Source organism: Ochotona princeps, chromosome 33 (assembly GCF_030435755.1).
Source record: "Ochotona princeps isolate mOchPri1 chromosome 33, mOchPri1.hap1, whole genome shotgun sequence".
NCBI classification, from domain to species: Eukaryota; Metazoa; Chordata; class Mammalia; order Lagomorpha; family Ochotonidae; genus Ochotona; species Ochotona princeps.
This window is the reverse complement of record NC_080864.1, coordinates 4,493,475-4,558,734: the sequence shown is the minus strand read 5'-3', so window position 1 is coordinate 4,558,734 and position 65,260 is coordinate 4,493,475. Positions and strand designations below refer to the sequence as shown.

Sequence of the window (65,260 nt, the reverse complement as noted above, 5' to 3'; positions counted from 1 at the left end):
CAAGCAGGGACCAAAGAGAAACGACTGGCCAACGTCCCATCCCTGCTCCCCAGCTGTGCAGGAAGAAACAGCGTTTCTTGGAGCGAAATAGTAGCCGGGGCCATGGGGCTTCAAGCTGGCAGGGGCAGGAGCCCAAGGGACAGGCGAGACGATATAGGGGCAGGGTGGGCGGCTCTGTGCCCAAGAGACATGGGCTCCCCTGGCAGGCTACCTTGTGCCACCTGCTGGGCCTTGCCAGGGAAGCCAGCCAGCCCCACCCAGGCTGGGAGCCTGGCGTGGACATGGCCTCAGGTTGCCACGCTGGGCAGGGGCAGGTGATGTGGCCAGTGAGGGCCAGAGGCAGGAATGGGGGGTTGACAGCGTTTCCTGGAGACTGAGCTGCAGGCTGGGGAGAGTAAAAGGTTCTAGAAGTTTTGGCAGCTGCAACATGGAAAGTACAGGCATGGCGGTGCCCACCCCCCAGGGAGGGTGTGGTCGGGGAGCGCTTCAGTCTTGCCCAGCAGAGGTGAGGTGCCCTCTGGGAGACCCCCACCTGCCAGGGGAGGCCCAGCCCCTCAGCGGCCAGTGCCGGCCTCTCGGCAGGTGGGATACACCCGGTCCCTTATGCTGGGGGGCAGAGAGACGTCCCCCGATTGGTGGCCTGTGGCCCACCTTAAGATCGCTTTCCACAGAAAGACCAGAAGCGGCTTGTCCACGGGTGGGTGGCCTGAACGAGACCTCCCATCGCCTTCCAGTTGCTTTGCTCTGCCCCCTGCCCCCCATGGCACTTAGTACACAAAAGACCCTCCCAGGGCCTGGCCCGTCCCCAGTGTGCAAAGGCCGCTGCGTCCTTTTTCCTGGCTGTGTACGCTCCCACCTGGCAGTACAGGCACAGGTCCCCTCGGGTCAGAGCAAGCCGGCTTCCCTCCCAGAGTCCTTGCCTGGGGATCAGGTGACTGCTTGCTCGGCTTCCTACAGCTGCAGTAACTCCGTGTGGGGGGCAGGACTGGGTGCTGAACACCCGTTGGGAGCTGGGCACCCTACATACCTGCCCATGTCTTAGCTTCAGCAGGAAGCTTGGGGCAGAGGCATGACCCAGCTGGCTGGAGCATCCCTCCTTGGAAAGTCTGGGCTGAGTCCCAGCTCAGGCCCTGCCCTGCCCTGCCCACCCCAGGGAGGCTCCTGGTCATGGCTGAGTAACACGGCTTGGTGTGGCAGACCCCGGCCAGCCGTCTGGCCTCCTCCCTGTTGTGTCCTGCTGCCTGCTTCTTCCCAGCAAGTGTCTTCAGTTCTGGAGTCTCTGGGTGTCAGGTGCAGGGATGGGTGGGGGACCGCAAGATTTCCCAGCAGGGTTCTGCAGGCAGGGGTTGGATCCCGCCCTCTGCCTGCTGCAGCCGCCAATCAAGCTTGATTGGCGTGTGACCACACCCTCTCATCTGCATTCCATTCAAGCGTGTGACTGCCAGGGTTGAGGGGGTGGGTGCGAACATCCTTGCTGGCAGCATCCTTGCCGGCAGGGGTCCCCCGGCCCACCCCCACCCCACCCCCACCTCAGGAAGCCGTGATTGGATCTTTGATCGCTGTCGGGTTTCCTGCAGTGTCAGCTAGGTCAGCCCCAGGCCATTTCCTGCGGATCAGGTCCCCTGGCTTCCACCCTTCACCGCGTGGGTCCTGACTGGGATCAGGGACGCCCCCCCCCCCGCCCCCAGTGCTCCCAGGATACTCTCAGAGGTTGGCCCCCACCCCCATCCTAGCCCCGTGGCAAGCCAGCCCGGGTGAGGAGGCTGCACCCCACCCCTGGAGACCCAGGTTCCAGTCCCCACTCCACTTCTCCACGCGTCCCAGCACCACCGCACAGCCAAAGAGGCAGTGCACAGACACTGGACCCCGTCTCCCACTCCACCCCGAGATGCTGGCCCCTGAGCCTCCCCTGGCCGAGGGCATCCGATGCCCACACAGGCAGGGGCTGCTGAGGAAGGCACGCGTGGCCTTGTGCTGTGCCCTTTATGCAGGTGGAAAAAAAAAGGAAACGTTGGTCTGTGGAAAGGTTGAATATTTGTGAAGGAAGAAGGGCCAGGGGACAGGGCTGTAGGAGACCTCAGAGGACCTGCAGGCCAGGCCAAGCGGACCCAGACCCCAGCACATGAACCCCAAGAACTCTGGCTGTAGACCAGGACCCTTGCAGGCTTCTCTGGGGGCCGGCCAGGGGCTTGGGAGAGCTAAAGGAGGCGGAGGGTCCACTCGGACCCCACATCAGAGACCCTCCCCCCATCATCTCAGACCTCATTTAGCTTCCCACTGACCTCCTGGCCCTGCAGGGGCTGGTGTGAGACCCGTAACCTCCCGCCTCTGTCACCCTCCCCCTCTCCCTTCCCCCTCCCTCTCCCCCTCCCCCTTCCCCCTCCCCCTTCCCCCTCCCCCTTCCCCCTCCCCCTTCCCCCTCCCCCTCCCCCTCCCCTCTCTCTGCCCCCTGCCCGGGTATTAGCTTTGCCCCCAGCTCTGCCCTCCCCTCCTTCTTTTTGTCCCCACAAGCACGTGGCCACCATCAACCCTGGGCTGGAAGAGCGGCCTGGTGTGTGGGGACAACAGCCCCCACCTCGACCCCACTTCCTCCCCCAAGGAACCCCAGCTACCTTTCTCGGGGCAGTGGCGATGTAGCACCTGTGCCGTGGAGTTCTCCCACCCACTTCACCCTCTCTTCTCTCTCCCACAGGGCTGCCCAGCACTACTTCCTGGGAACCCTCAGAAGAGGTAGGTGGCATAGGTTGCAGGGTTCCTGGGGGTGGGGTGGGGGAAGGCAGCCGCGGGGTTCCACGGTGGGTGGGTGGGGCTGCTCTAGAACACCTCCACCTGCGGGTGCCGTCAGGTGACTTGATTTTCTAGTAAAGTCTGCGCAGGGAGTGATTTCTAAGAATCCGACCCTAGCAGGCCGAGGGCCTGCAGAGGTACACCCCCCTTTTTCGCTTCCGACCGCAGCGATTTGCATATTATCTTGGACAATCTGGGCCGCCTGGAATGCGTGGATGGGTTCGGAGAAGCGGAGCTTTTGTGGAGGTCACCAACCTGTCCTATCTCAGCCATCATCTTCATGTCTCCTTCCTCCTGGGCCCCCTCTGGCTTCCTCAAGTGGGGCTGTGCATTTTTTTATATATAAGATTATTATAATGTATTGCAGAGCGCTCTCCTGTCCTTTGGTTCACTCCCTGCCCCCCCCAAAGGCCTGCCACAGCTGAAATGGTGCCAGGCCTCAGCCAGAAGCCAGGAGCTCCTTCCTGTCCCCCTTGTGGGTCATCCTGGCTGCGTCTCACACCCCGACAGGGAGCTAGGCAGGAAGTGACTCGGGCAGTCCCAGTGGCCGCCTCCCTGCTACACCAGGCCCCTGCCTGCCGCCAACATCTACAAATGGTGCAGATCACCCCTCCCCCAAGAGGCCCATGGTAGAACTCAAACGTTTTTATTGGAAAGTCAGATTTACAGAAAGCAGGAGAAAGGAATTCCATCTGCTGGTTCACTCCCCAAGTGGCCACCACAGCCACTGAGCTGAGCCTATCCGAAGCCAGGAGCCAGGAGTCTCTTCCGGGTCTCCCACGCGGGTGCAGGGTCCCAAGGCTCTGGGCCGTCCTCCACTGCTTTCCCAGGCCACAGGCAGGGAACTGGATGGGAAGTGGAGCAGCTGGGATTGGGATTAGAACCGGCGCCCATATGGGATATGGACACTGTAGGCGGAGGATTAGCTAGCTAGGCCAGGAAATCAGCATTTCAGATGAAATCGAGGGGGTGGCTATTTGGTGGTGAGCTGACCACAACCCGTGTGGGAGCACCTGGCCTGGGTCTCAGGCAGCTGCCCGTTCCCGCACACCCTAGGAGGCAGCAGGTATGACCCAAGGCCTCGGCCTCTGCACCCACCCTTGACCCAACCCTGGCTGCTCTGAGCGTCTGGGAGTGACCCAGTCGATGGGAGAGTCACTGTCTGCCTTCCCAGGATCCTCCAGGTACCACCAGGTCCTGTGGCTGAGCCCCCTCTGCCGCCCGCGTCCCTCATGCCACAGACCCGGCCGATGACAAAGGGCCCCACGCTATCTTGCCCGTCCTCGTGTGTTTCCTGGGAATACAGGGCACATCCGTGCCTCATTCTCTACCCCTCCCACCCATGGGGATGGGCAGGGATTGAACACCAGAACCCAGGGCCCACACGTATCGCGGGGTGCGGTGGGGTAGGCAGCATGGAGACGGCTGTCTCCCTGGCTGGGTTCATATGTCACCACGTGCCAGGGGATTAAGTTGGTTTACACCAGTATCTGCTGCTGCTGCTGCTGCCGGGGTGGCTGGCGGCTCTGGCCGAGGATTCAGTGACAGACGTAACGTGCTGCAATTGATTGGAATGTATCCAGGATCCTTCTTGCGTTATGCGTGGGTGCCTGGGTGAACAGTCTGGGTTCTGAATTACATCTCACTGCAGGGATCTTGTTTTTAAGATTATTTGAGGGTCCGGAACAATAGCCTAGTAGTTAAAGTCCCAGCCTTGCATGCACCAGGTTCCCATGTGGGGCGCCGGTTCATGTCCTGGCAGCTCCACTTCCCATCCAGCTCCCTGCTTCTGGCCTGGGAAAGCAGTGGAGGACGGCCCAAAGCCTTGGGACCCTGCACCCACGTGGGAGACCCAGAAGAAGCTCCTGGCTCCTGGCTTCATATCAGAGCAGCTCTGGCCATGGCAGTCACTTGGGGAGTGAGACATCGGTCGGACGATCTTCCTGTCCTTCTCTCCTCTCAGTATATCTGACTTTCCAATAAAAAAAAAAATGAGATTAATCCTTAAAAAAAAAAAAGATAATTTGAAAGGCAGAGTGACCACAGAGGGAGAGCTGTTTCTTCTGTTCGCCCGCTGGCACCATGGCTGTCGGATGGTGGCCCCAAGCCAGGAGCTGCATCTGGGGGCCCCCACGTGGGTGCAGGGACCTCCTGCCTGCCAGGGTGCACATATGCTAGGACCCGCACCCTGGATGCCTGCAGAACCCGCAGTGCCAGGCGCCAACCTTGCTGGCAAACACAGGGTGGGTACCCCGGTCCTGCCTTGAGGGAGTGGGTGGGGCCTTGCGGTGATGGGCGGGGCCTTGCGGTGATGGACAGCCCAGCGTCCTGCCTGGTGGCCAGCAGGGTGACCGCGCCTCCCCAGTGCTGGGAAACGGGCCGGGGCGTGGGGGGGGGGTGACCGCGGCTGCACGTGGCCGCCTTTTCCAGTAACCGTCACCGCGGCGACCAGCTTGTCACCCCGTCTAGTCACCCCTGGCGCGCAAGGACCTGCCTGGCTGCTCCCAACCTCACCCCCACCCCTCATTCATTCCCTTTCTGCATTTCCTGCTAAATATAGCCGCCCGGGACCGATTTAGCCCTAAGGGACAAAGGGACAAAGGGACCGTGCTGACCAGCGGTCACAAGATGCTGTTTTCCAGGCAGGGACCTCATGCGGTCCTCACGTGGCTGTTCCACCACGGGTGACCATGATGCTGGGAGCCCCCTGTTCACTGCCCCCCACCAACCACGTATGCTCAGATTGCATGACTGCAGGGCCGTTGCCACGTTGGTGGCCTGTGACCCCATGGAGTCCCCATCCCGGCTTCCCAGGGACCTGTGTCCACACCCCTGCAGAGGGTGACAAGCACAGACTGTATCCAGCCGTGGCCCAGCATCACCCCCCCCCAGGGCATCAGGGTCACCCAGTGACCCCTGCGTGCAGGCTGCCTCAGGGGCCAGGAGCTGAGTCAGAGGTCAGCATGCTCCCCATGCCACCCCCATCCCTCACAGCTGGGATCTGGTCCTGGGTAGCCTTCGCCAGGAAAGTGACTACCTGCCTTTGAAAACTGCCTGGGAGTCTGGGTCTGGCCAGACAGTGGAGCCGGAGTGTCTGGGTGCCACTCCAACTCCTCCCGGTTCCCAGCGCCCACCTGACCCAGCTCCGGCTGCTAGCCGGCGTGTGTGTGTGTGGGGGGGGGGAGCAGAGCAGTGGCTGGCATCTCTTTCAAACGAAAGCCTTTCCTGAGTGACACAGCCACGCCGGCTCCCTCCCTGCTGGGTGCGCGGGGCACATCGTGTGGGGGTCGCACCCAGCCCACCCTCCTCCCCTCTGCATACTGTGTTCTAGAAAGTTCCACTGGAGCCAGGGCTGCCTGCACTATTTGTCCTGTAGACTTTGTTGTTGGCCAAGGCTTTATTATTATTATTATTTTCTTTTTCCTTTTCCCCGACCCGGGAGGGGAGAGCTGGGAAGCCGCTGGTTCCGTGGTGTCCGTGCCGCCTGGCTCCCATCCTCCACACCAAGCTGCCTCTCACAGGGACTGAGTCGCTGTCAGGCCGAGCCACAGGGCCCAGAGCCAGGACCCTGCTGCCCTGCGCCAGGTGGGGTGCTGGGAAGGGGCTGGTGCCTGGCCAGGGCTTGCAGGAAGCTGCAGGGGGCTGTGCCCGCTCGCTCCCGCTCGCTCCCGCTGGGGCGGAGTCAAGGCTGATGGCTGTGGACACTGCCTGCTCCCAGGTCTCGTCCCACTAAGAGCACTCCACCTCAGAAACCTGGGCCCCTCCCCCTCCCCCTCCCCCTCCCTCACCTCAGTTACCTGGACCCCTCCCTCTCTCCCCGCAAGTCACCTGGACCCCATCCCCTCCCCCACCTCAGTCACCTGGGCTCAGTCACACTGGGCGGTGCCAGTCCCAGTGCCAGGCCCTCCCAACGGCCTCCCACGTGCAGCAGCAGCGACTCTAGCCTTGGAGCAGCACCTGCTGCCTCCCATTGCCATCATCATGGAGCTGGATAGGAAGCAGAGCAGCTGGGCGCCAACCTGCACCCCTACGGGATGCGGGCGTTGCAGGGGGCAGTCAACCGGCCGCACATCATGGGCCCTTTGTGTGGGGGGCTTCATGCCGGCCTAGTCCTCACTGGGGTCAGCATCTCTAACCACAGGGACTGGAAGCTGGGGACCCAGCTGCACCTCCTCCTGGCACATTCCTGACATTCCTGCCACTGACGAAGCGCTGCCGACTCCCGGATGCCTGGGCTGCCTGCGTGCTCCGTCCTCCGCTGGGCTCACTCCACAGGCCAGCCAGCAGGGGCCCTCTTCCAGCTATGAGAACCACGCTTGGAATTCAGAGTCCAGGCTGGGCCGGCAGCCACTGGGTTCATCCGCTTCCCGTGCAGCCAGAGAGCGCCAGGGGAGAGCGGGAACCAGCCCGGGAACCAGCCCGGAACCCCCTCTACAGCCAGAGCCCCGCAAAGCCTGGGGCTGCCTGGCCCCATGCGCTGGGGGAACCTGTCTCTGGGTGCTGGGCCAATTTCTGAACTCAGTTCCTGCTCCTCCCTACCCCGTGTCCCCAGTTTAACTGCCAGGTGCCTGGCCCAGGAATGGCAGTGCAGGAATAGAGACCTCCCCAGCCTGGCACTTGCCCACTCAGGCCCAGTGTTCTAGACATGCACGCATCCTGGAGATGAGCAGGGCATCCCAGCTGGGGGAGGGTGGACTGCAGCCTGGGCTTCCGGTGGACTCTGAGAAAGTAAGATTTATTTATCTTTATTGGAAAGTCAGACATACAGAGAGGAGAGACAAAGTTCTTCCCTCAGCTGGTTCACTCCCCAAGTGGCCGCCATAGCCACTGAGCTGAGCCGATCCAAAGCCAGGAGCCTCCTCCAGGTCTCCCACACGTGGGTGCAGGGGCCAAAGGCTTTGGGTCGTCCTCCACTACTTTCCCAGGCCACAAGCAGGGAGCTGGATGGGAAGTGGAGCAGCTGGGAACAGCACTCCCATGGGATGCCGACCTTTCTTTTTCTGTTTATGATTAAATGGTTTTATCAGCACATCGTTGAACTACATAGTAAAGCAAGCAGGTTTGGGGCCTGGAGCAGTAGCCTAGTAGCTGAAGTCCTCGCCTTGCATGAGCCGGCATCCCATACAGGTACCCTGGCCACTATGCTCCCTCCCTCCAACGGTTGTATTCTTTTTTTTTTTTTTAGAGAGACTTATTCATTTTATTACAGCCAGATATACACAGAAGAGGAGAGACAGAGAGGAAGATCTTCCGTCCGATGATTCACTCCCCAAGTGAGCCGCAACGGGCCGGTGCGCGCCGATCTGAAGCCGGGAACCTGGAACCTCTTCCGGGTCTCCCACGCGGGTGCAGGATCCCAGTGCATTGGGCCATCCTCGACTGCTTTCCCAGGCCACAAGCAGGGAGCTGGATGGGAAGTGGAGCTGCCGGGATTAGAACCGGCGCCCATATGGGATCCCGGGGCTTTCAAGGCGAGGACTTTAGCCGCTAGGCCATGCTGCCGGGCCGAGCGGTTGTATTCTTATTTATTGTTTTAAGTTCTTAAACAGGGGATCTGGAGGGTGGCCTGGCCGCTCCCCCACCCTGACACCCCCACAGCACAGAATTCGGGGTGTCATCCCAGTGTCATCCCACTGTTTGGTCCAGCCCCTTCAGAGGTGGCCCAGCTTGTGTTCCTGGGAGGATCAGACAGGGGGCTGGGGGTGGAGGCAGCGGGAGAGAGGTTTCTCCCGGCCCCAGGGGTCTCTGGATGCTAAGCAGAGGTCAAGAGTGCTGCCCTCTCCCCTGGGCAGGTGTCCAGAATGGCATCCCTGCCCCTGGCTGTGCTTCACCCTTGGTCTAGGTGGACAGGGCCCCCTCGGGGGTCGTGACGTCCTTAGCGAACGCTACCGTGGTCCCCCAGTTCCCCCACAGGCCTGGCAGGCTCTGCAGGAGCTATTGTTCTCAGAGTATTAGACTGCGTGCAACCCCGAGCCGTCCAGCTCCTGCAGCCTTCTGAGACCACGTGGGTCCCCAGCAAACTCAGCCAGCTGCTGCTGGCGCCGTCACGTGCCTTGGTTGGGAGACAGCGACGTGTGTGTGTGTGTGGGGGGGGTGCGCGCATGTGTGTGTCTGGCTGAGTCAGCCTGCCTGTTTTGCTGTGGTTGACGGAATGCTGTGTGAGTCAGGGCCAGGCGATGACAACGGCAAGATGCGGACACTGGGGTGGCCGTGGGGGCCAGGCCAAGGCCGTGAGGGCGACCAGTGTATGTGTCTTGGCCTCTCGGTCCCCCAGCGTGCACACGTGGGTGCATCAGACACACACATATCTGTGTGAAGGCCACAGACCCACAACACACACATGCACACCTACACGTGTGGACACATATCAGTGCGCATTAGTACCTGACATGTGCACTTCACACACATGTACAGAGACACAGGGTCACATATGTACGCTCATCCACACACATGTGCGTTGCCTGCCTTACACACATGCATGGTCACATGCCATCATAGACACATGCACACATGTGTGTACCCTCTCCACGACAGTCGCTCTGACCTTTGCATTCTGCCCTGGGCACAGAGCGTGCGGCCCTCAGAGGGGTCTGATTGGAGACCCTGGTCCCAGAGGAGAGCGTGCGGCCCTCAGAGGGGTCTGATGTAGCTGGAGACCCCGGGTCCCAGAGGAGAGCGTGCGGCCCCAGCCGTGTCAGCGCTGGGTGACTCGGGTCTTTGCAGGCCCGGCCTGGGGTTGCTAGGCTTCCTGTCTTCAGTCGTGGGAAAGTTCTGAAAGACCCAGAAAGTCAGGGGGAGCTCCCACATCTCCCGGAGTTTCTGCCAGCAACACCCACTCCACCCCCACCGTGCAGCGGCTTCCCTTGAGGAAATGAAAGTGGAGGCCTCTCCCTGCCTGGCCCGGTCACCGTCAGTCCTGTGACGTGCTCCCGAACGGGCACAGCCGCCCAGGCTGCAGAGCCTCGCCTGGGTGTCGCCACCGTCCAGCAGCGACACTAAAAACACCGAGTCATACTCTTGGAGGTCCGGGGAAAAAACTGGCAAAAACGGCCGTGTTTAAAAACCTTTTCTCTGCTGCTCCTGTCCCCGTTTGTCTAAGCTTTCCTACCCGCTTCTTCCACCACCCTTCCTCGTCGCCCCCCAGTCTTCTATTGTCCATCCGTTCCAGTCCCGCCCTGTCCCCCGTCTTTGTCTGTCCGATCGAGTCCAGCTTTTACCGGCTACTTTTATATCGTTTTCCCACCACTCACTTCTGCCCGTGGTCCACGGGGCTATCTGATAGGCCAGCCATCGCGGGGGCAGGGGAGAATTAGCCTATCCTTGTGACTTCCTGCCTGCCTACTGGTGGGACAAATCCCGCCTCCTGGCACTCGGCCAGCCGCCATCTTGAGGCCCCTCATCCGTGTGGGGTCGGCCTCTCCCCACATCTCCCCACATTTTATTTAAGTGAGGCCGTGCCTGTCTTAGGTTGCCCGCAGCAGGACTACCTCCTTAGCCGTCTTTGGGTGGCAGAGCTTCCAGCTCTACGCCCTGTCTTAGGCTGGTAGGTGTCCCCCACGGGTCTTACCCGTCTTTGACTACCTGTCTGGCATGCTTAACTGTACCTAGGGGGAGGCCCCTGCTCCCAGGGCCATCAGGGCCTGTCACATAATGGCGTTATCTTGCCGATGTCTCAGGCACATAAACCAGACAAGCAGGAAGATCACGAGGCACAATAATCCTCCAAGGGACAAAACCCCTAGCCATCGTCTGCCCCAGCGGACCACAGATTGTACCCATGACAAACCCGTTGTTCCACGGGAGCCACCTCAGTCTGGGTGGCAAGATGGTTACAATTTTTCCCCGCACAGCCAGTGTGTAAATTATACAAATAAACTGAAAAGCTTCTCCAGCATGTAAATGCAAGCTGGAAACTGAGAGGACCTCAGATGACATGTCCACCTGTTCTTAAACCAAGTCCACTCATCAGTTCATGATTAGCAAACCAGTCCAAACAGGTTGGTTAAACTTCTCCCCCCTTTTTATTTTTTGCTGAGAAAGAGGATTTTCAGGGGTTGGTTTCGACCACCTTCATGGCCACAGAGTGTTAAAAGTCCTTTTCAGCAAGGTTCCAGGGTTAGTGGGTGACTTCCAAGCTCAAGACCCTGAACTAGTTGCCTAATTTCCTCAGAGATTTCCCAACCCCAATTCTAAGGGTGCCTGCCTTTTTGGGGTTCCGAGTCTCTTATTTCATAACCACCGCCCCTTAGGGCAAAAATCCCGCCACTTCGGGCAATCCCGCCTATCTGGGCAAATTCCGCCACTTCGGACAAAGAAAAATCCGCCTCTTAGGGCACTAAATAAAATAACTTTTACTCGATACACTTATGCTGGCGCAGGCTGGGAAGACCCCATACGTAGGTACTCTCTGCTGCTTTTCCTATGCCAGCGCAGGCCGAAAAATTCCTGTGCCAGCCGCTTGTTTTCCCTGTTTGCTTTTCTATGCTGGCGCAGGCTGAAAGTTTTTCCCCCATACGGGCCACCACTTGTCGCCACCGTCCAGCGGCGACACTAAAAACACCGAGTCATACTCTTGGAGGTCCGGGGAAAAAACTGGCAAAAACGGCCGTGTTTAAAAACCTTTTCTCTGCTGCTCCTGTCCCCGTTTGTCTAAGCTTTCCTACCCGCTTCTTCCACCACCCTTCCTCGTCGGCCCCAGTCTCCTCGTCGCCCCCCAGTCTTCTATTGTCCATCCGTTCCAGTCGCGCCCTGTCCCCCGTCTTCGTCCGTCCGAGTCCAGCTTTTACCGGCTACTTTTATATCGTTTTCCCACCACTCACTTCTGCCCGTGGTCCACGGGGCTATCTGATAGGCCAGCCATTGCAGGGGGGGCGGAGAATTAGCCTATCCTTGTGACTTCCTGCCTGCCTCCTGGCGGGACAAATCCCGCCTCCTGGCACTCGGCCAGCCGCCATCTTGAGGCCCCTCATCCGTGTGGGGTCGGGCCCCTCCCCACACCTGGGGACATGGGTGGCTGTACGCCTTGGCCTTGGGGGTCCCGGGCGTGGAATGGGGTGGGGGGCGCACATGGCTGGACAGGGCAGGGTAGGGCCGTTTGTCCCCCCACACACACACACGCTCTCTTGGAGCCAATGCTGTTATTTCTCCAACTCCCTGGGGTGCCCTCTGACCCTGGTCCCAAGCACGGGCCCTGGGGGAGCTGAACCCCCACCTGCTGGCCATGGGACAGACATCAGCACCCCCCCACACACACACACGCCCCGCCTGGGGTCGGGGGACCAGGGAGACCCCCTCGGAGGAGACAGCTCCTCCCTGGCCCTGCCCCACCGATGGGGGACCCTGGCCAGGAATTCATGCCCTTCTGTGTCCCCTTGCAGTCCTCTGCACGCCAAGGGCCCCGAGCTGATGGCTCAGCATGTCCACCAGTAACAACATAGTCCAGGCCCGGAAGCTGGTGGAGCAGCTGCGCCTCGAAGCTGGCATCGAGCGCATCAAGGTGAGAAGCCAGCTGGGGGTCAGGGGGCAGCTCCCAGGCTGTGACCCCCCCAGCCCCCTCCCCAGGGCTGGGCCAGGTCCAAGCCAGAAGGTGGGTGCTGCATCTGGGGCTCCCTCCTCGTGGGCCTTGACCTGTCGACCTGCCCACCGAGCTGGTGGGCTCCCTCCTGTGTGGCCTTCCTCACTCACTGCGAGATCAGAGACCCAGGACTGTGGAGGGACAGGGCTTCCCACCTGCCGTGTCCCGCTTCCCTGTCCTGGGCGTTTCCTGTCCCGGGTGGCCTCACCTGGCGCCCTTGGCTCCTCCTCGGCCCCGCCCTGCTCCTGGTCACGTGGAGCTCCCTTCCCACGTGCGGGCCACGGCAGATGACACGCACACATGATGACATGTACCGTGTAACCCCAGAGGGACAACAGACCGCACCTTCTGGGTCAGGATCGGCAGCTTCAGAAAGTTCTGGGCGAGGCTGACACTGGTCAGTTTCACGGCACAAGGCCTTTCGCCAGATGGGCATCCAGCGTAGAGACTGAGATGCCCGCATTCCGTTTCTGGGCACCCTGCTCCATCATCCAGCCCCAGGAGGCGACAGATGGCCACCCAAGCACCCTGGGCCCTGCCCCCCCGCATGACATGGGAACCCCGGCTGGAGCACCTGGCTCCTGGCTTCTGCCTGGCCCAGCCCCGGTGCGGTGGGCATTTGAGCAGGGGGCCAGCAGATGGGAGTTCCTCCCCCAGGACTCTCTCCCCTCCCCCACATTGTCAACCTCTGACGTGTGTAAGTGAAGATTGTGACACGAAGGTTGTAGCTTAGCTGGCTTAAAGACCCTCTGATGGGCGTGCATCTCAGATCTTTCTGCTTCAAGCCACCCCGTGGGAGGTTCAGACACCCTGCACAGCAGTGTCTGAGTCAGCTGGCCCCGCAGCTGCTCCTCCCGGCCCTTGCAACCTCCATCAGCGGGCCGGGAAGCATCCAGCCCACACTAGGAGTTGGAGGGAGCTGTCGGGTGAGAACAGGAGCCTTCGTGGAGTCCGGGTGTCCCCCATGCCCACTGTGGGGACAGGCCCGAGTATTCAAAGCATTCCTTGGGGCTGAAGAAAGAGAAAGTGCTGGTTGAAGTGGTTTCCTCCTGCGAGCTGGTGCCAGCCCCCAGCATGGCGACCCATGACTCACCCACTCCCTTTGATGTCCAGGGAGCCCCCAGCCGGCCCTTTCAAATTACAGGGAGGAGATGCAGTGAAGGCAAGAACCACTCCCCCCCCAAAGCAGCCACCGCAGCCCCAGGCTTGGGGTGCAGCCGGTGAGCCCAGCGGGCACGGCTATTTCCAGGGTCTGTCCGCTATTTCGGGCACCGCCCAGGATGGCTTCCAAGTCTAGGAAGCAAGCAATGGCCCTCCATCCCTGTCACCAGAGGCTGCTGCCCACGGCTCCCCAAGTGGCAATTTTCGCCATATGTGGGCAGGCGTGTCGCCTGGGCTGGCCAGCTGAGTAGAGTCCTGGCGGCAGCCTGCAGCCTTCAGTGGCTGTCAGGAGCCACCTTGGGGTCGGAGTGGGTGGGGCTGCAGGTGGCAGAGGCGCCTTGTGGAGGAGCCTGAGGCCAGGGCTCCTCCCCACACTTACCACCCAGTAGGTACCCCAAAACCAAACTGGCACCCCAGGTACAGTTACCACCCCTCCACTGGTGAGCATGCAGGCCTGTCCTGTCCCTATGGTCCCCTGTCCTAGACATGTCCTGTCCTGGAGCCCAACACACTGTATGGCCTCGTGTGTGCATCCCCATGAACATGGCATTCCCAGGAGCTGCCAGCGCCCCCACGCTGGGTGACCATCCCGCAGGCCCCGCCCTGTCCCCACGCCGGGTGACCGTCCTCCGGGCCCCATCATATGCAGCAGCTTCTCACTGGCCTCTCTCTCTCTGCCCACACACAGGTGTCCAAAGCCTCGTCCGAGCTGATGAGCTACTGTGAGCAGCATGTGCGCAGTGACCCCCTGCTCGTGGGCGTGCCCGCCTCCGAGAACCCCTTTAAGGACAAGAAGCCGTGCACCATCCTATAGCCCCCCACCCAGGCCACCACCTCCTGCACCCCGGCCCCCGGCAGGCCCTGCCGGCCAGCTGTCTCACCCAGGCCCCCACTCGGCGTCTCATGTGGCCTAGACTTCCTAACCATGTGCATGCCATGTCCCACGTGTGCCCCCCGGGAAGGAATGGATCTCCCCACCCAACGACACAGCCCCCTTCTCTCGGCCAGGACCCCACAGCTTCCCCCAGAGGCGCCTGAGCAGGGGTAACGGCCAGGGCACCCCGGGCCCAGGAAGCAAGCTGACTTCCAGAACCCAGCAGTGACCTGAGGGCCTGGCACTGGCCCTGCTGACCAAGCTGGTATGGGGGTCCTTGCTTGGCCACTCTCCTCCCTATGCACAATTCAGTCAAATTGGGCAGGGCCTGACCCAGTTAGCTTTTGGGGGGACCAGCCTCTCTCTTTTCTTTGCAATTAAGAAATCAGGGTGCCACAGCCTAAGCCAACTGCTGCGCAGTTGGCTGGGGGTCTGGGAATGGGTCCTGGCCCGAAGCTCGCTCCCTGGGGCCCAGTGTCACTGCCCGCTCCAGCATGCGTCCCCGCCAGCCCTTCTCCGTGGACACAGTCCTAACCCCCCTACACACACACACATAGCCCTGGACATGGGTCTCCTTGGCCGGGAAGACACCATGGGCCCCATGTTGGCCCTGTGATCAGCAGGAGGGCAGAGCCAGTGCCAGAGCCAGAGGGGCAGTGGGCACAGGTGGGGCAGCCCCCAGCCTCACCTTGGGCGGGATCCCAATGCTGCGGCCTCAGGCAGCTCTGTGGTGCCATCCCTGTCCGGCTGGTCCGGGAGGGCCAGGGGCTCCCGCCGAGCCTGTGGGTTGGACCAGGAGCGTGACCCTGGCTCCTGGCCACCGTGGCTCATTGTGGGCCTCTCCGTCAACCCTGGCAGGAACCAGGTTCAGGAATTGTAGGGTGCCCATGTTGTGGGGGCAGATGGGGCATTGGGAGCCCACCTCCACAGGAGCCCCCACCCCACTCCCCACTCTTCCAAGGAAGCCTTAATGGGGGTGGGGGTATCACATGGCCACCCAGCCTCCTCCTCCCCTCGCCATCTGGGTCCACCCTCCCCCACCCCCATGCCCCCCTGCTCTGAGTGGGAGAAGGGGACATAGCTGAGCCCAGCCCCAATCATGTGATACCCCCCCACACACATACACACAGCCCCTGGTGGCCAAGACTTCCATGCTGAGGAGGGGTGGTGTAGCTAAACTCCAGCATCTAGGTAAACGGAGACCCAGGAGGAGGAGGGACGGGCCTGCCTTGCCCTCCCTGCACCTGCTCAGCCCCCGTGTGGACTCCATATGCAGGGTGGCATTGCCCAGAACCCAGGCAGGTCATGCTCACAGGGTCCTGGCAGCCAGCCAGGGGGGCAGAATGGGTCTGTGAGATGTCACCAGAGCAGGGCAGGGCAGGCAACTGTGGCCCAGAGGACGCAGGGAGTGGGACAAGTGCAATTCTCCCACCTTCCACGAAGGTGCCAGGTGCCACACCTGGCTCAGCCCCACCCCATCCAGTCCTCTCCTGGGCAAAGGCCGGCAGCCGTGCCCCTCCCCCAACACAGCAAAAAGCCAGGATGTGCGCCCTCCAGGCTCTGGAGTGACCTCTGACCTCTGGAAACAGTGGAAGGTGCCAGCCTGTCTTTGTTCCTTTGTCTTTGACCCCCCTTCCCCTGCTGCCCTGGTCAACAGCCCCAGCACTGCCCCGGCTTTGCCGTGGAGCAGAGGGGGTGAGGGGATAGGAAAAGGCGCCTAGAGCCAGGCCCTGGGAGGGTCTTTGGACCTCCCAGATGGGTCGTCACACCACCCACCAGCCCCCTCTCTCCCTCTGGGTCCCTGTGGGTCACGCCCGGTCTGATCTGCACCTGAGCTTCCGGTCGTTTCGATTTTCTGGTTTTCTTTTAGACGATCCCGGGTATGCCACGTGTGTTTTACATGAAGAAAATGCACACACAAAGCAAGACTCTGAGGCTGCTTTGCTCTGGCTCCGGGCCCTTCCGTCTGTTCTCCCCCCGCCCCCTCCGCTGCAGACAGGATGGCCAGACAGGCAGCGCTGGGGTGCAGAGGGGCGAGGCTTTGGGCCCACAGGGACCGGGTGCGGGGTGCATGGGCTCTGGCCTCAGCACACACCCGAGTGTTCTGGGATGATTTCTTGTGCACATAGAAAGCACCCCACCCCTCTGAGAAAGATCTTCCACCTGCTGGTTCACTCCACAAGTGGCCGCAACAGCCAGAGCTGAGTCAATCCGAAGCCAGGAGCCAGGAGATTCTTCCGGGTCTCCCACGCGGGTGTAGGGTCCCATGGCTTTGGGCCTTCCTCCACTGCTTTCCCAGGGTATCATTCAGCAGGAAGCAGGGGTCACCAGGGACCCCAAGTGTCAGGAGCCCTGGGCTACAACCCCTGCCACATGCACCCAGAGTGGCTCACTCTGTTTCTAAAGCACTTTAGAGTTCTCCCGCATACACAAGATTTCAGTCCGCATACAGTGATCCAACCTCAGCCAGCTCAGACCACCCATGACCCGGCAGCTGGATGTGCCCGGGGCCTGGACGCAGAAGAAAGCCCAGGGGCTTGGGTACCTGCCCCCATGAGAGAGAGAGCTGAAAGATGCTGCTGTGTGCCAGCCCTCGGGCATGCGGGGAAGTGAATCAGGGATGGACACGGATTCTCGTCTCTCTCTGCCAGAAAACAGTGACAGCAGGGCCGTGGGCCAAGGATAGGTCACCAGGGCCTGGGTGAGTCACAGGCCACAGGCCTGTGAGGTCAGCTCCATCCCACACGCCACCACACGTCGGGCCAGCTGCTGGATGTTCCTCCCACGGGCGAGGGACTCAGCTCCATGAGGCACTTCACTCGGTGGGAGTGCCCGACGCCTCAGGTCCACAGGGACAGGAAACAGGATGGGACCGGGAGAAGCAGGGCGGGGCACAGGGTCCAGCCATCTTCAAAGAGAACCAGGAAAAGCTCCCTAAGAGACTGTGACGGGCAGAGGCCTCATGCTGGGGGCAGCGGCCAGGCCGGGCCGGTCCATTCCTGAGACACTCCGGAAGGCTGATCACTGTGGCAGGAGCCACGTGGCCTCACGCTGGTTGGCCCTGTTTCTGTTCCACAGGGACCCTTTGGCGGCTGTGGATGTAGGGAGGGTTGTAGGGGTGGTTGTCAGGTGGCAGTCATGGGTCCCAGTGAGCTAGGGCCATAAGCGGTGGACTAGCAGAGGATAGTAAGATATTCCCCGGAAGGGGGGGACAGCTTGTCTACATTGTCCAAAACCCACCTGTGGGCTGGCCGAGCCCAGGCTGCCCCCGATGTACGCTGTGGCCTGGCCGTGCTGGGCCAAGGAGGGTCTGTGTGCCCCAGGGAACAGATGCATGGGGGAGCATGAGGACCCCGCTTCCCAAGTGCACTCCCCAGACGGCCTCAACAGCTGGAGCTGGGGCAGCGGGACTTGAACAGGTGCCCCTATGGGATGGTGGCGGCTTTCGGCACAGCACCGACCCTGGGCCAAAGAGAACCGCTTGTCTCTGATCCGACAGTAGACCCACTTGTGCCTGCCAACTCCTTTCTTTACCACATGTCAAGTTCTGCAGGTGACACACACACACACACACACACACACCCCTTTGCTTTTTGTCTTACCCTTTAAAATTTTTGATTTATTTAAAATGCAGAACAATATTAACATTGAAAATGAAGAGATCTTCGTCGACTGGTTCACTCGCCAAGATGGCCACCAGAGCTGGGACTGGGTCAGGCTGAAGCCAGGAGCCTAGAGCTCCGTCCGCGTCTCCCCTGTGGATGCAAGGGCCCGAGCCCTGGAGCTGTCCTCCACTGCTCTCCCAGCTGCATTAGCAGAAAGCTGGACGAGAAGTGGAGCAGCCAGGACATGAACCAGTGCCCATATGCGATTAGCCAATCGAGCCATTGCGCCAGCCCCAGAGACTACTAAATGTTTAAAAAATTTTATTTGAGAGAGCAAGTGAGCCTCTGATCACTGCTTCAGCCCCCCAAATGCCCACAGCAGCCAGGCATCCAGCCCTCACTAGGCTCCCCCATGGGTGGCAGGGACCTGCACCTTGAGCCATCGATGTTGCCTTTCAGTGCCATTAGCGAGAAGCTGGTCCAAGTGGGGAGCCAGGGCCTCAGGCCCCAAGCCCAGGCATGGCAGGCTGCATGTTCCAGCCATGGCTGAGTGGCTCAGCAGGGGTGCCCAGTGCCCACAGGCCCAGACACACAAGCTGGCACGTTCAGGGCTGACAGGCCCCTGTGACCGCTCGCTCCATCCTGGCCAGGGCCCTGAACCCTCAGCCTATGGGGCCTGACACCCAGGCATTGGGAGGCAGAACATGACCCCGGCTCATCCGCAGAGATGAGGAGTAGTCGTACAGGGTCCTTCTCGGAGGTGGCAAGGGGCTGCCCCTGGAGACCGAAGAGCTAAGATCGGAGCTGGGACAAGGTGCCACTGGGAGCCGCCATGGCCCTGGGTCACCTCACAGCCATGGACCAGTCACAGCCACAGCCCCCACATGGTCACAACCACGGCGCTGGGCTATAGCCATGGCCCCACATGGTCATAGCCATGGTCTCAGGTCACAGCCACGGTCTCAGGTCATGGCCATGGCTGGATCTTGGCCTGCTGGTCTCTGTGGGGTGGGGGGGTGGGTACACTTTGTTGGGCTCTGCCTTGGGGGGTAGAAGAGATGGCCCTAGCATTTGGACGACCCCCCACCCTGTCACACATATGGGAGACGGAGAATGAATCCATGGCTCCTGGCTTCAGGCTGACCTGGTCTTGCGGGCAGCTGGGGAGTGAACCAGCAGGTGGGAGAGCTCTTTTTGGAATAAATGAAATGTTCTATATGTAGGGTACATTTATACATCCTATGTAACTATGCTATGCCATGACTATTGTAATGCAATTGCCGACTGGGATCCAGAAGAAGCAGGACCACGGACCCCAGCTGCCCACAGGCAGAGTGGACAGAAATGAAACCAATCAGGACAAGATCGGGCAGGGTGTCACCCCTCCAGCACCCACTCCACGCCTCGGTTCACCCCAGCTCTACCGCCTGGGGACACTGGGACCTCCCCACCCGGTGATCTGCTCGCGTGCCAGCCCCAGAAGGAGGGGAAAGGTCAGGGAAGACGGGACTGCGGGAGCGTGGGATGTGGGAATGACACAGAACTGGGGCACGCCCTGGAGATCCCCTCCCCCAGCCAGACCTGGCCAGAGGCCCGAGTGACCCGCGTGGGGTCGTGTGTCCCTGTCCTGCTGTCCTGCTGTGACCCTGCCTCGGGAAGCGGAGCAGCCTGGGGTCAGCGGGCCGGACAGAGGCCAGGCCGGCTCAGCCTGGGTGGAGGAATCCCCGAGCCAGCTCAAAATAGCTGGGGGAATTATCCCAACACCTTCTGCAAATAGAAGGCAGCCTGCTGAGGCCTGGCGGGAGGTGAGGTGGTGGTGGCAGTGTGAGCTAGGTGGTCACCATGGTCCCCTGACCCCGCGCCCACTCCGTCCCCCAGGGTGTGGGGGCCCTTGGCAGGCCAAGTCCTCCCCGCCTGCTCCCCCTGCTCCAAGGTGCCGCTTTGGGGTGGCTGACCTGGGAACTGGGAAGGGCCCCAGCCACTTCTGGCTCTAAAAATAGCGCTCACCTCCTCCCAGGCTATTTTTAGAAGGCCACAGGCTTTGGCGTCAGCACAAAGCCAGCCCGGGGCGCCCCGCCTCTGGCCACCGCAAGGGCCTCATCTGGGTCAGCGCCCGGCTCGCTGGGTGGCGCCAGGACACCCGCAAGTGCGGGAGACGCAGGGACTGGGGCGGCGCGCTGCAGGGATGGGCTGCAGAGGGCGCGCTGGGAAGGACCCTCCTCCTGCCCTCAGCGCACCCCTCCCAGGGGACGGAGACCCCCGACCTGCGACTGGGTCCCTGCCATGCCAGGCGGCAGGCAGCGCCCCCGCTTCAGTGTTTCCAACAGTTTCTGGGGTGCAGCGTCCCACCGCAAGCCAGGCACTAGGCGCTTACACACACACACACGAGAAAAAAGGAATTGAAAGATACATTTGTGTTGGTGCCAAAAACCAGGTTGAAGAATCCGCACAGAGGCTGGTGGAAACAGCGCGTTAGGAAAAACCGATAGATTTGGCTGTGTGTGTGTGTGTGTGTGTGTTTAAGCGCCCGGCCAGCCCTGCTGTCACTGTGGCCTCTCCCAGGTGCCCCTCCCGACCGGGGCGGCTCCAGGAACGGCTGATGTCATCCCGGGCCTGGGCGCAGCGTCCCCCAGCGCGGTCGACGACCGGCGCCGTCGTCACGGGCGTTCCCGCGCCAGGGAATCCCGGCTCCCCAGGGCGCGCGGGGGGCCCCCAGCTGGAAAGCCGTGACGCCAGGGCCCACCGCGCGTCTTCCGGCCGGCGCCGGCGAGGCTTCGTGCCGCCCCCGCTCACCCTGCACCCCGCCGCAGCGCGCACGCAGGTGCCACGGCCTGGGCACGCGTGTGCGCGACCCAAGCCCGCCGCGTGGAATGCGCAGCGGCGCTGCGTCTTCTCCAGGCTGGACAAGCACACACACCACACAGGCTGCAAGGTGCCTGTGGCCCGTGGGCGTGGGCTCGCCTGTCTCCGCAGCAGTCTGGGCGCTAATTACCGGCTGCGGCAGGAGACAGACTGGCTGGAAGGACCGACAAATCACTGTGTGTCTGCAGGGGCGCGCCTCTGGATCTGCCCCTGGGGGTGCGGGGTGCGGGGCAGAGCCTGGCGCTGTGTCCGGGGCTCAGTGGGTGTTGTGGGAATCCCCATATGTGAGTCTGCTAACAGCACCCGCCACCCCCCTAAAAAAAAAAAAGGAAACTTGGGATCCACTCAGAGACCCAGCCACAGGGGGACTGGTTTATTGAGCCCTCTCGGCACCCACCCATCCAACCCCCGTTTCTAAGCCGGCTATGCCCCAGGGGGAGACGCAGACACAAAAGGCCTGTGGGACTACACCACCAAGCAAATCCCTGCCCAGCCTACCAGATGGAGGCGAGGATGAGGATTGCTGGAATGTTCTGAAAGCAGATGAAAGGGATCGCCAGCAGCTGATCAGCACAGCGAGGCCAAGGTGGCCCCTGTGGGTCTGGAGAGGCAGATCCTAGCCGGGTGGTGTGTCCCCCCGACCGGGCGAAAGGAAGCCGGTGCTCAGGCTGTGAGGGTCACCCTACCCTGCAAGCGTCCTTAGGGCCCCCTCCGGCCCCCTAAAAGGCGGGAGCCTGCTGTTTGCACCTGATGGAGCCCATCTTAGAGCACAGAGGGTGTGTGTATGGGGGATGTTTACTGCGCCATAGGTGGCAGAACTATGCAAATGCCATTACTATTAAGGTATGCTGCTGCTGCTGGTTGTGTGAAAAGCCGCGTGTCCAGTCCCGGGAGGCTGGGGCCCAGGCCCTATACACACGTGTCTACACGCACACAACATCTCTGTTTACGCCCGTGCACAGATGGAAGCAAGCACACGCAGGGAACCGCACCGGCGCACACCCACACACGTGTACATACACATACGTGCACACCACATAGTCCTGCACACACACAGATGGGGCAAAGAGGTCCCAGCAGCCCCACCCCCAGGCCAGGGAGGGCCAAGGGCAGCCTGCCTCCTCCTGCTCCCAGCAGGGTCCCCCACTTTCCTGTCCCACCCCCCAAGAGGCAAACCTTGGGAACCTACAGTTTCGCCCAAACCCACCACCCCTCCCCCACCTCCCCCGGGACCTCGACTTTCCTAGCTGTGAAATGGAAAGATGGCTCTCCACAGCGTTCCACCCTGCCCAGTTCTGACCCGACTAGGCCGCCCCACTCCCAGCTCCCAAGTTCCACCCATGCCTGGACCCCCACAACCCCCCTCCACGGGGCAGGGTGGAGGAGATCCTGGTCACAGCACATGGCCAGGCTGATAAGCCACGCCCCAGCACCCCAGGGTGCCTGCCTGCAGATGTGTGTAGCCTAAGGCCTCGGCTGGGGGCACACCCAGTTGCGGCAGCCACCTGCAGGCTGCAGCCTCCGACCCCTGGCTGGGACCACACACCTGTGTCCACCCACCCATGCCTGCCCACAGGTGTGCACGCTGCTGCACAAGCCCGTGCAGGCCAGGCCTGGCCCTCTCCCTGGCATGGCCCGCCCACCCCACCCATATTCCGAGAGTGCCCGAGGCCGGGCGGGCCCGGAAATCTCTCCCGGCTGCTGTGCCCGGTTTCAGGGAAGCCGAGGCCTGGCACCAGGCCCAGGGAGACTGTCTACCTTGGCACCTGTCCGCCAGGTGCAGAGGGCCAGCCTCCACCGTGCTCACCTCAGCCCAGGAAGGCGGCAGCTGTGGCCTGTTCTGGGCTGTGTTGCCCCCTCTCCCAGCATTCCATGTGGGCGCTGGTTCGAGTCCTGCATGCTTCACTTCCCATCCAGCTCCCTGCTTGTGACCTGGGAAAGCAGTTGAGGACGGCCCAAAGCCTTGGGACCCTGCACCCGCATGGGATAGAGCTCCAGGCTTTTGGCTTTGGTTTGGTCCAGCCGTTGGAGCCCTGTGGGCGAGTGAACTAACAGATGGAAGATTTCTCTATGTAACGTTTTCAAAGTAAAACTAATCAAATAATACTGCCTCCCCTCCCCTTTGCAACGCGTCCTCCCAGAATCCCAGTGTGTGCACGCAGCAAGGTGCGTGTTGGCATAGGGCAGCAGGGCCTTGACTGCAAGTGGCCGCACGTATCCATGTCTTCATGCGCGATCCAGGGCTGAACAGCGTGGACGTGGTGCGTAGGCTAGATTGGCGGAGCACGCAGCCGACCCCGGCCTCTCTCCACCCTCCTTGTCCCGCTCCGGGCCCAGCAGGTCAGGCGGCTCCGCCCCGGGCATGGGGCGGGCGGCCGGACGGACGGGGAGGATGAGGAGGCTATTCCAGGCGCTGGCGAGGTGCCGGGGGCCCTGCGCGCCAGGCGGCCGGGGGAAGGCGCCGCGCACAAAGGGAGGGTCTGTGCGGACGCCCCGCCCTCGGCCAGGGCTGGGGGCAGGGAGACGCCGCCGGGGCGGCTGCAGACACCGCGCCTGGCGGGCACGGCCGCCGCCGGGCCCTGGAGGGGGGCTCGGCGCTGGGGGACCCTCCGTGACGCGCCCGACGGGGCCACCCGTGCGGGTCGTGGAGGAAGACGAACTCCAGCCCTTGGCGATATCTGTCTTTCCCGCGCCCATCTCTTGCTCCAATTATTCGACTTGACGACTAAGAACCCGGGACTCCTGCCTGCTGGGGAGGGGCGTCTGGGGCGCGCGTCAGCGCCCCCTCCGGGCCCGGAGCGTCCGGTGGGAGGGCCACCTGGCTTTACGCGGGCAGGGAAAAACCCAAGTCATGCTGTCCGCCTGCAGCCAAACTCCCCGAGCCGCCACCACAGCCGCACAGGCGGTGGAGCCTGCGTGCTGGAGTCGTGTACGTGGTGCTTGCTGTGTACGCGCCCCCACGCGGGGGATCCTAGGCTCCAGCTCCCACGCCCCAGCCTCAGGGCGCCCTGGGAATCGCGGGCCTCCGGGAGGGAAGAGAGGGTGGGGTGGGATCCAGGAGTGGGAGGAGGACGCGCGCAATGCAGGAGCGAGGAGGGAAGGGTGCAGGAAGAAGCCCCCCTCTCCCTCCCACCAGCCCCGCGCCTGCTCCAGCTGTGGCTACGTGGGGCTGGAGGCGTCCAGCTCCGCGTCGCTTTTGGAGCTGAGCGTGGCTGGAGCGATCTCGGGTCACCGCGGGTTCCTCAGATGACCGCATGGTGTCCACGTGCTCCACGCGGGGACTGCACTGGACTCGCGGACCATCCAAGACCGCCCTTGCTTCTGCACATACACCAGGGCGCGCGTCCATCCGCCTCGTGGGAGCTAGGGAGGCGGGGCTGGGGTGCTGCGATGGGCGAGCAGAGGAACCAGGGAGGAGGGGGGCTGTAGGGCGGTCCTGGACACAGGCTGGCCCTGCCCCAGGCTCCCGCCCTTCCGTGGCGGCAGCAGGTGAGCAGGTGCACCGGGGGCGGGGCAGCCGCCCTCCTGTCCCTGGGCCCAGCCCCTTCCCCATCCAGCTTCCCTATCTGAGCCCTCTGGGGTGCACAGATCACTCAAGAAAATGTCACTCAGTTCCAAAAAGGACTCATAGGCCAGTCTACAGGCCGCCCAGTATCCTCACTCCTCAGGGAGGAAGGGAGCTTTTGGGGAACAGCATCTGGGTGGACCAACCTTGAGGTGAGGAAGACCCCAGGGCGCGTCTGGGGGAGCCCCATACCTGAACTTTCTGTTTCTCCTCCTCCTCGTACCTGTGTGGGGAGCCCACCTGTGCTGATCCCCACAGCCAAGGCCACCTTTTACTCTAAGTTTCCCATAGCTTCAAATGCCTCACACACACAAGACTCAGGTCCGCCAGAGGTCCCCACACTCCAGAGAAGGCTGGGCAGGTGGGGGTGTGTGTGCAGCTGACCCTTCCCCAGAACCGGTCCCCAAGCTAGGTAACCTCCCTGTATTTCACAGTCCCTCAGAGGCAACAGGCTGCAGTACATAGGTCAGCATAGGCCAATCTCTCTCTCTCTTTTCAAAATTGTTATTACTTAAAAGAAGTATTTATTTGAAAAGCAGACTTATGGAAAGACAGAAATCTTACACCCATTGGCTGGGCCGGGAGCCAGGAGCCTCCTCCGGGTCTCCCACACAGCTGCAGGGTCCCAAGGCTTTGGGCCGTCCTCCACTGCTTTCCCAGGCAACAGGCAGGGAGCTGGATGGGAAGTGGAGCAGTCAGAACTTGAACTGCCACCCATATGGGATGTCAGTGTGTGCAAGATGGAGGATTAGCCCGCCGTGCCACAATAGCACCAATACAGCAGGAACAATACAGCATGAGGAAAACCATCAGGACCCAAAAGGGTTGGTGACACAGCCGGAGTGACTTCCAACCCAGCTCCTTGTTAAAGTACCAGGCAGCAGCCGGTGACCCAGGAAAGACCTGGGAGGAGCTCCCGGCGCCCGGCTTCCACCTGGCCCAGCCCCAGCTGCTGTGGGCATTTCCAGTACAAGATTCTCTCCACATTTCAAATCATTGATTATAAAAACTGCCCAGGTCTCAGCAGAAATCTGGCTTAAAAAAAGCCACCTGCTGCTCCCAGGGCACTGACCTCATCGGAGGTAGGGGACCAAGGCCAGGGGTCCCTGGTGGGTGGCCAGCGGCAGGCCAGGGAGGAATGCCCACCCTTGGCATGCCCAGGTGCAGGAAAGAGCCCCGCCCACCAGGAGCCAGCCAGGAGGCAAGGTGCATAAGGTCCCTCCACCCCCCATCTGAGTCCTCCCAGCCCCACCGGCCCCTTAAGGTCCCCTCTGTCTCCCCCGCCCCTGCAGGGTTTCCCTCCACCCCCCACTTGGGGACTTCCCCCACCCTGCCCACTCATCCCGTGACTGCCAGGGGCCACCGGGGCTTTCCCTGGAAAGGTCGCGGGCTATGGGTGGGTAGCCCCCTCCTGTTCCCACCACGCCCTTGTGGGTTTCCAGACCTAAGGGTGCTGGGGGGAGGAGGAGCAGAGACGCAGCCGCCTCTGGGAGCACGCAGGTTGGGTGCTGGGGGCAGTTTCACTTTGAAGATGAAACTCAGGCCAACTTCCGGGGCACAAAAGAAAAAAAAAAAAAGTCTTGTTTTCGGTGGTGCCAAGAAGACGCCCCTCCTCCTGCCTGGGGGAACCCCACAGGAGCACCTGGGGCATCGCTGGACATGGCCTGGCCAGGCGGCTGCAGCCAGGTGGGCGCCCCCAGCCAGCCCTCGTCCAGCCCAGGTTTTGTAATGAAGTCTTCCTGTAATTGCTACAAGGAGGGAGGGTGAAGGAAGAGGAAGAGGAGGAAGAGGAGGGGAAAAAGAGGCAGAGCTGCCCATGAACTGCTGAGCTACTGGCGGGTGCTGCACCACCTGGGGACCCCAGTTAGTCTTTGGGGGGTTGTGGCCCCCCCAGGGACACACACACCACCGTGGCTCACGCAGTAGGTTTCAGGCATTTATTGCAAGGTCATCTTAAGTACAAACACAGTAAACACACGGGATCTCATGGGCGACCCCCATCTCCAAGTCACAACACAGCCCCGAGGGTGTGGGGCTTGCAGGCCGATGCCCCCAGAAGGGTACCCAGGTGTGGTCCGGGGAGCCCCCAGACCCTTCCTCTCTGGGCCAGGTCCCGGCTGGCTGGGTCTCGGTGAGGGTGGCCGCGCCGGCTACCACTGTCCACTGTCACTTGTGTAGAGTCCAGACTGCGCTCTCTCTGCTGCCTCGGGCCGCGGGCTCCATCGGGGTGCCGCCTTCTGATGGTCCAGGGACCCCTCTCTTTCTTTCTTTTTTTTTTTCCTCCTATGTCTCCTGCCGGGCGCCTAGGGTGCTGCACCCAGCTCTGGTGGCCGTGGGGCGCCGCGGGGCTCCCCCCTCCTGCTTCTGCTCCAGCTGCTCCGTTTTGGGGGGGAGGTGCCAAGTATGTGGTGTCTTCCTGCAGGTGCGCCCCAGCTGGCCCTCAGCGCTCCCCCAACGAGATGTAGGGCACCCACTGGTTGTTGCCCCGGCTCTCCTCACAGTAACTGGCCACTTCCACCAGCCCATGGCTCTTCCAGGCGTCCGTGTGGGGGTTCTGCAGGGAAGAGAAGGGCTTCAGTGGGAGTCTCCAGGACTGGGCGGGGTCCCCCCTCGCGGGATAAACAGCTTCCCTGGGTGACGAGGTCCCCAGCCGGGGCTGCCCACGGGGACATGCCAAGCATGTCTGGGTGCTGAGCTGGTCCCAGGCGGGCCAGTCCCGGGCTGTTGACAAACACGGGGCCCAGGTGCGGGGGCGGGAGGGGGGGTGCTGGCTCACCGTGACCAGGAGGCAGTGCAGGTCCCGTGCCTCGGCGCTGCCCTGGGCCTCGGCCGGCTCGCCCAGCAGCTGTGCCAGGCGCTGCATGCCAGACACCCGCATGATATTGATGTCGTTGTCACAGCAGAAGGACTGGATGAGCGTGAAGTGGATCTGCAGGGCAATGTCATCCTCCTCTTCCTCATCAATGGCCAGCAGGCACAGGACCACGCTATCCGGGTCACTGGGAGGGGAAGGGAGGCACAGGTCAGGACCGGTCAGCTGCCAGGTGCACCAGCAGGGAGGGTACAGACGCAGCACAGAGAACCACGCTACAGCCCTCCCCTCTCCCCACAGTGGCAAGGTGGGGTGCGGGGGCAGCCCTCACCCGTGGCCAGCGGGGAGCACGCGGCAGCACCGAGGGGGCGTCCCTGAGGGGCCGGGGGCGGGGGGGGGTTCTGACTTACACATTCATCAGCTTGGCCGCCTCGTACACCCCCACGGTGAGCCGGTCCTGGCGCTGCGCAGCCACCAGCAGCTCCTCCACGGCGGCGCTCACCGTCTGCATCCTAAAGTCCAGCAGGAAAGAGGGGACCAGGGGTCAGCGCCCGCCGCCGGCTGGGCACCGGCCCCGCTCTGCCCTCCCGGGCCGCACGCGCGCCGGACACTTACTTCTGCGCCGCGTGGTCGCACGCCACGAGCTCTTCCAGGGTCATGCTGCAACGATAATCCACAGTGGACACGGCTACGCTCGCTCCTCGTGGCAATCCCAGGCCAGAAAGCCTTCCCGTACACGCCTCTCGGGACGCAGTGAAATCCCTCCGTAAATAATGAGGAAAAAAAAAATCGCAAGTTCAGACAGCCAAGTCCTCCGCGAGAATAATCCAGAAAGCCGGACGCTGGCACACGCTGAATCTCCTGGCCACCAGCAAGCGAAGTGAAGCCGCGGCTGCCAGCGCCGGCCTTTATAGACTTGTGCGCACGGAGGCGTGTCCTGGACAGCGCTGTCCCCTCTCCCATTGGTGAGAAAAACAAAGGGCAGCGAGGCCGCGCTGCGATTGGCCGCTGGCGGAGCGCCCACAGGGCTGGTGGGGCGCCCCACGTGGGGGTGAGGCGGGGGTGGGGGAGCTGAGAGCGCCCAAAAAGCAGAAAAAAAAAAAAGCAGAAGTTTTTCTCTTGATTTCCCGGCAGCCGTGGCGGGGTTCGGGGCGCGCGCGGGATTTCCAGCGCGCGAGGTGCCCTGACCTATGGGGGCGTTGGGGATCGGGAAAGGGGGGCACTTGGAATCTCCCCCCACTCCACCCCGTACCCTGCACCCCTGGAGAGTCCCCAGGGCGTCTGCCCCGGGAAGGGTCCAGCTTTACAAGCCCCCTGTGTCCCCGGGGGACGCGGTGGCGGGATTGGGGGAGGGGAGTGTCTCTCCAGGGCACATGGCGTGACTCCACGGGCCGTGTTCCAGTGTGTCTACGCGGGTCGTGGGGTGCAGCCCTGGCCAGGGCCTGCAGCCAGGGACGCGCAGTCCACCCTGGTGGTCGCAGAAGGCCCCCCACGCACACCGGCACACGCAGCCAACCAGTCCGCGCTGTGCGCTGCAGGCAGCATGCCCTGGAACCCGCACACGTTCCCTGGGAGGTGCAGCAAGCCGTCTCCAGCCTCACCCCCGCTTCCCCAAAGGCGGGCGCCCTTGCCCACGAGCTTCAGGCTGGACTGCGCATGGGAGGCGCTGGTGGCGCAGCCCTGCGAGGCCACCTGGCGTCCCCGCGGTCCGCCCGCGAGCAAGCCAAGGCAAGACTCAACCCCGCGTGGGTGCATGCAGAATGCGATGGGGTACCTCGAGCTGTGCTGGCTTACCCAAACTCCGCACACAAAGCTGGGAACCTGGGGGGACGCCCGCGGGTCACCAGCTGAGCGGGGGACTCCCGAGTGACTCACTCCTGAGTCCCCTCCGCGCCAACCTGGGGTCTGGCTGGGCCCTGCGGCCGCGGCTCCCCAGCGCCATCGGAGCTGCGAGCGGCGCGCCGGCACCACCTGCTGGCCGCCCCGGAGGCCCCTGCGTCCACGCAGACCTATGAGGTTGCACCGAGGTGCCATGGGAACACCTTAGCAGGCACAGCTTGCCGCGTGGGCCTCCTGCCGCCCAGGGGAAACATGGAAGATGGGCAAGTTGGGGTGCAAAAAATTTAAGACTTGGTATAGGTGTCCACACCACTCTAAGGGTCCGCTCAGAATGCATGGTTTCCAGAAATGTCTGTAAGCTTGCAGTTGTCACATGGCTCTTAGACGTGGTGTGTGTGTGTGTGTGTGCGTGTGTGTGTGTGCGTGTGTGTGTGTGTGTAGGGGGTGGCTGAGATCAGAACCAAGGGCCTCAGAGCTGGGGGGGTGGATGGGAGTGGGGCAGGAAGCCCTGGCTGTGAGCTCAGGTTTTCTCTGTAAAGGATGAACACGACATGATTCCTGGCCCAGGGACAGCCTTCCTGGTAAGGCTGAGTCATGTGGGATGCCTGGGGGAGACCCTGGGACAGCCTGGGCTGGGGTGGGGGTGGCTGCAAGGGCTGGACAGACCCTGGAGGGGGGACTGGGGGAGTCAGGCCAGGGCCACTACTCCTCTGGCTGAGACTCCGCTGTGCACCACCGCCCCCCGCCCCCCGCAGCTGTGTGCCAGCTGCACCTCACAGTCCAGGCACAGGAAGTGACCTGGGATGCAGCTGAGCCAGAGTTCCTGGGGACAGCCCACAAGGGAGCACCCAGGGTTCTGTCCCCCACCCTCACCACAGAGGGACCCCTCTGGGTCCCCGCTGTCCCCAGCTGCTGGCCATACCTAGCCAGCAAAACAACCCAAGAGCCAGGCTGGGGCCCAGCCTCACCACACAGGCCCTTCCCCACCTGCTCCCGGCACCCACAGCCCTGGCCAGCCTTCCTGCCTTACTCACTTCAAGTCCAAGTCCACTCCTGGCTACCTGTCCACCCACAATCTGAGCTGCGGGCCCACTCCTGGTTGCCTGTCTAACCCACGCTCCAGCCTGTGGGCCCATTCCTGGCTGCCCGTCTAACCCACGCTCCAGCCTGCGGGCCCACTCCTGACCACATGTCCACCCATGCCCCTAACCTCCTTGCTCCTGGGACTTCCCCGCTACCTCTCAGATAGGTTTCATTTCTGGGCCCTGGGCGCCACGCCAAGGAGCCGGCACCGCCTGCAGGAATACCTCCACCCAGGCCTGTCTGCCCAGAGTGTGTCTGGGGCGGGGGATGACCACAGAGCAGGGGACACTTCCTCTAACAGCGACAGGCGTGGAGCCAGGAGTTAGTCAGCTGTCCCATGTCACGGCTCCTGCGGTCACTCCTGGCCCTGGCTGTGTTCACCTGTGCCCCAGTGCTCGGGCCTGCACCTGCATGGGTGACCCGGATGGTGCTCCTGCCTTCTGCCTGGCCCAGCCCTGGCTTCAGTGGCCATGTGGGGAGTGAGCCAGCAGAGGGAAAAAGTATTTTTAAAAAGAAGAAAAGAAGGGAAGAACAGGCCAACCCAGTGGAGATGCTGGGTTTCTGGCACTGGTTCCAGAGTTCTTTTTGTTTGAATAAAAGACTCCCTAGATATTTGCAACAGCTGGGTCCGGGTCTCCCACGCGGGTGGAGGGTCCCAAGGCTTTGGGGGCATCCTCTACTGCTTTCCCAGGTCACTGGCAGGGAGCTGGATGGGAAGTGGAGCAGCAGGGACTTGAACCAGCACCCCTATGGGATATTGGCATGGCAGATGGCAGTTCAGCTCGCTGGACCCCTGGATCCCTCTCCTGCAGGATGGTGCCTGGCTCCGAAACCTTCCCTTACCCTGCTGGGAGGCTCTATCTGCAGCCACTCGGTGGATGAGAGCCATGTTCCTGCCTAGCCCTAGACAGTGGGGGCAGTAATACAGAGAGAGTGTGAGGGCCGTGACCGTGACCCAGGCAGCAGCACCTGGCAGGAGACAGGCAGCTGCACAGAGGCCCACAGCGGCTGGGACGGGGCCAGGCTGCTGTGAACTCCCGGGCTGGGCTAGGAGCCACAGCAGCCCTTGTGGTGGGGTGCTGACACAGTGGGGTCCCTGGACGCTGGACCCATCCCCTAGGGCTCCCTCCCCAACTCCAGTCCCATGATCGCGACGCCCCTGCTGGCATCCCTAGAGTGGTCCCTCGCAGCTCCAGGTCTCCCTCTGTTCCTGGAGTGGACAGGCCACTCCCCCACCAGGGGTCAGTCACTGGGCCTGGCCACAGCTGTTGCCACCCCTCCTCCCCTGCCCGCTGAGCGCCAAGTTTTGAAAATCGCCTGGCTGCCTCCCAGGATGCGCCTGGGGCAGAGGGGGACAGCCTTCGGCCCCACCCACAGACACACGGGGCTTTCTGGGACTTGCAGTCCAGCCCTGGCCCTGCCCACACCCCGGGGAAGGGGTGGCTCCTGGCACCCCCTGAGTTCCCACCCCGCACTACGTGCCAGACTCCAGGTTCCCCAGGCACGGGGAGGGCACGGGGTGGCCCAGGACAGGGTACCAAGGCTGACGCCCTGTGCCCAGCCTCCTGCAGGATTCCTTATGTCAGATTTTTTCCAGCTGTGCTTACCAATTTAAAATGTTTATTTGCAAGCCCCACTCAATGGCTAAATCCTCACCTTGCAAACACTGGGATCCCATAGGGGCACTAGTTCTAATCCTGGCAACCCCACTTCCCATCCAGCTCCCTGCTTGTGGCCTGGGAAAGCAATGGAGGACGGCCCAAAGCCTTGGGACCCTGCACCTGCATGGGAGACCTGGAGGAAATTCCTGGCTCCTGGCTTCGGATCGGTGTAGCACCAGCCATTGCGGTCACTTGGGGAGTGAATCAGCAGATGGAAGATCCTCCTCTCTGTCTCCCCTCCTCTCTGTATATCTAACTTTGTAGTAGATCACTTCCTCTCTGTCTCTCCTCCTCTCAGTATATCTGACTTTGTAGTAAAAAATAAAATAAATCTTAAAAAAAGAAAAAGATCTTAAAATAACAAACAAAACAAACCGAAAGGTTGCATTGTCTTTGCTACAAGTCCTCTCGTCTGGTTTTGCATAAAATGTAGCCTATTGAATTCCTGGAACCCTGCCCATCTGGTAGTAGCATTAGGCTACTCTGTTTTTTCATCGGGATCAACTTTCCCAGCTGCCTCAAACCACCTGCAAGGCGTGTCCTTCCGCGCCTGCCTGGTTTCCCTCCACAGCGCGTCCACCGCCCGCTGTCCCCAAGTCCACACCCCCAGGCGGCTGCAAGGTGTCCAGCTGGCTGGAGACTACAGCTCCCGGCGCGCCCCGCGCTCACGCCCGCCGCCGGACTACAGCTCCCGGCGCGCCCCGCGGCTGGCGGGCGGGCGCCATCTTGCGCGGCGGCGGATTGAATGAGCGCGCCGAGCTCCGGCCGCCGCCCCCGGGAGCCGCGCAGGCCGCGAGCCGCCGCCATGGCCACGCCGCTGTCCAGCCGCGCGGGCGGACCCGCCACGCCGCTGTCGCCCACGCGCCTGTCGCGGCTGCAGGAGAAGGAGGAGCTGCGGGAGCTCAACGATCGCCTGGCGCACTACATCGACCGCGTCCGCGCGCTGGAGCTGGAGAACGACCGGCTGCTGCTCAAGATCTCGGAGAAGGAGGACGTGACCACGCGCGAGGTGCGGCCTGGGGTGCAGGCTGGGAGACCCCGGGTTGGGGGTGCAGGCCGGGCGTGCATACCGAGGGGTGCAGGCTAAGGAGTCCTTGGGTTGGGGGTGCAGGCTGGGGAGGCCCGGGCTGGGGATGCATGGTGAGGAGGCCCTGGTTTGGGGGTGCAGGCTGAGGAGGGCCTGAGTTGGGGGTGCAGGCTGGGGTGCATGCAGAGGGGTGCAGGCTGAGGGTCCAGGCTGAGGAGGCCCCGGGTTGGGGGATACAGGCTGGGGGCATGCACGCTGGGGAGGCCTGGGCTGGGGGTGCATGGTGAGGAGGCCCTGGGTGGGGGGGTGCAGGCTGGGGACATGCAGGCTGGGGATGACGGGGCTGGGGGTGCATGGTGAGAGGCCCTAAATGCATCTTTGGGGAGCCCCTTGAGCAAGGGGTCCCTCAGGCCTTGAGGGTTCCCCTGGAATGTGGGGGGCCTTCTCCCTGGTCCAGAAAGGGCTGGGGGCCATGTGGGGTGCAGACAGGCAGTCTGTCCCTTAGGGGTTCCCAGGACATTGAGGGTCCTTGTGGGATAGAGAAGTTATGGGGACCCCCAGCAGAAAACCAGTTCTGTTGAGGGAGGGAAGTGGGGGCACCCTGAGTGAGGAATGCAGATTTGGGGGAGCCCCTGCCTGACAGGGTGCAAGCCATGGTGGGCCACCCTGCGTGTGTGCGTCTGGGGATGTTAGAGGACTTGGGGGGCACTTGCTGAGGTTTGGGAGGGTGCCTGCAGGAGCTGGGCTTGGGGCAGCAAGGGTGTGTGGGGGGTGTCCTGTAGGTTGGGCCCCAGCACACCTGTGGCTTGGTCAGACCTGCCCCTCCCCCAAAGAGCTAAGGAGACTGACAAAACTTGGGGGCTCTGGGTGTGCCCAAGGACCCCCTCAGGGCTAGGAGAGTCTTGGCCCAGGGTTCTGGCTGTGGGGGCTCCCTGGGGGACAGGTGCACTCCCCACTTTGATCTGCGAGCTGGGTGCCTGGTGTGGCCCTGTGCTGGGGCTTGGGCCTGACGGTTTAGCAGCGTGAATCAGCCCACGGCCCTGTGTGTGCAGAGGGGGTGCCAGGCCTGCAAGAGATGCGAGGCCTGCTTGCAACTGGGCGCCCGGCCAGCGGAGGGGCAGGTGGAGGGGTCAGCGCGGGCAGGAGCCGAGGCAGCTGCCCGTGGGGCTGGCTGGCGTAGGTCCTGGTCCCCAGTGGCCCCATCGGCAGGGCAGGGCTGGGAGGCCCTGGTGGGGCAGCTGTTGCCTGGAGACCTCTGGCTCCCAGCCTTGTGGGACACATGGGGCAGCTGGGAGCCGTCCTCCCCACACGGCAGCAGTGGCAGCTGTTCGGGGGGCGGCAGCGAAGCCCCTGGGGTGTGTGTGTGTGTGTGCACACGGGAGCTGTCGCACATGTGCAGGCTGGGCCCGCGCTGCTGCCTGGAGGGGCTGCCCCTTCAGTCTGGGCTCTCTGGGGAGCGGTCAGCGTGCATTCCCCCAGGAGCACCCTAAGACCTGGGACCAACATTTGTGTATTCAGAAGGTGGAGTTAAACACAGAGAAACAGCTACCATCCGCGGGTTCACTCCCCAAGTGACCACAGTGGCTGGTCGGAAGCCAGGAGCCTCCTCTGGGATGCCCACCTGGGTGCAGGGGCCCAAGTGCTCAGGCCATCCTCCGCCTCTTTCCCAGCGCCTGGGTGGGCACCCACATGGCGCCACAGCCCTAGGCGGACCCTGCCGTGATGCCACACCAGGCCTTCCGACTGGGTGATACAGGGGCGCTGGTGGCTGCAGGCAGGTGGCTGACTGCCACCACTCGTTCTGCCAGGGCTTGTGAGGGACGTGCTCTGGGGTGGCCTGGGAAAACCAGCTGGCTCCCCATCCCCTGGTGGCCTGGGGATACCAGCTGGCTTCCTGTCCCCCAGGTGAGTGGCGTCAAGGCGCTGTTCGAGGCGGAGCTGGCTGACGCCCGCAGGGTGCTGGATGAGACAGCCCGGGAACGCGCCCGCCTGCAGATCGAGGCTGGCAAGCTACAGGCCCAGCTGGAGGAGGCCAGCAAGAGGTAGGGGGCTGGGGAGCGAAGGACGCAGGACCTCGGGGTGGGGACACGCCGGGCAGGGACCCCGGAACCTGAGGAGTGGGGACCCGCTGGACAGGGACTCCGGGACCTGGAGGTGAGGACCTGCTGGATGGGGACCCCGGGACCAGGGGTGGGGCCCCCCGTCAGGCAGGAACCCTGGGACCTGGGGGCTAGGACCCCGGAACCTGGGGGGCACACACCTGCATCCCGCTTTGTCCTTGGATGAAGCGGGACGGGCAGTACTTTATCCAAGGAGGAAAGTGGCATGTCTGGGAGTGGCTGTTCCACGCCCCGCCCACCCGCTTTTGGCGTGATGTTCCTGCTCCATCTGCATGGTGACCACGCAGCCTTGGGTCATCTGGTGGTGTCCAGGGGTCACTCAGCACTGGCCCCTCCCACTCCCGGGGTGCTTGAGCATGGAGCCGGCATCTCAGAGAGTGGGTTACCAGGCTACGCCACACTCCAGCCCTCTGCTGGTCCCACCGTGGGGGCACGCACTGGGCTTCCCCACGTGCCTGGGGAGGGGAAGTTTCCAGCAGGTCAGCTCCTCTGAGGCTGGAGGCCATGGGGCCTGGATCTGGGCGTGAGACCCGTCCACAGCCTTGGAGAACTCCCTGTCCACACAGACCGCGTGGAGGACACGCGCTGCTGGGGCTCTGAGCGGCCATGGCAGCCCAGCCCTGGCCTCTGGGCCCTGACATGTCCCCCGACCCCCGTGTTCATGCACCCTATGACTTCCAGCGCCAAGAAGCGTGAGACCGAGCTCGCCGGGGCTCAGAGCCGCGTGAAGGACCTGGAGGCGCTGCTGCAGCGCAGTGAGGCCGAGCTGGCCACCGCCCTCAGCGAAAAGCGAGGCCTGGAGGGTGACGTGGCTGAGCTCCTGGCCCAGCTGGCCAAAGTGAGGACCTGGGCAGCCCCGCGGGGCAGGGTCGGGATGTGTGAGGTCGGCGGACCCTGAGCCGGCCGTGTCTCCCAGGCTGAGGATGGCCACGCTGTGGCCAAGCAGCAGCTGGAGAAGGAGACGCTGACACGGGTGGACTTGGAGAACCGCTACCAGAGCCTGCAGGAGGAGCTGGACTTCCGCAAGAGCGTGTTCGAAGAGGTGGGGCACTGGGCCGGAGGCCCGCCGGGGCTGGAGTGACTGTCCTGAGACGGGCCCCGCATCTAGCCCTCGCCAGCACCCTGAGTTCTCGGGTTCACCCATTGTGCTGTCACAGCTGGGGCAGAACCCGGTGTGTGTGGGTGGGGACTGTACCTCACTGCCCTCAGATCCCCTGGCCAACTGGCACCATGCAGCTGCGGGGCCGGGCACAATGTCTGCCCTACCCGCATCCCAGGGCCACGGGAGCGGTGGACAGGGCCTTGGGGGTCAGGCAGAAGACGGGGAGGCCGGCGGAGCCCAGGAGGGTGTCTGTGACTTGGAGACTGCAGGGAGCTGAGCAGAGACCCCTGAGGGGAGGCCTCTGTGGGTGCTGCTATGGGAAGCAGGGGCAGGGCAGCTCCGGCAGCCGAGCTGGGAAGGTGGGTGCGTGGTGTGGGGCACCATGCCAGCACTCCCGTCCCACCATGGCCAGGGCTGGGCCAGGCTCAAGCTAGGCACTCTGGGGGACCTCCCACTGGATGCGGGGCAGAGTCCTTGACCCATGCTTCCCTGGTTGGGGGCTGCATGGGCTGGGGGCCACCAGTCTATAAGCTAGCAGGCCATCTGAGCTCACGGGCTCCTGATGAGGTCTCTGGTTGGCGCAAGTGGGCTTCCCAGGTTGTTGGGACAGCAGCCGCCAGGGGCCGTGGTGCTTGGTGACCAGGGGGCGGCCACCCTGCCTGCTGACCCGCGGCCGGCCGCACCCCCAGGAGGTGCGGGAGACGCGGCGGCGGCATGAGCGGAGGCTGGTGGAGGCGGACAGCAGCCGGCAGCAGGAGTACGACTTCAAGATGGCAAAGGCGCTGGAGGAGCTTCGCAGCCAACACGATGAGCAAGTGCGGCTCTACCGGCTGGAGCTGGAGCAGAGCTACCAGGCCAAGGTGCGGGGCACGGGCACAGGCGTTGGACCCGGCTTCCTCACCAGCGCCAGCCTGCGCCCTCACCCCGCCCGGCTCCCTGCAGCTGGACCACGCCAAGCTGAGCTCAGACCAGAACGACAAGGCGGCCAGCGCGGCGCGTGAGGAACTGAAGGAGGCGCGCGTGCGCGTGGAGTCCCTCAGCTTCCAGCTGGCCGGGCTGCAGAAGCAGGTGAACCCCGACTCTGCCCTGCCCTGCTTAGGTCGCCATGAGCCCTGGCCTGCCCACACCCTGCCCAGGCCAGCCCCTCGGGCTGCCATACGCCCTGACCTGCTCCTGCCCTGCCTCTGCCCAGGCCAACGCCGCGGAGGAGCGCATCCGGGAGCTGGAGGCGAGCGCGGCCGGAGAGCGTGACAAGTTCCACAAGCTGCTGGACGCCAAGGAGCGGGAGATGACGGAGTTGCGGGAGGTGATGCAGCAGCAGCTGGCGGAGTACCAGGAGCTGCTGGACGTGAAGCTGGCCCTGGACATGGAGATCAACGCCTACCGCAAGCTGCTGGAGGGCGAGGAGGAGAGGTGGGGGGCGGGAGGCGAGGCGGGGAAGGCGGGAGGAGAGGTGGGGCGCTCCGGGCCCGGCAGCTGAGTCGCGCCCCCCCCCCCCGCCGCCCCCCGCCCGGCAGGTTGAAGCTCAGCCCCAGCCCGTCCTCGCGGGTCACCATCTCGCGGGTCACATCAAGCAGCAGTGGCAGCAGCATGTCCACGGCGGCGCGCCCAGGGCGTGGCAAGCGGCGGAGGGTGGAGGTGGAGGAGCCAGCGGGCAGCGCGTCCAGCCGCAGCAGCAGCAGCTTCCGCCTGGCCCAGCAGGCCTCGGCCGCAGGCAGCATTAACATCGCGGAGGTGGACCTAGAAGGCCGGTTCGTGCAGCTTAAGAACACCTCGGACAAGGTGAGGGGCGCAGGGCTGCCAGGGGCTCCCCTCCCCGGGCTGGGGATCTGGCCACGGCTGTCCAGCATGCACTCGCCCCACTGCAGGACCAGCCCCTGGGGAACTGGCGGATCAAGCGGCAGGTGCTGGAGGGCGATGAGATCGCGTACAAATTTACGCCCAAGTACGTGCTGCGCGCTGGCCAGACGGTCACGGTAGGTGTGGTGATGTGCAGGGTGTAGGGTGTGGGGGGCCTGGTCCCTGTGCAGGGTACCAGCTATGGGGTGGACAGATGGTGTTGGGGCAGCCCCTTGGCCTGCCTTGACTTGTGGACCCTGCTTGGTCCCCAGGTATGGGCCGCGGGCGCGGGCGTGGCACACAGCCCCCCAGCCACGCTGGTGTGGAAGAGCCAGAGCAGCTGGGGCACGGGTGAGAGCGTGCGCACGGTGCTGGTGAACGCAGATGGCGAGGTGCGTGGGCGGGTAGCAGGCGTCTGGGGTGTGGGCGTGGGTGGGCAGGAGGCTCCTGGGGCGCAGGCACGGGTGGGCGGCAGGTTCCCCGGGTTGCGGGCGCGGGTGGGCAGTGGGCTCCCAGGGCGTGGCTGAGCGCAGCCCTGACCCGCAGGAGGTGGCCATGCGGACAGTGAAGCAGTCGGCCGCGGTGCGGGAGGAGGAGGACGGGGAGGAGGCGGAGGACGACGAGGAGGCCGAGCTGGGCGAAGAGGACCTGTTCCACCAGCAGGTAGCCCCGGCGGGGCCCCGGGTCCGGGGATCCCTGTCCCCTGGGTGGCTGCCATGCTCACTGCCGCGCCCTCCCTTGCAGGGCGACCCCCGCACCACGTCAAGAGGCTGCCGCGTCATGTGAGCCCCGGGCCCGCCCGCCCACGCTCCCCACTACTGTTTTTCTATCATTGGCTTTGCTAGACTGTGATCCACTTCTCCAGTTTTTAAACAGCTTCCCCAGGTGTGGGTGGGGTCCCCCCACTCCACAATGGAGGTTCCTGGGACTCGCCCTGTCCATCCTGCACCCCGTAGCCAGCCCCGTGCGCCCCCATCCTGCCTGCCCTGCGCCCCAAGGCCAGCCTGCACGCCCCCATACCTGCCTTGCCCATGGACCAAGTGGACGGCGTGGGGGGCCGACCTAGCTTCTCGAGGGCCGACGTGGAATCCCACCCGTGCCGCACAGGACACCCTGCAGCCCCCCGTGTGTGCGCCCCTCGAGACGCAGCCACCCAGGGGCGAGTGGGCGGTGTGGGCCTGTCCACATCAGATGGGGACACGGGCGAGTGCCCCAGGGTCGCCGGGTGTACCCCGTGTCCCTGTGCGCACCCCGCGGGTACCCCATGTCACCGTGTGTACCCCGCGTCCCTGTGCGCACCCGGCGGGTACCCCGTGTCACCGTGTGTACCCCGCGTCCCTGTGCGCACCCGGCGGGTACCCCATCTTTGCGCCCGCCCCCCCACGCCCGAGCTGCTGCCCACTGGCCGGCGGTTCCAGGCCGCCCACCCACCCACACCCACAGAAGTTATTTTTTTAACGGATATTTATTTTTGTACGGGGCCGCAGGAGGCCGACCACCGCCGGGGCGCGGCGGGCGCGGGGCGGCGCGTCCAGAGCGGGAACCTTTTGTACAGACACTCCAATAAACGTTTCCATTGTACTTCCTGCGGCTTGGAGTGCGTCACGTGGCTAGGCTCGGCTCCGCCCCGCTGCCCAGAGCGGGGGGGGGGTTCGGCTCGTGCGCAGGCGCGCCACTTCCCCCATTCCAGTCCGAAGTAGCGTGCGCAGCGGCTGCGCGGCCTTGTGGGAGTTGTAGTCAGCGGGCGGGTGCCGCCTGCTCCCGTGAGGCCCCGCGCGCGGCGGCGTGACGGCGCCATGGAGGGCGGCTTCGGCTCGGACCTGGGGGGCGCGGGCGGCGGGAAGCTGGACCCGGGGCTCATCATGGAGCAGGTGAAGGTGCAGATCGCCGTGGCCAACGCGCAGGAGCTGCTGCAGGTGCGGGCCGGGCCGGGCCGGGGCGGGCCGGCGGCGGGCGGCGGGCGGCGGCTGAGGCCTCGGCGCGTGTTTCCGCAGAGGATGACGGACAAGTGTTTCCGCAAGTGCATCGGGAAGCCGGGGGGCTCGCTGGACAACTCGGAGCAGGTGAGGGGCGTGGGGGTCCGGAGGTGTGAGGTGCGGGGTCCTGGGGCGTGAGGGTCCTGAGGTGTGGAGGTCCTGGGCTGTGCAGTGCGGGGTCCTGGGCTGTGAGGGTCCCGGGCCCTGGACGCGGCTGAGTCACACCCTTCCCTCGCCCCCCGCAGAAGTGCCTCGCCATGTGTATGGACCGCTACATGGACGCTTGGAACACCGTGTCGCGCGCCTACAACTCGCGGCTGCAGCGGGAACGTGCCAACATGTGACCTCGGGGGGCTTGGGGCTCCCACCCTGCCTGGAGGGAGGGGCCCAATAAAGGACCAGAGGAGAGGGAGCAGCGTGCCTTGGTATCCGGCCTGCTGGGCAGGGGAGGCGGCGCCCCGATGTCAAACTCCGAGCTCCATGGGGTCCAAGCTGCGCCCCCAGGGCTGTGCGCGGTGATGGGGTACCCTGAGCTCCCTGCGCGTGCTGTGCTCCCGCCCCCTCGAACCAGTGCCAGGACATGGGTTCGGAGCCAGAGCTTGGAGTCGGACAGTGTTTATTGAGGTGGCAGTTGGGGGACCCCGCGGACAGCCCGGCCTCCCCTCTGCGGCCCCAGCCGGTGGCCTTCAGTCCTGGATGTTCTGCCCGATCCAGCCCCTCACAGCCGCCACGCGGGTGTAGACTCCAGGGAAGTGTGGTCGGCCGCAGCCGTATCCCCAGCTGGTGACCCCGGTCAGCACCCACCGACCGGAGGGCTCCCTGCAGGCCAGCGGACCCCCGGCGTCACCCTGGAGGGAAGGGGGCGAGACCAGGGCTAGCTGTGCCCGGGGTGTGCGTGCCCCGCGGTGAGGCCCCCCACCCCAGGGGACTCACCGAGCAGCTGTCCACACCGCCCTGCGGGCTGCCGGCGCACAACATGCGGCTGCTGATCTGCACCGGGTAGAAGCGGCGGCAGCTGCGCTCGCTCAGGACGCGCACGGCCGCCTGCTGCAGCTGCCGTGCCATGGAGCCTGCGGGAGCACGCGGCGGTGGTGTGGCGCGGGCGGGGACGAGGCCCGGCACCCCCAGCTCCCTCACACCCTGCAGGCGCGCCCCTACCTCCCTCGCGCACTGAGCCCCATCCTGTGATGACGCAGCGTGCGCCCTCGGGGGTTCCCGGTGCGGGCCCCGGCAGGCAGATGGGGCGCACGAGGCGGTTGCGGCGCACAGGCGCGGCGAGCTCCAGCAGCGCCACGTCGTAGTCGAGCGTGTAGAGATTGTAGAAGGGGTGCTTGTAGATGCGCGCCACGCGCCCCAACTGACCCTCAGCGCTGCCCAGGAACGGGGTGCCCAGGAAGGCCGCCCACTGCTTGGGGTCCCCATAGCTGCATGAGGAGATGAGGTTGGTGGCCTCTGAACCCGTGTACCCCATCGGAGCGTCGCACACCCCCCGTGGGTTTGGCCGGGCAGGACCGGGGAAAACTGACCCGTCGAAGCAGTGGGCAGCGGACAGCAGCCAGCGGTCGGCCACCAGCACGGCCCCGCAGCGGTGCTCCCGGCGCCGCAGCCACAGGCTCGCCTGCCATGGCCATTCGCCGCGCCCGGCCGCGCTGCCGCCCACGATCCTGCTCAGCGGGGCTGCCGGGGCCAGGCCGCAGTCTGCGGGGGAGCCGGGCTGCGCGTCGGGGGGAGGGGGGTGCCAGGGCTCCCCCAACCCGCCTTTCCTAAGGCCAGTCTTGGGGGCTCCTCGCCCCTGCGGGGGGCCCAGCCAGCACCCCTTGGGTCAGCCGTCCATGTCCCGTGACCTGCCCACCCACAGTTCCTAAGGTGGGAAGGGGACTCTCCGTGGGTGGGGGCACCATTGTCTGGTGAGGTAGGGTCTCCAGTGAGAACGTGACTCAGGTTCTGAGCCCAGGAGAGGCCTTGGGGATGCCCCATGGTGGGAACCCTTGCCCACGTCGCCCCTTCCCACCGCACCTGGCAGCTGGGGGTGCGTGGTGGTCTTTGGGGGGCCTGGTGGGGGCGTCTGCACCCAGCCTGGGGTGCTCCTGGCAGTCGTGGTGGCGGGGACAGGGTGGCTGGTGGCCTCAGTGCGGGGTGGGCTGGTGCTGGGGACCGGTGTTGCGGGGCTGGGGGTGGCCTGCGGGGAGACCATGGTCTCCAGGATCCAGCCCTTGAGCCGCGTGACGCGGGTGTAGACGCCTGGCTTCTTGGCCTGTGCACAGCCGATACCCCAGCTCACGATGCCCGCCAGGTAGAACACACCAGGCGTCTCCTCACAGGCCAAAGGACCCCCTGAGTCCCCCTGGAATAGAGGGTAGCCCTGGGTGCCCTGGCCCTGCAGAGGGGAGGGGGGCCCTGTGTGTTCTGGGGGGCTGCCCTCACACACCTGGCAGGAGTCCACGCGGCCCTCCAGGAAGCCGGCGCACAGCATGCGGTCAGTGAGGGAGAAATTGTACAGTGCGCTGCATGTCTTCTGGTCCACGATGCCCACCCACGCGCGCTGGAGCGCGTCCGGCTTGCTGGCTGCCGGACAATCCTGAGCTCACACCGGTGGTCCCCCCACCGCCCACAAGGTTGCAGGAACGCACCCACCGGGCTGCGCGGGCCTCACCGTTGCCCTCCTGCGTGTTGCCCCAGCCCGAGATGACACACTTGCGGCCCACGGGGAAGTCGTGGATGGCCAGCGGCAAGCACACGGGCTGCACGTGCGGGTTGAAGGCCAGGGGCCGCACCAGCTCCAGCAGTGCCAGGTCAAAGTCCAGCAGCCGCGGGTCGTACTGGGGGTGCGGCACCACGCGACGCAGTGCCACCTTCACAGGGCTGCCGCCCACGCCCAGCAGGGACGCCGAGCCCAGGTGGGCGCGCACCTGCTCCACCCTGGTGCTGCGAGAGACGCGCCTCAGCGCCCCACCCCCCGGCCTGCACCAAGCACACAGCCAACCACCTCCCCCTCCCCTGCTCAGTACCCACCCAGCCAGCGGTGCCCAGTAGGGCAGCATTGGGCAGGGGCACTTACTGGTTGAAGCAGTGCGCCGCAGACAGCAGCCAGCGGTCACCCACCACAGTGGCACCGCAGAAGTGCCGTGAGCCCTCCTTCAGGCTGGCCTGCCAGGGCACCTCCCCGGGCACCGCCACCAGCCCACCCACGATGCGGGTGGGCTTCTCCATGGCCGGCCTGGCCCCGCACGCTGCAAGGAGACGAGGGCACGTGGCCTGCTCTGACACCCAGAACACCACCAGACCCGCACTAGCCCTGCCTGGGACACGACCACCGCCTGCAGCAAGCTGGCAGCCCACAGCAGGAATCACTTCAAGTGCCACCTGTTCCACTTCCCATCCAGCCCCTGCACCCCTGGGGAGTCCCAGATGGAGCCCCTGGCCAGAGCCATAGAGGGAGTGCCCCAGCAGGAGGACCATCTCCTGACCCCCCCACATCCTCTCCACACCCTCATCCCATGCACAGCCCCCAGCTCCGGCTGCAGGTGGTGGAGTGAGCCGGCCACAGGTGCCCACCCCCACCATCCCCTCCGCCCCTGCTGACAGACACGCTCACCCATGTGGCCATCTGAGCCTCGCTCACCCGCCTGCCAGCAGGGTACCTGGTGGCTTAGGGGTGCCAACTGGGCCTGGGGGTGCTGCGCTGGGGGCTGGCCTGGGCCTCTCCACCATCGGGCTCTGGGGGGCGCTGGGTGGCGGGCGCAGGCTGCCCGAGGTCATCACCTCCAGGATCCAGTCGCGTAGCCTGGTGATGCGGGCATAGACCCCCGGGCGCCGGGCCTCCGCACAGCCTATGCCCCAGCTCACGATGCCCGCCAGGAAGAACCGTCCCGAGGGCTCCTCACACACCAGTGGGCCCCCCGAGTCCCCCTGGGGAGGGGCCACACCTCAGGGCAGGTGGGGGAGCCCTGCACCATGGCATCCCCCCCACTGGTCCAGCCCTGGGGGGAGCAGACAGAACAGCTCCGGCGGAGGGGGGCCCAGAAAGAGGACATCTGCTCAGGGTCACATGAGGTTCCCCCACACACACCAGGCGCAGCCCTGGGCCCCAGCAGGACGCACAGGTGAAGCCTCCCCTATGGGCACAGGAGGGCAGTGGCAGGCCCTCCTACCCGGACTGGCCTGCGGCCACAACCCATCACACCAAGCCATCCACATCCAAGGGGCGGGTGGGAGTCACCCAGGGGCAGCCCCAGGCTTGGCTCCCGCTCTGTCTGCAGCAATGGGGTGCCTGGCCGGGGGCGCACCTGACATGAGTCGACCTTGCCGTCCAGGTAGCCAGCACACAGCATGCGGTCGGTGAGCGCAGGGCCATAGAGGCCAGCGCACAGGCCCTGGTCCAGCAGCTCCACCGCGGCCTTCTGCAGCAGCTCGGGTTTCACCACTGCAGGGCGTTCGCAGCGTGAGGGCGAGGACCTTGGGCACCCCAAACCCAGCTCTCCCTAGAACTGCATTGAACCCATCTAAACTGGCCCCCAGACCTGCAAGGGTTCCACCAATCCCAACCCAGGCTCCCAGCACCCCATCTCAGAACCAGCTCATGGTCAGCCCTGCTCCCATCAGCTCTACTAGAGACCTAGAACCTGTCGCCCCTGGAGAACCTGTGGGGCCTTGGTTCGAGTCCAGCACCTCCACTTCCCATCCAGCTCCCTGCCTATGGCCTGGGAAAGCAGTGGAGGACACCCCAAAGCCTTGGGACTCTGCACCGGCGTGGGAGACCCAGAGGAGGCTCCTGGCTCCCGGCTTTGCTCAGTGGCCGTGGTGGCCACTTGGGGAGTGAACCAACAGAGGGAAGATCTTTCTCTTTCTGTCCCACTCCAGGCTCAGGGCAGCTGCTCACAGAAGTCCTCCTTCAGGTAGCCCCAGCCGGAGATGAGGCATTTCCTGCCGGGCGGGAAGACATGGGAGGCGGCCGGCAGGCACGCCGGCTGCACGTAGCGGCCTAGGGGCAGCGGCCGGGCCAGCTCCAGCAGGGCCACGTCGAAGTCAGCCGTGTCCGGGTTGTAACCGGGGTGCCGGATGATGCGGGCCACACGGGCGCGCACTGTGCTGGGCTCCCAGCCGCTGAGCGAGGTGCCGCCCGCATGTGCCACCCACTCACGGGGGTCCTGGAACCTGCAGGCCAGGGAGAGGGGCTCAAAGACCTGGGGGAGAGAGAGCCTTCCCCAAGCAGCTGGACTGCCCAGCCGCCACCAGAGCAGGGCTACGCCGGGGATCAGAGTGGCCCCAGGACAGAAGCTTGACCCGCTGCCCCAGCCCCTGCCGGCCCTTCGGGGCTCTTTGAGCTAAGCTGACCCTGGGGCCCTGCACCCGCAGGGGACACCCAGATGAAGCTCTGGCTCCCAGGGCTTCGGCTCAGCTCTGGCCTTTGTGGCCATTTAGGGAGTGAACCAGTAGATGGAACATCTGCCTGTCCAGTGAGGTAACTTTTTTACAAGAATGGGTTCTGAGTGAACAACCAGCCAGGGAGAAGGGTGGGGTGTCTGCCGGGGCCCAGGGGTGGGGGGCATACTCGTTGAAGCAGTGGGCAGCGGACAGCAGCCAGCGCGCGCCCAGCACGGCGGCCCCACAGAAGTGCTCCTTGCTCTCACGCAGGCTGACCTGCCAGGGGAACTCGCCCGGGGCCGCCTGCTCGCCGCCCACAATGCGGCCGGCTGTCCTCCAGGCTGGCCGCCGGCCGCACTCTGCAAGACATGGGGGGCTGGGAGGGGCTGGGGTTGAGGGTCCCCCGAGCCAGCCTGGACACCGGGCACCCCCGAGCTGCCTGCTCCTCCGGTGCCCCTGCGCCTGCCTGGACACCCGGCGTCCCCCGAGCTCCCTGCCCCTCCGGGGTTCCCTGAGCTGCCAACCCCTCCAGGCCCCCCAAGCTGACCACAGTGCGCCTCGTCCGAGCCGTCTGAGCAGTCCACGCGGTCGTCGCACTCCGGGTTCACCTTGGCCACGCACTGGCTGTTGCGGCAAGAAAAGGAGCTCCCGGGGCAGCGGCCTGCCGGCAGACGGAGCGGCCCGTGAGGGCCCGAGGGCGCGCGGCTTCCGGCCGCTCGAGGGGAAAACGCACAGTTAACAACAAAGGTACCAGGAGCGCAGGTGTCCAGGACCCGGCTCCCCTGGGGCGGGGCCGTCGCTTGGCCCCGCCCACCAGGCGTCACAGCCACGCCCCCTGCCCTGTCCGTCCAGCTCTGGGGAGACACTGGCCCCTCTCCTCCCGCTGACCGACCCCCAGGACAATGACGACCCACCCAGAAACACACTCAGCCAACGCGCACCCACACGGCCACACGGTCCGCCTGCCCTGGTAACTCAGTGGCCAGGAAGCAGACAGGTGGGCAGGCGGACAGCAGGGCCAGGGAGTGGGCAGCAGGGCCAGGGCCATGGCTGAACCCACTCCAGCCGCTGTGTCCTTGCTCCCCGGCTCTCCTCCTAGGAATCCGCCCCACAGACGGCCTCTCCAGGGACCCACAGGGCGGGTTCCGTGTCCACACCCAGGCAGGGGCTCCCCACCCCATGAGCACCTGCTGACCGCAGCCCCATCTCCGTGAGGGGGGACCCTGACCCTGATGGCCAGCCTCCAGGCAGGGAGGGAGAACAACACACCTGACTTCAAGTCGTTCTCAGTCCACACGCCCCCTGGGCGCCCTGTGGGGAAACACAAACCGGTGGTCACTGGGCCCCACTTGGGCTGGGTCTGGTTGGGGTCTGGCTGGAGCCCGGAACCCACAGAGCAGCCAGCTCTGACATGATGCCCATGGCCTGGCAGTGTCCGTGAGGCCTCACTGGCACTGGACACAGCCATCCCTCCCCATGGCGAGGCCCTGAGCTGGTGCGATCCAGACCCAGCACTAACTCCTGGTGAGACACAGCAGTGGGGCCAGCTCCCTGCTGACGGGCACCCAGGGAGGCTGCCAGCCTGGCCCAGCCCTGCTCACCGGTGAGCTCGGCCGACAAGATGGTGCCATAGGGGGCCAGGGAGATGCCATGCTCCCGCAGCTGAGCCCGCACGCCCCGCTGCAACAGCTGCTCCTCCACGCCCAGGCTCAGTGGCCAGAGTGCCCGCAACAGGAAGTGCAGCTGGAAGTGGACCAGGACGCTCGAGTTCCCATCCCTACGGGGAGGAGAAACACACCCTGGAGAAAGAGGTACACCTCTCTGCCAGAATTTCCCACACTCTCCCAGAACTTCTGGAATTCTCTAGAATTCCTCTCTGCCCCCCTAGCCAAGAACCTTCTAGAATCTCCCAGAGTCTTTTGGGACTTTCCCCTGCAAACCTTCCAGAATATTCTAGATACAATCTCTCAAACCTTCTGCAATCTAACAGAATCTTCTAGATTGTACCAGACCCTTCCAGAAGATCCCAGAAGCTCCCCAAGACCCCCTTGTCCCCTCCTCGGGAAGTGCACTCACCCGTAACCCAGCACTGTGCAGCCCACACAGCTCTCCTCTAATTCTGTCTTCTGAAAGCTGCTGACAAACTGTGACAGGAGCCACAGGGCACATGCTGAGGCCCCCACGCGGGCCACGGTCCCCAAGCGCCTCCCCGCGGACCTGCCCCTACCAGCGCCTGCAGCACGGGCGTGAGCGCCCGGGAATAGGCTGAGGTCTCACGCCACAGGCTGCTGGAGAACCGCAGGCCACGCAGCTCGGCCGTGTGCTCCACGCGGACGCCCTGAGCAGAGAGCAAGGCTGTGGGAGGGAGAGAGAGTGAGCGAGTCCCGCATGGCCCATGCCGGTTGCACCTGCCCCTGGGGCGGGGGTGGGACGGGTACCATCTGCTCTCTCCAGCTTCCCACCGAGGACCCCACAGCTGGGCCCTGTATCCAACAGGGACCCACGTAAAACTCCCGGACACTACAGGTACTCGTCCACCAGCCCTTAGCTCTTCCTCACCCTGGCTGGAACCCAGGTTCACACGCACCCTGCGAACGCCTCCCTCAAGTGTGTGTGGATGGTGAGACAGGCTCACACTGGCTCACACAGGCTCATACATCATACACACACAGGCTCACACAAGCCATTGCATTGAAGCTGCGGCCACCAGGGGGCCTCAGTCAAACACACCAGGTGGCAGTGAGATGATCTAAATTAAAACTTCAAGGAACTTTTCATTTAAAATGTATCAGGGACTGGTGCAGTGGCACAGTAACTTAAGCCTCTGGCTGCAGTGCTGGCATCTCATGGAAGTGCCTGGGTTCGAGTCCCGGCAGCTCCACTTCCCACCCTGCCTGTGGCCTGGGAAAGCAGTGGAGGATGCCCCAAAGCCTTGGGACTCTGCACCCACGTGGGAGACCCGGAAGAGACTCCTGGCTCTAAATTAGCTCAGCTGTTGTGGCCATCAGGGGTGTGAACTAGTGCATGCAAGATCTTGCTTTCCCTCTGTAACTCTTCCAAATAAATAAACCTTTATTTTTTTAAAAGGCGACTTGAACACAGGCATCCTAGCTGACATCTTTACCGGCTGGGCCAGCACCGTCCTGGGCCTTCTCCACCTGACCTCCAATGCCCCGGGCTCACTTCACCCTCCTCCTCCTCCAGCCCCCACCCCCCACTCCCCAGCTGTGGATGGACCTGCTTCCCTGGAACTCAGGAAACTGTGCCCCCCAGGCCCTGCACCCTACCCCCAGGCTCAGTACCCGCCCCTCCAGGGCCCCAGGCCAGCAGCCCCAGCCTCTCCCCACACCCACCAGGACCTCATGCGTCCGGCGTCTCTGTCTCCGTGGGCACCCCTGCCTCTGTAAGCCTAGCCACCTGCCCCATGACCACTTACCCAGAAGCACTCCCAGGGCAAGTGTGACCACGCAGGTGGCCAGCGCCACAGGGGGAGCCACGCGGCTGCAGGGGGCAGCAGGGGTGGTGGTGGCTTCCTTGGATCGGGCGGGAGCCATGGTGGCCGGCCCCATGGCGAGAGTCACACGGGCAGGACCTGGAGACTGCCATGCAGGAACACGGAACAAGGTGAGGGGAGGGCCGTGGTGGAAGGTGGCCGGAGCGTGGCTGCTGGCTGGGCAGGTGCCAGCCAGAGCTGGGACACGGCCACCCCACACTGCTCACACTTACTCGTGGCTCTCAGGGAAGTGATCTTCCCCACTCCCCACATGGCCACACCTGGGGATGTGTGTGTGACTGTCACCACTGGGGGTCATGTGGGATGCCGCCCATGATAGACAAGGCTCAAAACCAGCATCACCCGAGCTGAGCCCAGGGGACCTGGGCCACCCGCTGTCTGGTAGTGCTGGTGCTGGTGTGATAGCGGCATGGGAGTAGCCAGCCTGGTCCCCCAAACTAGAGACATGCACACGAAGGCTCAGGGTTGTGGCACAGCGGGCAAAGCCACTGTCTGCTGCGCTGCGATCCCATGTGGGTGCCAGTTAGTGTCCCAACTGCTCCACTTCCCATCCAGCTCCCTGCTTGTGGCCTGGGAAAGCAGTGGAGGACGGCCCAAAGCCTTGGGGCCCTGCACCTGCATGCGAGACCCGAAGCTCCTGCCTTGGCCCTGCCCAGCTCCAAGTCGTTGAGCAGCTACTGCGGGCAGGACCCATGTGGGTGGGCGCCCACCCCTTCCTGCTTCCGCATGACCCCGTGGGCTGGCCAAGGTGCCCGCTGGACCAGCTCCAACATTCCTTGAGGCAATGCCGCCACACCAACAAAGGATGCCAGCCCAGCCTTGGTGCCCGGAGCTCAGGATCCAAGCCGACGGCCCGGTATACACACACACACACACACACACACCCTCCCCTCAGTGCCGGCTGCCTGTCATCACCACGCTTGCTTCCCAGAGGCCCCGTTCCTCAGGTTTCCCCGGCCCAGCCCGCGCGGTGGACAGCCCAGCCCTGCTCCAGCACAGCGTCAGGGCCCCGCTCCCCATTCAGGCACATGCTGAGGCAGCAGGTGGCTGCCAGGGCCCCTGGCTCCTGCACTCACAGAGTAGACCCCAAGGGAGCTCCTGGCTCCTGCCCAGCTGGGAGTAACCAGTGGGTGAAAGATCTCATCTCTGTTGCTCTGCCTTCCAAGCAGATAAAAAAAAACCAACAGAAATCCGTTGAGAAAAAAAAAAAAAAAACTAGGAATGTTGGCGGCGCTGATGGCCACCTGCCGCGCCACACACCTGGGTGGCTGCCACCAGGCGCTTGCGGGGGTAGGTGAGGGCCAGGGGCAGTATCAGTGAATGCCTGAGGCCTGAGACGACCCCGCGGCTGCGCCAGAGCACTGTGCCCTGACTCGACCCCACAGGCGCCTCCGCTGGGGCCCCAGCTCCCCCACATCGCTGCCAGAAGGGCTGTGCACACGGGAGCAGGTGCAGGCTGGTGGTGTGCAGGGCGGGAGGGGACGTCGTGCAAGAGGAGATGAACTGATGCCCAGACAGACATGGGATGGAATGAGGTGACTGCGCAGCATGGGGTCGGTCACCCCACCCACCCCCAGTCCTGCCGGCCAGGTACCACCAGTCACAGGATTCTGTCCCTGCTCACCCACTGGGACTGGCACGCTGGACACCAGCCTGCACTTCACAGGGTCTCCTCCAAGCCTACCAGGCCCAAGCCTGGCAATCTCAGAGTCCACCCTTGCATGACTGCTCAGTGATCGGTCTGAGAGGTTGCTCCTGACTCATGCAGGCCACCAGATCACCGAGCAGATGCCCACTGCTTGGGCCCACAAAGCCCACAGCGGGGGCGGGTTCATTCTCACATGGTCCCGGCAGGGAAGGCAGGGGTGGGGGCTGCCCAGCACCCCCAGAGGGACAGAGGACTGGCGAGTGACCCCAAAGCAGCCCACCAGGCGGCCGCCAAGCAGGGGCCTGCAGGGCAAGAGGCTCAGACCCGAGGCCCGGGCCAGCGCATAGCACTAGAGGAAGCCCCTGGCTCCTGGCTTAGGGTGGGCTCAGCTCTAGCCACTGCAGCCATCTCGGGGGTGAGCCAGCCAACGGGAGAGCTTTCTTTCTAACCCTGCCTTGCTAATAAATAAATCTTTGAGAAAGAGACAAGCAGGCCAGGAAGCCGGCTGCCCTCCTTCACCAGAGCCAGCCACAGTGCTCGTGGGTGGGGACAGTGTGGACGTCCAGCTGTGGGTGATGCCAGAAGGGCGGGGCTGTGTCCCTGCGTCCCCTGCAAGGTGTTGTTTTCACAAAATGCCCCACGAGGCAGGTGGGTGAGCCAGGCGGCCCTGAGGTGCCACTGACCCCCCATCTGTCTCTGCTCCTCTGCCAGATAAGCCAGCCAAGGGACAAGGCACCCACGCAGGAGGTTGCCCCGCAGCCACAAGACAGCATGCCTGAGTGGGTCCTGCGCCCTTGGCAAGGCTGGGGAGCAGAGGGTACCAGGAGGGGCATCTGAGCTCAGATTACCGACAATGCACCTGCCAGGTCACGGAGGAGGTGAAGGAGGGCGTCCTGAAGGGTGGGGGTGGGAGCACCCAGTTCCTCCAGCCTCCCACCCTCTGCCAGGACCTCTCACTACAGCTGATGGGGCAGGGCAGGGAGAGGGAGGGAGAGAGAGAGATGGGGAAGAAAGAGAGAGAGGGAGGGAGGAAGGGTCGGTCCCAGCACAGGCTGCTGCTTTGTAACTTTGCAAGGCAGGCTTGTACTTGAGAGAGCCAGCACACCCTTCCACTGGCTCCCCCACCCCGGGTGCCCACAGCGGTCGGGCTCACCCCGATGCCCACAGCAGCCAGGCTCACCCCCGATGCCCACAGCAGCCGGGCTCACCCCCAGTGCCCACAGCAGCCGGGCTCACCCCCGATGCCCACAGCAGCCGGGCTCACCCCCAGTGCCCACAGCAGCCGGGCTCACCCCCGATGCCCACAGCAGCCGGGCTCACCCCCAGTGCCCACAGCAGCCGGGCTCACCCCCGGTGCCCACAGCAGCCGGGCTCACCCCCGATGCCCACAGCAGCAGGGGCTGAAGCTGGAATCTCTTCCCTCCCCACCCCCCAAGGCTGCCCACAGGTGGCAGGGGCCCCAGCACTTGACCCATCACCTGCCGCCTTCCAAGGTGCCCAGGGGTCCTGGAACTGAACGCCGCCATGCGGAGGCTGGCGCCCCACACCAGGAATGGCACTTCCCCCCTCTCTCTGCCTTTGTCTCTCTCCCTATCTCCTTCCCTCTCTCTCTCCCTCCTTCTCTCCCTCTCTGTCCCAGGCCCCCCTCCCCAGGGAACACATCACTCCACACGGCCAGAGAAACCCAACCGCCACGGGGCTGCCGTCGGGCTTTGCTCTATGAACTTTTTGTTTGGGTCTTCATGGGAAGACAACATGGCTCTGTGTCTGTGGGGCCCTGCCATCCCATCTCCGTGGACACCCACAAAGTCCAGGGGTCCTGGCAGGGTGAGGGGGCTTCTGGGGGTGGGGGGCGCTTTATGATCCCAATCCCACAGTCCTGGGAGCCTGGCATGGGGGCAGGTAGGGGGAGCCACACTTGACAAAAGGCCTGGAGCCTGCACCCCCAGTGCCACCTGGCCCGGCTCACACTCCCACACCTCTGATCTCAGGGACCCTCACCCACCAGGCACATCAGAGGGAGAGCGGGTGATGTCCCGGGAAAGCCTGGGACCTAGGGCCTGGCGGGACCCCTTTGCTGCTTTGGGCCAGGATGCTGGCTGCCCCCCACAAATCCCCAGCTGGAGGGCCAGGCAGGGGTGGCTGTGGTCACACCCCACCACCCAGCAGCAGGAGGCACAGCCACACACCACCCCTATAGCCTCACCCCCGACCCAGTGGGGCTGACCGGCTATGGTGTGGGAGACTCACTGACCCACAGGACACACACCCACACCTGAGGGAGTCCAGTGTCCCACCCAGGACCTCACCCACACCCCAACCCCAGGGAGACGTCCGGGGGGCCCCACTCACTCCCCCCACAGGCCCCTGTGCTCCAGGCAAGGCCCCCCACTTCCCCACAGTCGGCCACAGAAGAACTGGGCCACGGGACCCCCAGCTCTGCTTCTGTGGTGGTGAGTCTACACTGCCCTCTCCCTCCGTCCACACCGCCTGCCTCAGTCTACACTGCCTGCCTCCGTCCACACTGCCCACTCTCTCGGTCCACACTGCCTCCCTCCGTTCACACTGCCTGCCTCTGTCCACACAGCTCCGGCTCCCGGCGAGGGGCAGGGCGCGGGGCGACCCCAACTCACTGCGCTCCGGGGCGACTGGGCTGCAGCGCCGGCACACTGACCCGCCTCAGCTGAAGTCCACCCCAGGGAGGGAGGGAAGGAGGGGACGAGGGGGCGGGGCGTTCCGCGAGTGGGTGTGGCAGCCCGCGAGTGGGCGGGGCGTCCCTGAGTGGGTGGGGCGTACCGCAGGAGGGCGGGGCTTCACCTGCCCAGGGTGTGCGGGATGGGCCTGGTCTTTGTAGAACCGCCCTTTCCTGTGACGGATTTTGAGTTCTGCATTTGGGCTGCCGGGCGCAGGCCCCGTGCAGGCCCGTGCGCCGTGGGGCGGGACCTCAGCGCCCCGGGCCGGCGGCTGTGGGGGACCTCCAGGGCCTAGAGAGCATGATGTCCACCGCGCTGGCCCTCCTGCTTAGGTCACGTGGCGTCTGCAAAGGACTTGGAGGCAGCCCTTTCTTCAGAGACCAGCCCCCTCCAGTCCCTCGAGTGGAGGTGATGGCCCGGGTGGACCGCGAGCTGCCGAGCTGCCCCCCAGACCTATCCTTGGTCAGCAGGCTCAGGCCCCACCCCACAGCCTTGTGTGGGAGACGCACCTGATGGGCCCCTGGTTCCCTGGAAAGCCTGGCACCTGGCATGGGGTGACATGGAGGGGTGGCACATGGCGAGGGGTGACATGGAGGGTACATGGCAGGGTGGCACATGGTATGGGGTGATGTAGGGGCTGGCACAACCATGGCAGGGTGGCTGGTGCCATATGCATTCATGGGCTCCCACACTGAGTGAGATCACCTCAGGCAGGGCCAGCTGCTGGTCTCCCACAAGGACCTCACCCCTCACACACACTAGCCCGGAGCTGAGGGGCCAGTCCTGATCCCCCAGCCTCCTGGACCCTGCGGGGGTCCACGCAGGCTGGGATGACACCCCCAAGACCCTGTGGGGGTCCCCGAAGGCCAGGCTGACCGCCCTGCCCCAGCACAGGAGCCCAGGCATGAATATGAAAAGCTGCGTTTAATTCTCAGACCTAACAGAGGCAAACGTACAAACGCCCGGTGAGGGGCAAAGTCCCCACACCCACACGGGAACACCTGCTCTCCCACGGGTGTAGAAAATGGCTTGGATTAAGGCGCAGTCTCTCATCCTGGCATCCACGGGGCGGCCGCCTCGGGCTGGAGGGCAGGACAGTTCTTCCGGGTGTCTGGGGCTGCTGTTTCCTGATGAGCAGCCCACGCAGACGGACGAGGGGTGTGTGTGTGTGTGTATGTATGGAAATGTCGCTCACCTTGACCTTGGTAGCTGTGAATGACGGGGGTGGGGGGTTGCTGCACCTGTCAGCTCCACTGCAGCTTCCGTCTCCTGGGCCCCGAGGGCTGCCAGTGAGGTAGAGGGGTCGATGCCCGCCAGGCACCCAGGAGCTCCTGGGCCGTGGCCAGGGCCACGCAGCCTGCGGGTGGGGCAGCAGGGCAGCAGGCAGCAAGGACAAGCCATGCGGATGGCAGGTGTGGGGTGAAAGCGGGGCCTCCACACTGCAGGCAGACCGAGTGGATGGAGCCCACATCACCAGTTTTCGCCGCGATGCTTTTATTAAACCTGGGTGGCGGCTGGCATTCCTAGGCCCCAGGGCTCGGCCTGGCCTTGTCTGCATCACCCCCCCAAGGGGGGCAGCTGGCACCCCTGGGCCTCCGAGCGCTGGGACCAGCAGTTGAAGTGGATCAGTTCCATAGCCACTCCTGCTCTGGCCTGCAGGTGCCTCAGGGAGGCAGCCAGCCCCAAGACCTGGTGCCAATTGCCAGGAGAGGGAGGCCTGGCGGTGTCAGCTGTGCCAGGGGCTTTGACCCGGCAAGAGCCATGAGTGGCTGCAGGGGAGGGGGGCGGGGGTGGGGGTGGCGGAGCTGGAGCCGGGGACCTGGCCGGGGTCATGAGCACCATGTGGGGAGGGGGCGGCCCGGCGCAGGTCTTGGTCCAGGGGATGGCTGGGGTGTCGGGACCCCTCCTTCTCAGCGTGGTCGGCTGCTCTAGGCCGAGGAGCTGGGGAGGGCTGCAGGGCTGGTTGGCACTTGGTCCCCAGCTGTGGAGGGGCTGGGGCTGCAGCTGGGGGCACAGCCGGGCTCCTGGGCAGGGCTCCCGGCCCCGGGCTCCTCAGGCTGTGAGGTGGGCAGGGCAAGGCCGTCGGGGTCTTCCCGTGGAGGCAGGGGGGAGGTGGGGCCATCCGGGTCCTTGCGTGGCTGGGGGTTCTCGGCGGGGCTGGGGGCCCATGGAGTCTGAGGTAGGTCCTTCTGCAGGGGTGGGCAGAGCCGTTGTGAGCCAGGGACACAGGCAGAAAGATAGCCTGACCCTGTGGCTGGGTGGCCGCGGCTAGGGCCAGCCCCTGTGCGGGCAGCTCTGGCCTGGAATGTCTCCCACCTGTGGGGTTAAGTGGCTGGGGCTGGGGCTGTGGCATCCCAGAGGGGGGCTAGTTCGAGTCCTGGCTGTCCCACTTCCAATTCAGCTCCCTGCTAATGGCCTGGAACGGTAGTGGGGGAGGGTCCGAGTGCTCATGTGGGAGACCCGGATGGAGTTCCTGGCCCCCGCCCAGGGCCTGCCATTGGGGGAGCGAGCCAGCAGATGGAAGACCTCTCTGCCTTTCCCTCCAGCCCCGTAAGCCTGCCCTTCAGAGGAAAGAACACGGTGCTCACGGTGGTGGCACTGTGGGCCCGGAGGCAGGCAGGCGCTGGGCACATGCGGCCCAGGAACCTTGGCACACAACACCGACGTCAGCTCATCTGGCCTAGAAGCAGATGTGGTGGCGGCCATGGCTGATGGACTGCGCCTCTGAGGCATGGGGCCTCTGGCTGCCACCCTGGCTATCAGACACCCCCAAGGGCTCCAGTGCCTACGAGCGCCACCCCAGGAAGCTCTGCCCCTTGAGGGGATCGGGCGAGGGCCAGGCCAAGTGCCAATGCCCCTAGCCAGCTATGGCCCTCGCTTGTGTCCCCACAAGGCCAGGTGGCTGGAGCTCGTGACCACCCCAGAATAGGCTGCGAGGAGCCACCCTAGGGCAGGTTGGGCCAGCTCCCCCACCCCTGGCCAGGGGTATCCTGGCTCCTTCCCACGGGGATGCCAGCGGGGGCAGGGTGAGGACTAGGGGTGTCCTGGGCCCTTTCCTAAAGGGTGCCAGCTGGGGCAGCGTGACAGAGTGTACAACTGGAGCCTGCAGGCCTGGGGACCCACCCTGGCAGTCAAAGCAAACCGGTATTCACCGCAAAGCCGCTGCCGGTCCAAAAGGCGCCCAGCTCGCGGCGCCACAGCGCCAGGACGCAGCTCGTCCCCAGAGTGCAGGGCACAAGGTAGAGCAGGGCGGGCTGGCCCCGCCGCATTAGTGCCAACGCCACGAACGTCACCAGAAGGCCCACGCCGTAGGCTGCAGAGACAGGGCGTTCGGGGCTGGGCTGATGGGGCAGTGTGGGCACACAGGGGCAGGGGCTGGGAGAGTGGGCACACGGGGGCATGGTGGGGGGGAGCGAGCATGCAGGGTGGGGTGAGGTTCCAGGCAGCTAGCTCCTAGGGGAGGGCTGGGCATCTCTGTAAACGGTCACGCACAGCATGGGCTCCAGGGACAGGGGACATTTTGGTGACAGAAGGCAACAGACAAGGCCCAGGTAAGCACGGCGTGGGGACCCACCGATGGTGCATGCCACAAAGTAGACACGCGACGACTGCACCTGGATGTCGAACCTGTGACAGTAGGCGACCAGCAGCCCTGCGGGGAGACCGGCAGGCAGGCACTGCTGGCACTGGGCACGGTCAACAGACCCCACATCTGGTCCTGCCAGCCACACTGCAAGGCACCCGGGGTGGAGGCAGGGGCAGCAGCCAGCAGCAGCCTGCAAGGCGTGACCCCGACAGCGCCCAGGCAGCAGCCCCTGCACCTGTGGCTCTGACCACAACCCTGACTTCAGAGGGCAGGTGCAGGGCTCAGCCTGAGTGTCTGCTCTGCACGACGCCCCACACCCCCCGCACCTGGCACCAGGATGTCTCCGAAACCCAGAAGAGAGAAGGGCCGGTCACACAAGGCCAGTGGCGAGGAGTTCAGCCGGGGCACCTTCAGGACCATGGGCAGCTGTGGGGACAGCAGGCCAGGTTCCTGAGCCACCCCCTGCCCCCGCCACCCCCGCCCGCCCTGCCAAGATACACACCTTCTCGTGGGTGGCCGAGTCTGTGGGTCCTGTAGCCACTTCTACCATAATGCTGTTCCCACTCTGCACACAAGGCGACATCAGGGCATGGGGACGGGGACAGGTGCACACACAGGGCAGGGGGCATGATGGCCATGGGATGGGGCTTAGGGCAGGACCACGCGTGGTGAACACCCACCTTGGTCAGGAAGGGTGTGATGAAGACAAAGAAGACGTCGTAGAGGAAGAGCACCAGCAACAGGAGCGTGCAAGACTGCGGGGAGGGCGGCAGTGCGGGTCAGGGGCGGGGCCTGAGCTGGGCAGGGCCTGGAGGAGCTGGGCGGGCCCTGAAAGAGCTGGGCGGGGCCTGGAGGAGCTAGAAGGGGCCAGGGTCTGGGGGTGCCAGGGGCGAGGCCTGGGAGGCAGTGGTCAGGGCCGGGCAGTCAGGTTAGGGGGCAGGGCCTGGGGTCCAGGAGCGGGGCAGCCACTGGCCGGCAGCGTCCAGGTGCCTCACCTTGAACGTGTGCAGGCGGATGGTCCTCAGCATGTACAGGCAGAAGGCAATGCCCAGGGCGTCCTGCAGCACCCAGGCCCACCTGGGAGAGGAGGCCGCGTCATGTGCAGGTGCTGGGAGATACTCAGCCACCCCCAGGGACAAGGTGCACACAGGTAGGGTGGGGTCTGGGGCAGGAGTGAGCCCCTCACAAGACAGTGTCAGGGGAGCCCAAGCCACACCGAGCATGGTCCCCAATAGCATGGGGGGCTGGGGTGACCTCCCCAGGTCCATCACAGGACAGTGCAGGGGTGGGAGAGCACGGGCCAGCATGGTCCCTCAAGGTGTGGGGGCAGGGACCCAGCTTCTCCTGCACCCCAAGTTGTTGCCAAAGACTGACGAAATGGACCCTGAACCCAGCCAGGTTCCCAGAGAAGCAAGCACATATAGGCAGGGCTTCCAACTATGGCTCTCCTGGTCACGTGGGTCCCTGGGGCAGCCCCCAGCACGCCCCATGGCCACAGCCCCTTCCGCCATGGACCCTGAGGGCTCAGATGTTTTCACACATTCCTCTGCCGGCCAAACCTGTTGAGGCAGCTGAGGGCACTTGGCCACCAAGGGAGAAGCCCCAGATGGTGCGGGTGATAGCAGCAGGGAGTGGCAGGGCCCGGGGTGTCCTCTGCCATGGCGCCAGGCACGTCGGCCCAAGGGGGAGGCTGGTGGCAGGCGGCTGCTGTCCGTGACTGCAGTGGGCCAGGATCGGGTGTCGGCTCATGGAGGGGAGGGAGACTGTGGGCCAGACGGCGTCCCGGCTCACATGACACCAGGTGAGTGGTGGCTCTGGGTGAACCCAGGACACGGCAGCCCTGCCGGGAGCAGGCAAGGACATGTGGGGGCAGGGGCACTCACTGGTCCTCGTTGCGGAAGATACCCCACACCACACTGACGGACACACAGAACGCAGCCAGCAGCAGCATGCGGGCCTGCGGGCGCTTGCGCAGGTATGGGAGGCTGTTGTCGGGGACCCTGTGGAGGCCCATCATCAGCCACCACCTCCCCATTCACAGGCGTGGGGTGCTGGCTGGGAGGCTGGGCTGGGGGACCCCACCTGCACGTGCAGCAGGGCAGCCTCCGCACAAGGGGCGCCAGGCAGCTGTAGAGGCCGGTGGAAGAGGCCAGGCAGAAGATGCCAATGACGACATAGACTGCAGGGTGGAGGCTGTGCTGGGAAGCAGGCAGGGCTGCAGCCTGCCCAGCGAGCCCCCCAAGACAGGCACACCCCACTCTGCCCCACTGGTCGGCGCCCCAGGCCCAGCACGCATCCGGCTGGTCGGCACCCCGGCCCCCGCATGCACCCCTGGTCGGCACCCCTAGTAGGCACTCCAGCCCCCGCACACACCCCCACACGCACCCCGCCCCACTTGCACCTAGCTGGTCAGCACCCCGGCCCCTGCACCCGCATGCACCCCCTGGTCGGCACCCCGCCCACACGCACCCAGCTGGTCATAGAAGTAGTAGAGCAGCACCAGCATGGTGCAGCACGTGACCACGAACACGCAGATCATGACCGGCGTCACGTCCACCACCGTGTCCTCCTGCTTGTCCAGCCCCTCATCACGCTTCTGCTTCAGGTACCTCCTGGGAGCCGACAGAAGTGGGGAGTCCACGGGGAGGGGGGAACGAGGCGAGGTACTCGCACGTCCCTGGCAGGGCTCATGCTCATGCCCTCGGGGCGGCCAGGGACTGTGGGGAACTCCAGGGGCCAGCTGTGTGGGTGCCACCGTGCCCAGGCCAGGCCACCCAGCAGCTCTCCTCACAGCATGCCCCCACAGCCCTGAGGGAGGGCATGTGGGTAAGGGTTCCTGGGGACCTCTGTGGGCCTTCCATGGCTCGGGGGGCAGCCCCTGGGCGGGAGCCCTCCCCACCTCACATGCGCGCACACACAGACACACACACAGACACACACACATAGACACAGTGGAGCTCTCTGACCTCTTCACGTCCCGACTCCCGGCCCAGTAGCCCCCGAGGGCGACAGTGCCTACGGCCATGATGAAAATAATGACCAGGTTGTAGTCCAGCACGGGCTCCTTGGGGGCGTAGAGCGCCGCCCTTGCGGCGTGCCCAAAGCGCTGCGGAGAAGAGGCATAGCTACCGCAGGGCCACAAGGCCTGATGGAGAAGGCCCATTTCCCCTACCCTGTCCGCCACCTGCCACAGCATCCCTGGGAGAGCCCCCTTCCAGTGTACCCGGAAAATGTCCAGCACGTCCCTATGGCTGAGCAGGGCCACGGGGATGCCAATCTCTTCGTATTGTGTCTTGTTGCCACCAGGGGGCACCTGGCACAGGAGAGGTGAGTCAGGTTCCCCATCCAGAACAGGCCAGCAAGCATGCGGTGCCCCCACCCAGCACAGGCAGTGCCCCCACCCAGAGCAGGCCAGTATGCATGCGGTGCCCCTACCCAGAGCAGACTGGCAGGCACGCAGTGCCCTCACCTACCAGGCCCCCCGCTCTGCTGAAGGTGAGGCCAAAGCTCATGGGGCAGGGGGCTCGGCACTGGTTCCTCACCCCGCTGCAGGGCAGGGCGCACCAGGACCAGCTCCAAGAGCCCACAGCTCTCACCCAGGACCACTGCTCAGACCCCCCACCCTGTGCCCGTGGGTCCGCACCAGCTTCTCCCGGCTCACAATGAGCAGGCCTTGCGCCCCGCCGCCCTGGGCCAGCCTCACTTTCTCATAGAAGGTGCAGTTCCCGCGGGCCACCAGGGCGAGCTGGTTGCTGAAGCCATCAACTGGCAGGTCTGCAGGCGAGCAGAGCAGCGAACTGGTCCAGTCATGCAGCCGCAGGAGGGACTGCGGAAAGGCGTGCCCTGCGTGAGCCCTGTGGGTGCCCCAGCCAACACCCCACCCGCCTGGGGGGCCCAGGCTGCGAGGCTGGAGGGGGCACTGCCTGCTCTGGGTGGGGGCACCCCGACACCACGAGCAGAGGAAGTGTCAAGCACACGCACACACACACACAACTACACGCAAATGGGGCACACCTCGCCAGCACACGTGTGTGCACAGACCTTGCACACACACACACACAGGCACTGCTCACACACAGGCTCACGTGCCCTCACTTGTGCAAGGAAGGAAGTGAATACCCCACATGGAGTTGGGCCTCCGTGAGGATGACCCGTCCCTTGGTGGCCTCTGTGTTGCAGGGGCAGAAGGCCCGAGCCAGAGAGGGGCCATGAGGGCCGGGCGTACTCACCGCCTTGCTGAGGTCGTGGGGCAGCGGTGCCCACTGCGGATTGTAGAGGACGCAGTAATCCTTGCCCTGCAGCACCTCCGTCTCCGACACCACGCGCACCATCCCGTACTCCCCGGCCACCTGCACGCAGACAGGCAGGCACACGCTGTGCCACGGGCATGCACCCCAAGCTGTCAGGGCCTACGTGTGTCCTGGGGTCAGGGACCCAGCAAGGGGAAGGATGCTGAGGAGCCACTGGGTATCCCGCCAGGGACATTCTCTCACGTGAGACCTCAGGGACTAATGGGACACAGTGGTCGGAGACCTGTCCACAGCATGAGAGGACACCCAAGGTTGGGGTGAGGCCCCTCTCAGGTACCCCGAGGTGGTGGGACAGGGAGTGGGCCCGCCAACGGCCAGAGTGTCGCCCTGGCAGCCGCACCCGAGGCCAGCCGAGGTAAAGTCCTGAGCCGCAGTCAGCAGGACAGATAGCCCCCATCCCACTCGCAGCAGGGCCCGTGGGGACCTGGCAGGCGACCCTGAGCACCAAGGTGGCAGGCCGCCTGCACCCCACACCCATAGCTGCCTGATCCCCGCCGTGGGTGCCAGGACAAGCTCTGCGCATTAGGAAGCCATGCGTACCTCATGGCAGCCACACATGGGCCCGAGGCCAGTGGGCACCTACTTTGAAGGCCTCATACTCCCCAAAGCCACACCTGGATTCAGACACAGACCCTGCTGTGACCACAGCAGGATGTCACCCAGGACACCTGTGGCAGGCACCGCAGTGGGGACAGTGCCAGACCTGACACCTGGAGGCCCACCCGGGGCTGCACGGGGCACGCAGACCACACGGGATCATGACTTGGGCTCCACAAGACATACACACAACTCCACATGAGCTGGCTCACCCCACGTAACACACCCACACGTGAGCCACCTCAGTCCACATGACACAAACCCACACCCACACATGAGACCCCTCAACCCACATGACACCCACACCCACACGTGAGATGCCTCAGCCCACACACGTGGACCTGCCTCGCACCCAGGTAACGGGGCCCAGCAGCTCTGGCACTGTCTTGGCGGGAAGAGGGCTGGCTTTATCATGGCCCTGGGAGTGACAGGGAAGCCAGGAGGGCTCACAGGGCCCCGGGCCCCAGTACTTTGTGGGGACAGAGGACAGGAGGAAGTCTCCGAGTCTTTGGCTGGGTAGTTCCCCTTCAGGTCCCTCCTGCAAAGACCAGGGATCTGTTGCCAGACCAGCCCTCCTGCTTATCAATACAGCTTTATTGGAACCCGAGCGTCTCCTCCTGCTGGGCCGGGACTTGGGGATCCCTCAGAGGAGTGGCAGGGGTCCGGGGCAAGGGCAGCTGTCTGCCAGCCCAGCCTCACAGGCTCCATGGGTGGGAAATGGACATTCTCCCAATCGGCTTCTGGGATCCCATGTGGGCACCAGCCCGTGTCCCATCCAGCTCCCTGTCTGTGGCCTGGGAAAGCAGTGGAGGACAGCCCAAAGCCTTGGGACCCTGCACCCATGTGGGAGACCTGGAAGAAGCTCCTGGCTGCTGGCTTCGGATCGGCTCAGCTCGGGCCGATGGGGAGTGACCCAGCGGGTGGGAGATCTCCGTCTCCTCTATGTAAATCTGCCTTCCAAATAAAATCAAGTCCTTATAAAATGATAATAATAATCTTAACAACAAAAAGTACGACAGCTGGGGTGCGGCAGCACAGGCATGGGGCAGCTGGGGCATCAGGGTTCAGACTTGCCGGGCACCGCACCCGTGCCCAGGATAAGGTCCATCGGCCAGCTCAGGGTCCCCTCCCGGTACTCCAGCCCCAGGGCCCTGGGCTCTGCCCTACTAGCCCTGGCCAGCCTGCAGCACCCCAACCTCTGCCATGGCCCCCAGGTCACTGCCAGCTGGCTTCCGGAGCTCCCCCGACCCCACCCCCTTGTCCACGCTGGGGCGCCCCATGGGACAGGGCAGTACCCGCCTCCAGCCAAGGTCACGGGCGTCCCCTAGGGCCGCGTTCCCCGGCCCACAAGCCTGGGGTATTCAGGGGCGCCGTGTCCACTCTGCCCGGGCCCCAGGGTTGGGGAGGACACCCTGGGACAGGCGGTGGGGGGTCGAGGACCCCGGGGGGAAGCGAGGGACGGGGGAGTCCCCGGGACAGCGACCCCTCTGTCCTGCTGCTCCTCAGGGCGGGTCCGGGGGCCGTGGGTGCGGGGAGCAGGCTGTCCGGCCCGGTGCAGCCTCACCTGGGCCGCCCAGAGCAGCGCGGCCACCGCGAGCCGCGCCAGCGCCGCCATGTCGGCCGGTCCAACCGCCGCCGGCGCGAGATGTTTCCCGGGGCGCCGCGCTGCGCCTGCGCGCTGCTGGAGGGTGACGGGCGGGTGACAGGAGGCGGCCAGGCGCGCGCAGGCGCAGCGCGGCGCGACGCGGGAAGATGGCGGTGAGCGCACGCGCGCGCGGCGGGCCGAGTTGGGGCGCACGAGGGGGGCGGCCCGGCTTCCTCACGCTCGCGGCTCTCCCCGCAGGACAAGGAGAAGAAGAAGAAGGAGAGCATCTTGGATTTGTCCAAGTACATCGATAAGACCATCCGCGTCAAGTTCCAGGGGGGCCGCGAGGGTGAGCCGCCGCGGACCGCGAGGGCAAAGGGGCTCGGGGCAGCGGGGTCCCGGGGAGAACGCGCGAGAACGCGGGGTGACCCCTGAGCAGGCCCCGGGCCGGCCGCCCTGCCTGGCACCCCACTCCCGGACGCTGCGGGCCAGGGGGCGTGGCCACACGACAGGGGCGCCCCGAGTTAGGGTGCAGTCCAGGAAGGAGCGTGGTCTCCACACTGGGAACCCCGGGCGCCCACACACCCCAGGCGGGGTCCCCAGCTCAGGCGGGGTGCCTGTGGGTCCCCAGTCGGGGTGCACACTGTGCGTGGGAGTCAGGGTGCCCGTGGGTCCCCAGGAGGGATGCCCACTGTGCGTGGGAGTCAGGGTGCCCGTGGGTCCCCAGGAGGGATGCCCACTGTGCGTGGGAGTCAGGGTGCCCGTGGGTCCCCAGACAGGGTGCACACTGTGCGTGGGGGTCAGGGTATCCGTGGGTCCACAGGTGGGGTGCATGCTGTGCAAGGGAGTCAGGGTGCCTATGAGTCCCCAGGCAGGGTGCCCCCAGCTCAGGTGGGGTGCCCGTGGGTCCCCAGGCAGGGTGCCCCCAATGCGGACTGGTTGCTGATCCCTCTTTCCAACCCTGTGCCCCACAGCCAGTGGGGTCCTGAAGGGCTTCGACCCGCTGCTGAACCTGGTGCTGGACGGCACCATTGAGCACATGCGAGGTGAGCTGCACCCCACCCCACCCCGCCCCATGTGGACGGGCACTGCCCTCCTCCAAAAGGTGGAGCTGGCGGGCAGAGACCACAGTGAGGGGAGGCATGCGAGGGGTGCCGTCCAGCACTGCCTCAGCCTGCACCCCCTCTCACCCCACCAGATCCGGACGACCAGTACAAGCTGACGGAGGACACGCGGCAGCTGGGCCTGGTGGTGTGCCGGGGCACCTCGGTGGTGCTCATCTGTCCGCAGGACGGCATGGAGGCCATCCCCAACCCCTTCGTCCAGCAGCAGGACACCTAGTCCGCCCCACTGCCCGCCCCAGCCTCCCAGTAAACCCACAGCCCCGCCACCTGGCCTGGCTCTCTTTGTCAGTCTGCGACGCCCACTGAGGGCTCCTGGGACACCTTCCCTGATAGGGTGCGGGTGGGAAACAGGGTGGGCGGGGGCTGGTGGGGGCTGGGCCATGTGAGAGGCCACAGGCCCCTGGAGAAACTGAAGCCAAGGGCTTCTGGAGATTTGTTGGGCTTCGCACAGGGACCTGCCTGGGCCTGCCCTGGCCCTGGGGGGGGGGGTCTCAGCTCACCCCAGAGCCTCACACTGCTGGGTGGGCTTCCTACGTCAGCTGCTCCTCAGGGTTAGGACAGGGGGCTCCATCTCCCAGAAAGGCACAGGGCTGCCCGGGATGACCCGTGACCCTGGGGAAAAAGTGGGGGACCATGCGGGAAGGGGTTCTGCACAGCTGGACCCCTGCTAGCGGCACCTGTGCTGGCCACTGGGTCACTCCAGCCCCAGATGTGTGATGTTCATGACCGCTCACTGCGGGAAGGCTTGGCCCCATGGTGAGGGGCAGAGGCTGGCCAAGGAACCCCGTTTGCCCAGGGCTGGGGACAGCACGGAGCCAGGGACCGTTCTTAGATGAGCCCAGTGTGTGCACCCAAGGTCCCTGCCTGGCCCACAGAGGAAGCCAGGCTCAGAGGGTGAGGATGGGAGGAGAGGTTTTAATATTTCATATTTGCTTTTAATATTCCATTGTGA

At 64.5% G+C, this 65,260-nt stretch overlaps 7 protein-coding genes across 14 annotated transcripts; 4 read left to right on the top strand and 3 right to left on the bottom strand.

Annotated features, from left to right (window-relative positions):
• The first annotated feature begins 12,164 nt into the window (after window positions 1–12,164).
• On the top strand, window positions 12,165–14,572 carry GNG7 (G protein subunit gamma 7). The gene is made up of 2 exons (XM_004595664.2): window positions 12,165–12,283; window positions 14,211–14,572. Exons 1-2 carry the CDS (start codon window positions 12,203–12,205, stop codon window positions 14,334–14,336), a joined length of 207 nt encoding a protein of 68 aa, XP_004595721.2. The 5' UTR covers window positions 12,165–12,202; the 3' UTR covers window positions 14,337–14,572.
• An 11,780-nt stretch (window positions 14,573–26,352) lies between these two features.
• GADD45B (growth arrest and DNA damage inducible beta) lies at window positions 26,353–28,108 on the bottom strand. Its single transcript, XM_004595663.2, has 4 exons — window positions 27,856–28,108; window positions 27,651–27,752; window positions 27,205–27,427; window positions 26,353–26,982 (listed from the first exon to the last, which is right to left on the bottom strand). Exons 1-4 carry the CDS (start codon window positions 27,897–27,899, stop codon window positions 26,869–26,871), a joined length of 483 nt encoding a protein of 160 aa, XP_004595720.2. The 5' UTR covers window positions 27,900–28,108; the 3' UTR covers window positions 26,353–26,868.
• A 4,433-nt stretch (window positions 28,109–32,541) lies between these two features.
• Window positions 32,542–38,763, top strand: LMNB2 (lamin B2). Its single transcript, XM_004595662.2, has 12 exons — window positions 32,542–32,832; window positions 34,756–34,892; window positions 35,652–35,808; window positions 35,887–36,012; window positions 36,762–36,932; window positions 37,015–37,140; window positions 37,265–37,485; window positions 37,590–37,854; window positions 37,941–38,048; window positions 38,184–38,303; window positions 38,458–38,574; window positions 38,656–38,763. The coding sequence occupies exons 1-12, from the start codon at window positions 32,569–32,571 to the stop codon at window positions 38,695–38,697; spliced, it is 1,854 nt and encodes a 617-aa protein (XP_004595719.2). The 5' UTR covers window positions 32,542–32,568; the 3' UTR covers window positions 38,698–38,763.
• An 885-nt stretch (window positions 38,764–39,648) lies between these two features.
• On the top strand, window positions 39,649–40,275 carry TIMM13 (translocase of inner mitochondrial membrane 13). The gene is made up of 3 exons (XM_004595661.2): window positions 39,649–39,827; window positions 39,906–39,974; window positions 40,133–40,275. The coding sequence occupies exons 1-3, from the start codon at window positions 39,708–39,710 to the stop codon at window positions 40,229–40,231; spliced, it is 288 nt and encodes a 95-aa protein (XP_004595718.1). The 5' UTR covers window positions 39,649–39,707; the 3' UTR covers window positions 40,232–40,275.
• Window positions 40,276–40,569: 294 nt separating this feature from the next.
• Window positions 40,570–48,820, bottom strand: TMPRSS9 (transmembrane serine protease 9). The gene is made up of 18 exons (XM_004595938.2): window positions 48,688–48,820; window positions 47,479–47,606; window positions 47,328–47,395; window positions 46,853–47,028; window positions 46,521–46,562; window positions 45,799–45,912; window positions 45,439–45,610; window positions 44,767–45,041; window positions 44,174–44,310; window positions 43,529–43,796; window positions 42,946–43,117; window positions 42,541–42,812; window positions 42,316–42,452; window positions 41,904–42,231; window positions 41,414–41,585; window positions 41,046–41,311; window positions 40,821–40,957; window positions 40,570–40,735 (listed from the first exon to the last, which is right to left on the bottom strand). The coding sequence occupies exons 1-18, from the start codon at window positions 48,818–48,820 to the stop codon at window positions 40,574–40,576; spliced, it is 3,159 nt and encodes a 1,052-aa protein (XP_004595995.2). The 3' UTR covers window positions 40,570–40,573.
• A 6,015-nt stretch (window positions 48,821–54,835) lies between these two features.
• On the bottom strand, window positions 54,836–63,300 carry SPPL2B (signal peptide peptidase like 2B). 8 transcript variants are annotated; one of them, XR_009244468.1, is made up of 16 exons: window positions 63,164–63,300; window positions 60,922–61,041; window positions 60,336–60,518; window positions 59,916–60,005; window positions 59,659–59,798; window positions 59,162–59,304; window positions 58,775–58,871; window positions 58,576–58,692; window positions 57,688–57,769; window positions 57,373–57,447; window positions 57,195–57,257; window positions 57,019–57,118; window positions 56,683–56,758; window positions 56,230–56,439; window positions 55,695–55,786; window positions 55,164–55,295 (listed from the first exon to the last, which is right to left on the bottom strand). XR_009244468.1 is itself a non-coding variant. In XM_004595937.3 (15 exons), the coding sequence occupies exons 1-15, from the start codon at window positions 63,212–63,214 to the stop codon at window positions 55,035–55,037; spliced, it is 1,761 nt and encodes a 586-aa protein (XP_004595994.3). In that variant the 5' UTR covers window positions 63,215–63,300; the 3' UTR covers window positions 54,836–55,034. The 8 variants fall into 8 exon arrangements, 6 of the variants coding, with proteins under 6 accessions (XP_004595994.3, XP_058513913.1, XP_058513915.1 ...); XR_009244469.1 differs by having other exon boundaries at window positions 56,259–56,439; XM_004595937.3 differs by lacking the exon at window positions 55,695–55,786 and having other exon boundaries at window positions 54,836–55,295; window positions 56,259–56,419; window positions 56,681–56,758.
• On the top strand, window positions 63,293–64,574 carry LSM7 (LSM7 homolog, U6 small nuclear RNA and mRNA degradation associated). Its single transcript, XM_004595936.2, has 4 exons — window positions 63,293–63,357; window positions 63,443–63,533; window positions 64,159–64,230; window positions 64,383–64,574. The coding sequence occupies exons 1-4, from the start codon at window positions 63,352–63,354 to the stop codon at window positions 64,523–64,525; spliced, it is 312 nt and encodes a 103-aa protein (XP_004595993.1). The 5' UTR covers window positions 63,293–63,351; the 3' UTR covers window positions 64,526–64,574.
• The last annotated feature ends 686 nt before the right edge of the window (window positions 64,575–65,260 follow it).

Coding starts and splice junctions, on each gene's coding strand:
- GADD45B (XM_004595663.2), bottom strand. CDS start 27,899: ATGACCCTGGAAGAGCTCGTGGCGTGCGACCACGCGGCGCAGAA. Junction 27,753..27,855: donor TGCGACCACGCGGCGCAGAA/GTAAGTGTCCGG, acceptor GCTGGACTTTAG/GATGCAGACGGTGAGCGCCG. Junction 27,428..27,650: donor GCGGCCAAGCTGATGAATGT/GTAAGTCAGAAC, acceptor TTCCCCTCCCAG/TGACCCGGATAGCGTGGTCC.
- GNG7 (XM_004595664.2), top strand. CDS start 12,203: ATGTCCACCAGTAACAACATAGTCCAGGCCCGGAAGCTGGTGGAGCAG. Junction 12,284..14,210: donor CTGGCATCGAGCGCATCAAG/GTGAGAAGCCAG, acceptor GCCCACACACAG/GTGTCCAAAGCCTCGTCCGA.
- SPPL2B (XM_058657930.1), bottom strand. CDS start 63,214: ATGGCGGCGCTGGCGCGGCTCGCGGTGGCCGCGCTGCTCTGGGCGGCC. Junction 60,006..60,335: donor TTGTGAGCCGGGAGAAGCTG/GTGCGGACCCAC, acceptor CTCCTGTGCCAG/GTGCCCCCTGGTGGCAACAA. Junction 58,872..59,161: donor CTACTTCTATGACCAGCTGG/GTGCGTGTGGGC, acceptor TCCACCCTGCAG/TCTATGTCGTCATTGGCATC.
- TIMM13 (XM_004595661.2), top strand. CDS start 39,708: ATGGAGGGCGGCTTCGGCTCGGACCTGGGGGGCGCGGGCGGCGGGAAG. Junction 39,828..39,905: donor ACGCGCAGGAGCTGCTGCAG/GTGCGGGCCGGG, acceptor GTGTTTCCGCAG/AGGATGACGGACAAGTGTTT. Junction 39,975..40,132: donor CGCTGGACAACTCGGAGCAG/GTGAGGGGCGTG, acceptor CGCCCCCCGCAG/AAGTGCCTCGCCATGTGTAT.
- LSM7 (XM_004595936.2), top strand. Junction 63,534..64,158: donor GTTCCAGGGGGGCCGCGAGG/GTGAGCCGCCGC, acceptor TGTGCCCCACAG/CCAGTGGGGTCCTGAAGGGC. Junction 64,231..64,382: donor CACCATTGAGCACATGCGAG/GTGAGCTGCACC, acceptor TCACCCCACCAG/ATCCGGACGACCAGTACAAG.
- LMNB2 (XM_004595662.2), top strand. CDS start 32,569: ATGAGCGCGCCGAGCTCCGGCCGCCGCCCCCGGGAGCCGCGCAGGCCG. Junction 37,855..37,940: donor TTAAGAACACCTCGGACAAG/GTGAGGGGCGCA, acceptor GCCCCACTGCAG/GACCAGCCCCTGGGGAACTG. Junction 38,575..38,655: donor AGGACCTGTTCCACCAGCAG/GTAGCCCCGGCG, acceptor CCTCCCTTGCAG/GGCGACCCCCGCACCACGTC.
- TMPRSS9 (XM_004595938.2), bottom strand. CDS start 48,820: ATGGGGCCGGCCACCATGGCTCCCGCCCGATCCAAGGAAGCCACCACC. Junction 45,611..45,798: donor CTCGGACGAGGCGCACTGTG/GTCAGCTTGGGG, acceptor CATGTCTTGCAG/AGTGCGGCCGGCGGCCAGCC. Junction 42,453..42,540: donor CAACACGCAGGAGGGCAACG/GTGAGGCCCGCG, acceptor ATTGTCCGGCAG/CCAGCAAGCCGGACGCGCTC.